Genomic DNA, 65,240 nt, shown 5'->3' with positions numbered 1-65,240 from the left:
GAGTAGAATAGAGCACTGAGTGAAGGTTGAGTCACACCCCCAGTCTAACAAATTTCATACCCACAGTGTTTGTAGAAACACCACATTTCTTATGCCTATCGGATGGTGAAAATACCCACTATGTTCATGCATCACATCTTGGTATTTTGTTGAATGTTTAATACAGAACCTGAACTATTACATAACTCAAGCCAATTTATTTGGATTAAAATTTATCTCCTTAAATATTTTTCAACACTTGAAAATATTAAAAACCTAAATATTGACCACTGCAACTCCCATTACTCTCATGTTCTAAATTTATTTTCTCATTCGGCAGTTAGATTAAGAGAATCTCTATTGCTTAACGTATGGTCAGGCCACTCATTAAGTGAAGGTTGTTCTCTTGCTCTCTGTACATCCCCTGCCCAACCACTGCCTGCCTCACCTTTATCCCACTCACGTGACTGAGCTTCCTACATCCTTGCCCCAGGCCCCAGCTAGTGATTGTTCTTATCAGAAGCAGTGAGGGACGTGCCCCTCTGATGGCTTTCTGCTGGTTTCCTGGTAACTAATGAGCCCGCCTGCCATGCACTGTACATGGTAGGGTGTAGCTCCAGGACCTTGCTACTGATGTGTAAGCTCCCCCATCCATTAAAGGAATGATGTCTCTGTTGCTGACTCCAGGCTCTTTCTTCAGTCTTGAAGCTGGGCAAGCACAGGCCTTGCAGGCTGGCGGAGTGAAGCCCAACACTTAATTTGTTGCCTTGTGTTTCTTTCTCATTCTACCATTCTTGTATAGGAGGTCAATTTAACTTTCGTCTGAAGTGTAATTATTTTCTTTCAAATATTTCAGAGTTTGGTCCATTGACTACTAGGATGTCTCTCTCACAGCTTTTTAAATTTTTTTTAAAAACATTTTATTGACTATTACTGACATTCATCTGCCTTTTCAGTTGCCACTATTTCTCTTCCTAGAGATACTTTTCTTTAGGTTTCCTTATCATTTCCTACATCAATCACAGAAGATCTTTTACTATTTGTAAAGCAATATTAAACTAAAATAAAGGCTTATAGAACTTCCAGTTCAAGTTGTAACAGAGAGCACGTATATTTATTTCACTTTCTTTCTGAAAATTCAGTGAAATTACAACACAAATGACAAAAACAGAGCTGAGTAAAGTGAAGCTATCATCAGAACAAATATTTAGTTAACTTCTGAATAATAAAATTCAGATGGACTTATTTGAAAGATAAGTCAGATGAAGAGTACCTAAGTTTAAAGCCAATAAAGAAGAAATTATAAAATAAAAGTAAACTGCTATATATAAAAAGAGAAAAACAATCACCAATATAAAATGTTAAAAATAGACTTGAAGAAAAAAATCTAAGAAATTACCAGAATATACACAAAAAGAGAAAGAGATGAAAAAGTAAGAAATCAGTATTAGAGATATAGATAGTTATTCTGGGAAGGACATCATTTATGAAATAGGAATTCCAGAAATGCCGAATGAAGAAAATGGAGGGTGTGGTAGATAAAACAGTGGTTCTGAAAGATGTCTATGTCTTAATTCCCAAAACTGTGAATATGTTACATTACATAGCTAAAGAGAATTTGCAAATGGGATTAAATTAAGGATCTAAAGTGGGAAAAGTATCCTGAATTATTCAGGGAGGCCCAATGTAGTCACAGGGGTCTTTATAAGAGGAAGGTAGGAAGGTCAGAGTCAGAGAAAGTGATGACAGTGGAAGTCTGAATGATTTAAGGAAGGAGCCGTGAGCCAAGGAAGACATGTAGCCTTTAGAAGCTGGAAAAGAAAAGGAAATGGATTCTATTTTAGAGCATCCAGGACAAATGCCTCTGATGACACCTTGATTTTGGGACTTCTGATCTCCAGAACTACAGATAAAAACTTTGTGTTGGGCTTCCCTGGTGGCGCAGTGGTTGAGAGTCCGCCTGCCGATGCAGGGGACGCGGGTTCGTGCCCCAGTCTGGGAAGATCCCACATGCCGCGGAGTGGCTGGGCCCGTGAGCCATGGCCGCTGAGCCTGTGCGTCCGGAGCCTGTGCTCTGCAATGGGAGAGGCCACAACAGTGAGAGGCCCACGTACCGCAAAAAAAAAAAAAACAACTTTGTGTTGTTTTAAGCCACTAAGTTTGTGCTAATTTGTTACAGAAGCAGTGGGAAACTAAGAGAGAGAGAATGAAATAATCAAAGGGAAAATAAAGTGGAATTTTCTGAGGGCATAAAAAAGAACAGTGCATTCAAGATTGAATGAAGGCTTCCCTGGTGGCGCAGTGGTTGAGAGTCCACCTGCTGATGCAGGGGACACAGGTTCGTGCCCCAGTCCGGGAAGATCCCACATGCCATGGAGCGGCTAGGCCCGTGAGCCATGGCCGATAAGCCTGCGCATCCGGAGCCTGTGCTTTGCAACGGGAGAGGCCACAGCAGTGAGAGACCCGCGTAACACAAAAAAAAAAAAAAAAAAAAACATTGAATGAACCCCTCTAGTTCAAAACAACATTCAGTGGAAAAAAACAAAAAACACCACAACTAGACATATCACAAAATTTAGAACAAGAGAAGATCTTAAAAGTTGTTGGCAGGAGGACTTAAAATGAAAGTTAAAGCAATACTAAACTAAACAGCCATAAACAAAGGATCGGTTTTAAGATGGGCATCATAAATATTTTTCACAAGAATCATTGGATAGAAGATGATGGAACATTCCTTCAAATAGATGTCTAGAATAAATGGTTTTAAAAATTGATATCTAGCCACAAGAAGACTATTAATCAAGGTGAGAAACAAAGCATTTTGGAAATGTAAAAACTCAGATAGTTTACTACGTGTAAATTCTTCCTTAAAGAAATATATAAAAGTGTACTCTGGCAAAATAAAGCCTGAATCTGGGAAAAAGGAAAGTAAGGAATTTAAGAACCCACATACCAGATTCAGGAAACTAAAGAATAGAAATTTCTGGATAACAGGTAAGTAGCAGTGTTGAAACCAAGCAAAAAGAAATTAAAATAGGAAGTCAATGAGTTTTGAGAAAAACTTGTGTGAGAAGAAAATGAATATACTGGGACCAATGATGTAATGAGAAAGCTGGGTGGTCTTGGAGACAAGGTAAATGCAAATCAAAACATAAAATCTTGTAAAAAGTACACTACACCCTCACAATTATATCAGTTTTCAGTATTTCTTTGTTACTTGAACTTTTATCCTCCTATATATTTGAAGAATTCATTTAAAAAGTTATGGGTTTTGTCACATCAGGAAGCATAGATTAGTTGAAAAATCTTCTGCAAGGCAGAGGTAGCTTTGAACCCAGGCTCTGATTTCTAGTGAATATTGATTATGCTACTGTCCTTACTGAGTTTTGTTTTTATCATCTCAAAGCTGGACAATAAATTTCAATTCATACATAGGTTAAAGAATTACTTCAAGATACCATGTAAAAGCCTCTATCATAATGTAGGCATTTATCAATATTATATGGTTTTTGCCTTCCTATTCTACCCTTGGAAGTGTAAATTTGAACTCTTTTACTATTTCCCAGCCTCCATAAAATCTTGGATTCTCACAATTTATAAGGACGTCCTCACTGTAATTTAGGGTTAAGGTTCTCTTTAGAGTCTCTTTAGAAGCAGCTCCTTTTCTAGGTGTCTACCTATAGCCAAAGTCTAAATTTCAATAGCAAGCACTGATGAGATTTTTCACATTTTCAAGTAAGAGTATTTCTTTTCCTTATGGTAGTTAAATAAATGCTTGTTTAGGGAACAGGGAGGAAAATCTTAAAACTGTTTCACAAACTTGTTCTTTTTTACACCTACTTCCTCTACTTATTGCCCAGGGAGTTTGAAAGAACATCCTGGGATGCCTGACAGTATAGTTGCAAAATCTGTAGCATTTGAAATGGTCCAACCATTTTTATAGACATCCGGCTTTCAGTTGAGACTTTTAAAGGTTTCAACATTATTTGCAATTCCTAGAAATATTTTTAAGAACACAATGAAGGAAACTGAATTACCACTAACCAATAATTCTTCAGTCTAACCTTGTTTAGCTGTTTGTAGTCCCCCATTATCTGACCCCCTAAGAAATATACACATTCTTTTGGCATTTCCTCCATCTTAAAGGCCCAATATAGATTTTTTGCAACATACTTCTTCCATAGAAGGTATATTTAAAGTGGTTTGAGTCATAACCATATCAGATTTTTTTGATCACATTTCTATCAGATGTTATTAGTATATGTATTTCAAATAGACATTTCTTTCCAAACAAATCCTGAGATCCCTTATTCTCTACCCTCAGCACTTCAGTTTGGTGCTGAGTCTGTGAAAGCTTATGAATGGCCAAGGAGGACAGCACTGACTCTACTGCAAGTCTCTGGGGCTACTGTCCCAGGGTTTCTTTCTCTTTATGCTCATGGATGGCCAGAGATCTCTTGCAGCTAGGGGAGGGATTCCAATTCCCAGCAAGAAGGCTCTCTTGCTATAATACATTCAAATTACCTTCTCATTTTGGAGAGCCTGAAGAATGCTTTGTTGTTCTGATGTTCTTTTTTCTATCATCCACCAGCATGCATGCACAAATACAGTGATGCCTCTTTCTCTGAGGCCTACTAGCACACTGCAAAAGAACATGGGTGGACTTCTGGTTTCCAGTTCTGTGTGGAAGAAGATTGGAAGTCATCATTCAGTTCTAACAACAAGTAAAAAGCTGGACAGGATGAAAAACTCAACAACTCATCCTGAGAGAGGAATGCCCACAGGGCAAACTGCTGCCCCCAAGACTGGAGAGACAGTCAGGAAAATACAGGGAGTCTTGGCTTATAGGAGCAGAGACTCACCAGCAGAAACTGCTGCAGGAACCAGTGCTGGGGTAGAGAAACCTAAACTGTACTTGATACATTTCTGGAGGCTTTGCGTGGACAAATCTGAGAGTTAAAAATTCTAGAGGGACTCAGTCATAGGGGTCCCTCCACATTATTGTGAGATTTACTTCCAGGAGCTTGACCAGATTCTCACAGTAAATGTGTGAGAAAAATCCCCTCAGGCTTCCCACAGGGGGAGGTGGAAAAGGAACTATTATGAAATACCCAAGAGTACAGGTTTCCCTCACTTTTTCAAAGTAAGGGAGTTCATGAAATCTTTCATAAACTGAAATGGTGTAAAGCGAAGAAGCAATTACCTTAGGATACATTTTGCCAGTGGATGCATAAAATAAATCGAGCTAAAGCACAGATGCTCACAGGCACAGTTCAAAGCCTTGGTGGCTTGATGCTGAGTGTAATTCCTGGGGAAGGAGCTTGGTGGGGCCACCCTTATTGCTCTGGGTGCACGCTGCCTCTATAATGACTCGCTGCAGAACAAACATGCAATGCTAATTTTGTTTTTTACATTTTTTCATAAATGCCAAGATACTCTTCAGATTTCTTTTGGTTAGTGAAAGCAGGTACTAAGGTAGGTCTTTCATAAAAGTGAAGTGGTGTAAAGCAGACTTCCAAAAAGCAGGGGATAACTATACTCTTTTTTTAATTTTAATTTTTATTTTATATTGGAGCATAGTGGATTAATAATGTGTTAGTTTCAGGTGTACAGCAAAGTGATTCTGTTATACATATACATGTATCTATTCTTTTTCAAATTCTTTCCCCATTTAGTTATTATAGAATGTTGAACGGCATTCCCTGTGCTATACACTAGGTCCCTGTTTGTTGTCTATTTTAAATATATCAGTGTGTACATGTCAATCCCAAACTTACTCTGTTTCTTTTAACAAGGCTTGTCATCAGGAGAAACTAGTTAACCAGACCCTAGACTTCTGGGGTTTTATCAGAGGCTAAATGACATGAGGAAAGGAAATACCCAACTCTAGCCTACTCTAGCCTTCCATGTGGCAGAAGGGAAATACAATTGACCCTTGCACAACATGGGTCTGAACTGCCTGGGTTCACTTATAGATGAAGTTTTTTGAATAAATACTACATGATCCCTGGCTGGTTGAATCTGCAGATTAAGAGCCATGGATACTAAGGGCTGACTATTGGACTTGAGCGTCCTGGAATTTTGGTATCTGCGGCAGGTCCTGGAACCAACCCCCACAGATACCAAGGTATGACTGTAGTTAACTCAAGCCCACTTTAGCATCTTTTCTCAACTAAGTGGGGAGAAATAACCTGTGAAGTACAGTCCAGAGGCATAGGGTCACTGAAAGACTGAGATCTAATCATAGGACTATAAAAAGTTTCCCTCCCTCTTTACTTCACCACCACATCAATAAAGGCTTATTTACAACAGCTCCTTTTACTCAGTATTGCCATTGTTCAGCTCTCAAGAAAAATTTCTAGGCACACTAAAGGAAAAGACACAATTTGAAGCAACAGAACAGGTATCAGAACCAGGCATGGCAGGGATGTTGGAATTATCAGACTAGGAATTAAAAAATCTGTGGTTGATATGCCAAGGGCTCTAATGGGTAAAGTAGACAGCCTGCAAGAACAGACAAGCAATGTAAGCAGAGATGGAAATCCTAAGAAAGAATAAAAAAGAAATGCTAGAGATAAAAAATGCTGTAATATGAACAAACCTGAAGGATACATCAATAGAATCCTCAAAAACTAAAAAGGAAAGAGAACAAAGACCAAGAAAAACAGAAAAGAATATCCAAGGACTGTAAGAAAACAAAAGCGTGTGACATACACATATAGTAAACCCCAGAAGGTGGAAAAGAGAGAAAGGAACAGAAGAAATATCTGAAACAATAATGACTGAGAATTTCCCCAGAGTAATGTCAAACACCAAACCACAGTTCCAAGAAGCTCAGAAAACAACAAGCAGGATAAAAACAAAAACAAACAAACAAAGTGCACCTTGGGGTAATGTTTTTAAAATACAGAAAATCGAAGATAAAGGAAAAATCCTGGAAGAAGCCAGAGGGGGAAAAACACCATATCTACAGAGGAATAAAGATAAAAATTACATCCAACTTCTCCTTAGAAAGCATTCAAGTAAGAAGAGAGTGGAACAACATATTTCAAGTATTGAGAGGAAAAAAAAAAAAAAACATGTGAGAATTCTGTATGCTGTAACATTATCCTTCAAAAGTGAAAGAGAAATAGAAACTTTCTTAGACAAGCAATAATTGAGGAAATTTCTTGCCACTAGACCTGCTTCACAACAAATATTAAAAAAACACAACCTCTTTTAAGAAAAGGAAAATAATGTAGATACTCAGATTTATATAAAGAAAGGGAATAAGTGAAGGTAAAATATTTTTTTTCTTAGTCTTCATTGTTCTAACAATTTTTTTTTCAAATTAAAAATAGAAAAAAGTTTTAATTGTGCTTATGTATGTATCTTATGTATATTTGTTATGTATGCTTATATATAAGTGAAATGAACGATGATAGTAATACAAAGGATAAGGGGAAGGAATTAGGATTATTTTGTTATTTTAAAGTACTCACACTACCCATGAAGCATTAATTGAAAGTGGACTTGGATGTAGTTTACAACACAGGAAATATACCCAACATTTTATAATGACTTTAAATGGAGTATAATCTATAAAAATATGAGATCACTATGCTGTACAGCAGAAACTCATATTGTAAATCAACTATATTTCAATTTAAAAATGCAAAATTGAAAACAAAGTAAGAAAGTGGTCTTGGAAGTATCACTGATATGCAAAGAAAGGAGACAAAATGGAGTCATATAAAATCTCAATTAAAACCACAAAAGGCACACAAAAATGTAGAAGATAAAAATAGGCACAAAGAGCAATGAAAACAGATAGAAACTGGGTTCAGCTATTTTTTGCCTTCTCTTACTTCACTTGCTAAGAAGTTGAATTTTCAGGATAGAGGAAGGGGCATGTCATTCATATATCTTCATGGTGGCTCTTAGTTTTGTCTTATTTTGGTTCAGCCTCCCTCTGTTTACTGCACATGCACTAACTGATATCTTTGCCATCAGTCTTGTCTACTTTGTAGTTAGGCCTCCTACATGCCCCTGAAACTAAAGTTTGCGATTTTGAACTTAGGGTTGTGACTGTCCTTCCAGGAGCATAGGCATCTCCCACCTGGTTAATTCAGCTGACCCTCAGTTTCATTTGGCAGAGACATGCAATTCTCCTCCATGCATCTGTCTGGTCTTGACCCAAGTTAACTCATCCCACTACAGTAGGGTTACTCACAGACCTGGTGACTTCCAACGTGGTCCCTCTTCTATAGAACTATGGCAGGACCAAGAGAGTGTCAACCATGTCTCTTACCATGCTGCTCCACCTTCCTTTTTTTTTAAATTAATTTATTTCATTTATTTATTTTTGGCTGCGCTGGGTCTTTGTTGTTGCGTGCTGGCTTTCTCTAGTTGCAGCGAGTGGGGGCTACTCTCCGTTGTGGTGCAAGTGCTTCTCATTGCAGTGGCTTCTCTTGTTGTGGAGCATGGGCTCTAGGCGTGTGGGCTCAGTAGTTGTGGCTCGTGGGCTCTAGAGCACAGGCTCAGTAGTTGTGGCGCATGGGGTTAGCTGCTCCGCGGCATGTGGGATCTTTGCAAACCAGGGATTGAAACTGTGTCCCCTGCATTGGCAGGCGGATTCTTAACCACTGCGCCACCAGGGAAGTCCTTGCTCCACCTTCTTGATCAGACTAGGGTACCTCACGTTAGCACAGTTTGCAGAGTGTCCTGTGTCCACCCAAATGATCTCAAAGGAGGGAGTGAGTCACAAGTCCCTGAATTTGGTACTCTCCTCAAATTGTCTAATAGACTTTCCTCACCTCCAGATCAACCACAGAGAGGGAATATTGAGTCACAAGGCAATCTCCTTCTCTCCCCCACCTCCATTTCCTGACGTTTCTTCAAGGTCAGGGTGAAGTATTATTTCACTTATCACATTGTCACCTTTCTTTCCATCTTGCCCTCAGGGGAATGTGGCTGCTTTCTCTACTGGAAAACACCTAGTTTAGCCCTTCATATATTAATAGAAACTAAAGAAATCAAGCTAATCTTTATTTTTCTCTACAGTGTTGGGATTTAAAATCACTGTCTTATTGTAAAATATTATCGGTACTCTGTAATCATCTCTTTTTCTCTTTACATTGCTTCTGAAACAGACTTTAATTTTCTCATTCCCCCAGTGACTGATGCCTATAGCCCTGGACCTCGGGTCAGTAGGCATGATGGTTATATATGCAGAAAAGTAAAGGCATAAAGTTCATTAATACTTTTCAAATAATTACCTTTTTTTGCCATTTTTATCTATCGTCTCTTTAGAACTTAGATGTATATTTCAACGGCTCATCTAAAAGCTTCTGTTACCAGGAAGTCTGATAATCTGTACGAAGTCTTTTTGCAAAACCTGAATTCCTTATGTCCTCCTGTAACCCTCACACGCTCTTGTAAATCTCATTTAATGGTGTCATTTCTAACTCAGTGCCCTACTCCAGAAACCACAGTCACATTTGACTTTACCATATCCTCCCTCTAACCCTTCCCTCCAATTAAGATGTGACTCAAGTATACCGCTTCCAGAGTTGTCATCCTTAAATCCTTAGGAAAATAACTGAAGTCTCTAAATGTATGCTTCCTTTTTTTTTTTTTCCAAACAAAAATATTGTTACATAGATCACAGGTTGTTGAAAGAATTAAGTGAGATGATGTATGATGGATGTAAATTTCTTTCTAAAGTGTAGCATTACTCTTGTTTTTCTCCTCATAAACTTCCACAAGCTTCTCCTTTCCTACTGTGTCCTTCTGTGTTACGCTCAAGCTTTTAGCAAAATATTCAGGATTCTTCACCATTTTCCACCATCTTTAACACCTTGAACACTGAGTACTCAAGCCACTCTGAATTTTTTCTCCTTCAACATCAAGCCTTGCTTTTTCATAATTAAGCGTGCTCTCCACTGTTTATCTCACTGCTTAAAATGCCTTTCTGCCCCAGCTCGCTCTGCAGCTCTGCCATTAACTCTCCCAGTGACCTTGGGAAAATGTCAGAATCTTTCTCTGCCTCAGATTCCTAAATTCAAGGCTAAAGATAAAAATGAAGCTGTTTCTGTTTTGTATATAATTTCATTTGTTTCATTTTTTAAGATTCTACATATAAGTGATCATGTGATATCATGTGATATTTGTCTTTCTCTGTCTGACTTACTATACTTAGTATGGTAATCTCTAGGTCCGTCATAGAAAACAAATTTATGGTTATCAAAGGGGAAGGGGGAGGGTAAATGAAGAGCTTAGGGCTAACAGATACACACTACAACATAAAAAATAGATAAACAACAAGGTCTTACTCTACAGTACAGGAGACTCTATTCTATACCTTGTAATAATGTATAGTGGAAAAAGATCTGAAAACGAATATATATATATATATATATATATATATATATATATATACTGAATCACTTTGCTGTATACCTGAAACTAACACAACATTGTAAATCAACTATACCTCAATAAAGAAACAAACAAAAAATGAAACCAAACTCATAAAGATTAAGCAAAATAATACATATTGATATTACAAATTGGCCTATCTTGAGGGGCAAGTAAATGTTACCCACTAACTAAAGATTGTATTATTAATTACTATTTATTATCATCATTATCAGCGGTAGCAGCAGCAACAACTTCCCAGAATGCTCTTACTTAACCTTCAAGAGCTAGTTAAAATATCATCTCATCTGAAAAGACTGCTCCAGGGAAATATATTCATTTATCCTGTTGTACTGTCTTTTCCATCTTGTATTCATTTCTTCCCAGTTTCTCAGCGTCTTGAAGGCAGAGACCATGACAGTCATCTTTATAGTTCTAGTGCCTGGTCAGTGACTGCATATAGCAGGTGCTCAATAAACAGTTGCTGAATGAAGGAAAACAAAACAAAAAAATAAAACTTATTGTGTTGTTAGCGTGTAACAAATTGTTTTAAGATCTCCTATGTATTAAGTCACTCAGTTCTCCAATAGTCCTGTCATTAGCTACTCCTATTATCATCCCATTGCAGGGGGGGTAAACTGAGAGATGGAAAAATGCATTAATTTGGTCACAGTCAGGACCGGAACCAAAATGACATAGGGCAAGTCCATGAAATGATTGGATCCATTGCAAGATAGGTTTAGGCCAGAAATCCATTTACTGCCTTGCAATAATATTAGGGATTACGGTCACTTTAATTTCAGTATCAAGTAAGGCTCAGTTTTCAACGCCTGACGATAGATCGTGGGTATTCTTCCTCCTCAATATGCAGTTACTTTAAGGCCATAGGTTCTTTCAAGGAGAGATTGGCGAAACATTTATTATACAAGCTTTTGGTGGCATGACAGAGTCTTTCCTCAAGAGAATTTATCTCCCTTTGGGTCACCAGACCCTGTGTGTGAGGTTAGCTCAGATCTGGAAACTGGGCAAGGAATAGTGATTTTTCATTGCAGAAGCTAATAGAAGCCTTGGTTTATTTTCTCTTGAGGTTTTTTATTCATATCCAGCATCACCCTTGCTTGCTGCTCATTTATTTCACTCCTAGACATATCACAGTGTCTTAGAATTGTCAAAGAACCCCGTAATTTAAGGGCCCCTTGTTTTTCATATTAGTATTGCTGTGCTTTATAGTAATTATACTGACTTTGCTCCTGATGGCTATGTGCCACCATCTGGTCTTTGCTATTCGGGAACCGTGTCATCTTCATTGACACGAGGGCCCTATCTCTCATGGCATCATATCCTCCTGCTAATTCTGTCTTACAGAGGACAGCCACAATGAACTTCTCAAAGATACTAGTGTTCTTCTCACTAATGCATGCCTTCTTGGGTACAACAGCTATCACCATTCCAGACCTCAGGCTCCTGCTTACTCTGTATCTTCACCATAACTTTAGCCTAGAAGACACTGAGGCCAAATATTGTCTCCTTTGCAGTTTTTCTACATTTACTATTAAATCCTGTGCTTGAATTTCAGGAAAGGTTACCGCTAGTTGTAGGAAACAAAAGTTTTGAAAATTTTCCATGAAGGCCCTTTGGCTTTCCCAGCATTCCCTGAATTCATAGGTGGATAACTTCAGACTGTCATTCTCTTTCTGCAAGGTTTCCAATATAAACAAAAAAACAAACAAACACACAAACAAATTAAAAATTCGGCTTATTCCATGGTCTTTAAAATTGCCATTGTCCCCACATAGTTCAATATTGAAGCTACACCATAAGCCAATGTTTTCTCTCTCTCTGCTGCTGGTCATCCCATTCTAAAACAGGTGAAAGTATGAGTGATCGCCGTGCTAAAAGCAGAACTTAAGACAAGGACTTATTAAAATGTAGCTTATTTAGAAGGTGATACCCAGAAACAGAAATGAAGAGATGAGGAAAGTGACACAGGAAAGGAAGCTATTTGTTCTCACTGTTAACAACTGGCACTTAATCCCACTGTGTGCTTCATTCTCTCTAAAGAACTGTGTTGAATGTACTTGTTGAATGAAGAAGCAGAGCCTGGGACCTTGATTACTAATCCCTAGCTCCACTGATGGATGGATTCATCCAAGGGCATTCACTCTCTGAATTTCTGGGCTGCTTTGCTGATACTTCCTGAGTTGCTATAACAGAAAAGTGGAAAAATATGGCTATAGTTTCATATGGGATGTGATAAGTGTGATGAGCTCTGTCTATGAAAAATGCAGCTTAGATTACAGTAGGCTAAGGGGTTGTGTCATAGGGCACAAGAAACAGCATTTCCCTTATATTCGTGATCACATTTTTACTTATTATATCCATTTTACAGATGAGAAAATTTAGGTTCAGATTCTGAAATAATTTACCCAAGGTCACACAAAAAAATAAGTGACAGAATATAATTAAAGCTCACAAGAAATGAAGAATCTCCAGTCCTACCCCAGACGTACTGAATCTGCATTTTAATAGAATCTCTAGATATTATACATGCATATTTAGGTTTGCTAAGCACTGGCTTAAATTTTTTTTCTTAAATGCCTATAGTTATAAATCAAAAGAGAAAGTCATATATAGTATCAAGTAATCCAAAAGGTATACTGTTCTTTTAATTAAACCAAAGAAATTCTCCTAAGTATTTTCTTTTATAAACCTTTAACTAATTAAAATATTTTGCTGGGAGGGACCCAGTGCAATTTTTTTAAAGAAGTTTCTGTGAGTTAGAGTTGGGTTGGGAATTGATATAAAAGGAGTGTTACTGTCATAAGTAGTGTGCCAATCAGAGGTGAAGGCAATGACACACGTGGGTATAACTCAAGGACGACTTATTTGAGAGTGTATTAGTTTTCTATAGCTTCTGTAACCAATTACAAAAACTTAGCTTAAAATAACACAAATTTATTATCCTACAGTTCTGTTTGCTTGGCTATTTACTCTGCTCTGTTTCTCTTCTCTGCTCTGGAATAAAGATGTTGTTCAATTGGGCTTTTATCAAGAGGCCCTGGAAGAATTTTCTTCCAAACTCATTCAAGTTTTTGGAAGAATCCAGTTCTTTGTGATTCTAGGACTGAGGTCCACATTTTCTTGCTGGCTGTCTGCTGGGGGCTGTCATTAGCATCTAGTGGCTCTTAGGTCCTTCCCTGTGGGTCCCTGCATCTCAGAGTCAGGAAGGGCACATCAAATGGGCTCCTGCTTGGAATCTCTCTGATTTTCCCTTCTGTCACATATATCTTGCTTTCCCTTCTGCCACATTTTTTTCTGCCTCCAGTCACAAAAGATTCTCTACCTTTAAGTGCTCACGTGATTATATTGAACATGCCTGGATAATCCATAGTATACTCCCTATTTTAAAGTCTGTAACCTTAATTTATATCTACAAACCTTCTTTTACTATGTAGCATAACATATCCATAGGTTCCAATGATTAGGGGATGGATATCTTTGGAGAGCCATTCTGCCTACCACAGAGTTTTGTGCTTCAAAATGTAGTAAGAGGTGGTTTGGGGATAGATTTTAGACAGCTATAAATGAGAGGAATACTTCCATTCTTTCAACAAATATTTACTGAGTAAATACTGCTCTCTAGTATTCTGGGCTAGGAGTTTAGCTTTTGAGCAATGGGGTGTTTTCAAAGATTATTAAGTAGAAAAGTGATAGAATAACCAGTATCAGCAAAGCAGCCCAGAAATGCAGAATAAGTGCCCAAACCCCAAGTTCCTGTCATCAGGCTATGGGTTCATACTTGAAGTGGAAGGGAGACTGATGATTTCTTCTTTTTTGTAACTGCAGGTTAGAGGTAGAGAGATAAGTGTCTCCTTTGGGAAGCTGGCCATGGAAAGAAAAAAGGAAGGATGACTTTGAGGAAAGGTACAAATTAATAACTGACAAAACTTTGTGCTTGGCATAAAAGGAATAAAGTTGATGAAGTATTGCATGATGATTGGGGGAATTTGAGGAATAACAAAATGATCATTACCATATCAATAATTCAAGAAGAACAAAGCAGCGATCCCAAATCACTGAAGTGCCATGCATGCTTGAATAGAAACACCAGGTGAGACTGCAGCAAACAACAAAAATAAAAACACCAACTTTTTTTGGTGTTCTTGCTTAATTGTTCTCTCCATTTGTTGCAGGCTGTGAAGTTGGACATTGCCTGGCATAATGGTGTGTTCCACAATCTTGACTTACCCACCAGTAAATCTCAAAATAACCCAGCTCTTCAAGTTTCAGTACAATTCTTGCCTATTTACAGGAAAAGAGTGTCATCATAGACAATGTGTTTCCAACAAATACATAGGCAGTAATTGGAGTAAAGCATGAACCAAAGTATTAAAAATGATGCAAATTGAGAATACACAGGAACTATTTGAAGAGTATAAGTTGAGGTTAAGTCAATCTTACCACTAGGGGAAGGTTGACATTTTTTTTTTTACACATATTCAGATGTTGTCTCCTCTAATACATGAACCAGAAACATTATGAAGAAATAATGGAATAGACACAGAGTATGACACATGTGGTGGGCATTTGCTTCAACATCTCTGGATGGGAGATTATTAAAAAAAAAATCAATAAAATCCTTAAGAAGTTATTCATTCATATCCATACCTTGGTGTATATTTTATGGCTTCAGTTCTCCTACTGAAAAATAGTGTTTATTTTTAGGTTAATAGACAAACACAACAATGCTGAAGGTCATACTACAATCTAAAATTGTCTCAAATGTTTTTGGTTTGGCTTTACGGAAAATGCATTGTGCCAAACACTTTTTCTCCTTTATTTTTAAACCCTTGTGTATTTTTAAAGAAAATGTAATCCACATGTTTCTTATTCATTTACACTTAACTCATCAAATTCCTCTTGTGTAAGAGTGACTTGGAGACCAAAAGACTTTGGAAAATTATTTGTTTGCCTTTGAAGCTCTTTCTTTTTATTAGGAAAGTAATAGCATGTTCTTTGGTATAGTTCATGTTAGATACTCAGGTATTCAGTTTTTCAAGTATGTAAATAACATAATCTAGAATATTTATATTTGTCCTTATATACTGCTTTCCCTATTCTATTAATATAATGGTAATTTTCACCATTATATCCTTTGTTATACTATTACTATGTTATTATTACTATTAGTATTGTTGTTATAAACTTCATAATAACATTAGTGGTGTTACAAGAATATCTATATATTTGCAACATCTTCATTTACAAAGTGGTTTTATCTTACTCATCTTTCCTTAAAGACTTGTATGGAAAGAGAATTCCAGGCTTTGTAGCATACTCACCTATTTCATTTCCTCATAGAATGTCAGACAGAGAGAATTTGCCAACTGCTTTACATCCTCCAAAAATCTTATTTTCAGTTCATCTGTTTTATTTCTACTTTCGTGACTAAGTGTGCTATTCATCTCTCATAGCTATTTTTAACCTCTCTTCAAATCCTTGTACAATTATCTGACTTTATAATCTGAATTAAAAGTCATTTCATTGTTGAGCTGAATGATTCTGTCCTACTGGTTCCATTTATGTATTCTTTATACTTATGGATAATACATTGTTCTAGTTTGCTTATCCTCTGAATTATAGCCTGTCACAGGTCTTTAAGTATTCTTAAATAATCTTGTGGATGTATACTCTGAAACTCAAGAGCACCCCAAGCACCTTTAAAAGTAGGGTCTATTTCATGTCTTCTTATCATGCTTAGTTCTGATTGCTACAAATTTTAATCTTAGTAAATATGACTGGTGGGTTGCTAATCTTTAAAGTATTATGTGGCATGTGCTACTTGCTTTCTGCATGAAAATAATATAGTAAAATGCCAGATAAAAGTGGATTCTGACTTGGTCTCTTTTTAAAATTAGATTGCATGCTTGTAATCTATTGTAAGGATTGGTCCTTTAACTATTTTCTTAAATTTAAACTAGGGTCTTGAAAACACAGTGCACATGAAAAGAACAAGTAGTGAACAAGACCTTAATCAAAATTGCCAGTTCATTTGCAAAACAGATACTGATGGCCCACAACCAACAGGGCCTTTCTTAGGCTTTGTGCTAGATTTTGGCAATGAAGAGAGGAAAGACAACCTCTTCTCTCAGACAACTGACCATTTTGGGAGTCACGATTTCAACACTGTGTGCAGAGTGATAGGACAAAGGTCAAAGAGTAGAGGCAGGCATCTCAGTCTAGTTTCATAAAAATGCTTTTGGAGCGATCTCAAAGTTAAGCAGGGTGTATAAGCTAAGCATTATAACAGGCAACGTGAAAGCCTCAATTTAAGAGACATTTACATCACTTACTTGTGTGGGTTACTGTTCCAAGCTCCTTACAAATATGAACTCATTCAATCCTCATCACTATCCCATGGGTAAGCACTGTTACTAACCTAATTTTACAAGTGAGAAAACTGAAGTAACTACAAGTTAAGTGAATTGCCCAAGGTCAACAGCAGGTCAACAGCAGGCACAGCCAGGACTTAAATATAGGTATTGTGGGCCTCCATAGTCTCTACAGGAGACTTTTAATAGGGAATTTACATACTCATGGAGAGCAACACACAATCAAGGAAGAACAAGTGGGTTGGCATTTCCTGAGGGCAAGTTATAACTGGGACAATGTCAAGAGATGAAGGAAGCTAAAGAAGTGAATGAGAATGATGTTACACTGAAAAACCAGGGTTTTATCTTAAACGAATCATTGTAATCATTGGGATAACAGGATTTTGTCTCAATATTAGAAAGAAGATTCTCTAGCATCATGGATTATGGGATACAAGATGGCTGGGTTGGAGGTAGAAAGACCTGGTAAGGGGTACCTGCAATAGCACAAGTGAGAGAAACAGTGAAATATGGTTGGAGGGAAGTTGAAGCTCACATGAGTTATTCTAGGAGAGGATATGTGAGGGCTTAAGCTGTTGATGTTGGAAAAGGAGAAAAAGTTGTGTCTGGAGTGATTGCTCTGAGTTTCTGATTAAGGTAACAGTGTAGACAGTGGTGACTACTGGGATAAAGAAGAAAACAAGATAATTCAACATTAGAAAATGCTTATGATACCATGTAAAGAGAAAAAGAAAGTAGAGCTCAGAATTGTATATTCTGTATTGTCCTTTAAAAAATATGTGTGTAATATGCACGGAAAAGCTCTGGTGAAAACAAGAACAACTATTCATTGTAAATGGTAAAATTTCTCAGAACTTTTTATTTTTCCCTGTATCTTCTAAATTTTCTGCAATGAACATGAATTTGTTATTTTTCCATTAAACTAAAATTAAGTGTTACTGGAAGGATTTAGACAGTGATCTTATTTAAAGTTAACTTCTATGATCTTTCAGGAAAGCAAATAAAGTACTTAGCAAAAGTAGATGATTTATTAACTTTGGATCAGGAATTCCCCTCTTAGGAAGCTAAAGTAATACGTAGGTTCTCACGTGTTTATTTATAAATATATTTATTGTCATGCAGAAAAATTAGCATTAGCAATCAGGGTTGTTGAAAACAATTATAGCACAAGTGTGTGAATGCATATTATACATTCATTAGAACAGTTACTTATAAAAATACTTAATCATCAGGGAAAATACTTCTGATATATGAAAACAGCAGGGTATGAGTTCTTTGATGCTATTTGCATAGGATATCTCTGAGTGAAATATGATACTGATTTTCTTTGACTTGCATTTTTTAAGATCTGTAAAATATACCTACGTATTTACTTATAAAATATAATAAAACATAAAAATAAAGACATTTATTTCGAAGCGTGAGCAGTATCACTGCTGTTTAATCATTTCAAATGGGCTTATGTTGGACTGTAAGTACACAGCCAAAGAGGAGTGGAAAAGTCACCTAGACTATGAGGCTGGCTGTGTCAGGGGAAGCAATTGGTCAAAAATCATGATTATAGATGAGAATAAGTATGAAGGACCAATAATTACATTAAAAAGGATGTTTCTCAGGAGTATTTGAATATAAGAGGGATCATAGCTTTAAACTTAAAGAAGCACTAAATTTTGGAATTTCAGATACTAAGAAGATAAAAGGATATTTTTTGAGATATTATCATATTCTTGAGATTTCTAAAAACCAATGTTCAGAGCCTACACATAAATAGTGGACTTATTTGTGTTTTAGGCAAATACTGCTTGTGTTATTATGTTTAGATATTTGGATACATTGACCAACATTCAGATATGGTAGTGCTATGACTTGACTTCCATGGAAAATGTGAAACTTAAGGTAGCCATGTTTTTCCTTTGTCCCATGAAAAGTAATAGAATCTTTAGAAAATTAACTCATCTTCATTTAACCTTTATCAGTTTTTGAAGAAACCATAAATATTTTAGATTCATTTGACAGAGCTAAAAATCCTAGGGTGTTAAAATAATTGAAACGATGGTATCCACATGTATATATCTTTAACTGCATGTTACTGGAACTTTTATGCTAATCTTTATATTAATTATTTATTGAATGACTGCTATGTGCAAGTACTTTAAATGCATTATCTCATTTAATTCGCAGAAGAGATAAAACTTAGAAATAGATCAGAAACTGACTGGGAGCATTTAAATTGATTTTGTTATGTGACCACCAGGCTAGTAAGCAACAGATTCATTAGACAAGTAGGTAGTATAATCTACATTTGATAGGTGTTGGTATCAAGGCTGTGGCCCAAAGTCACATTACTGGAGCACAGTGTTGGAATCAAGATTCAAACAAAATTTGGTTGGAGCCTCTATGGCAACAATGTTTCCAGCATTTCTAGAAAATAGTATACCACTTACCATCCTTTAAAAACACTCTTGAGAATTTTCCATCTTAATAACTGATCTTCTCTTTTATAGGTACTTGTTAAATATTTCTCATAGTGCTTCCATACATTTTTTGTGGTCATATTTTTCATATACAGCTGTTGACAATTTATTTTATAAAGAGATAATTGATATACAACATGATATTAGTTTCAGGCACATAGCATAATGATTTGATATTTGTACATATTGAGAAATAATCACTACAGTAAATCTAGGAAGGATCTGTTATCATACACAGCTTCATAATTTTTTTTCTTGTGATGAGAACTTTTAAGATCTACTCTCTTAACTTTCAAATATGCAAGATAGTATTATTAACTATAGTCACCATGCTGTGCATTACATCCCTATGGCTTATTTATTTCATAAGTGGAAGTTTGTACCTTTTGACTCCTTTCATCCATTTGCAACCACCAATCTGCTGTTCTCTGTATCCATGAGCTTCTTTTTATTTTTTATTTTCGATTCCACATATAAGTGAGACCATACAGTATTTGTTATTTTTTGTCTGACTTATTTCACTTAGTATAAGTGACTTACTTCACTTAGTATATGCTCAGGGTGAACCTATATTGTCACAAATGGAAAGATTTTATTCTTTTTTTTTTTTGCTGAATAATAGTCCAGTGTATACAAATATGCACCACATCTTCTTTATCCTTTCATTCATTGATGGACAATTAGGTTGTTTCTGTATCTTGGTTATTGTACCTAATGCTGCAATGAACATGAGGGTGCATATATCTTTTTGAGTTAGTGTTTCTGCTTTCTTTAGGTAAATACCCAGAAGTGGAATTGCTGGATCATATGTTAGTTGTATTTTTAATTTTTTGAGGGACTTACATACTCTATAGTGGCTGCACCAATTTACATTCGCACAAACAGTATATAAGTGTTCCTTTTTCTCCACATCCTCGCTAGCATTTTTTACCTTTTGTCGTTTTGATAATACTATTCTAACAGGTGTGAGGTGATATTGTGGTTTCAATTTGCATTTCCTGATGATTAATGACACTGAGCACATTTTCATGTACATGTAAGCCATCTGTATGTCTTCTTTGGACAAATGTCTATTCAGGCCCTGTGCTCAGTTTTAAATTGAATTGTTTTTGCTAATGAGTTGTATGAGTTCTTCGTATATTTTGGATATTAACCCCTCATTAGATATATGATTTGAAAATATTTTCTCCCATTTAGTAGGTTGTCTTTTCATTTTGTTGATGATTTCCTTTGCAGTATAGAAGTTTTTTAGTTTAATGTAGTCCCACTTTTGTTATTGTTTTTGTTGCCCTTGCTTTTGGTTTCAAATCCAAAAAAAAAAAAAAATCACAAAAACTATGCCAAGGAAATTACCTCCTATGTTTTCTTCTAGGACTTTTCTGGTTTCAGGTCTCATATTCAAGTCTTTAATCCATTTGAGTTAATTTTTGTGTATGGTGTAACACAGTGGTCCAGTTTCATTCTGTTGCATGTTGCTGTCCAGTTTTTCCAACACAATTTATTGATGAGCCTGTCCTTTCCTCACTGTATATTCTTGGCTCCTTTGTCATAAATTAATTGACCATATACATTGAGTTTATTTGAGAACTACCTATTTGTTCTATTGATCTATGTCTCGTTTTTTAGGCCAGTTCCATATTGTTTCGATGACTATAGCTTTGCAATATAGTTTGAAGTCAGGGAGTGTGTGATGATATAGTTTGAAGTCAGGGAGTATGATGCCTCCAGCTTTGTTCTTCTTTCTCAAGATTGCTTTGTCTACTTGGGGTCTTTCGTGGTTCCACACAGATTTTAGGATCTTTTATTTCTGTGGAAAAAATGCCATTGGAATTTTGATAGGGATTTCACTGAGTCTGTATATTGCTTTGTGTAGTATGCACATTTTAACAATATTAATTCTTCCAATACATGAGCATGGAATATATTTCCATTTATTTGTGCCTTCTTTAATTTCTTTAATCTGTGTCTTATAGTTTTCAGAATACAGGTTTTTCACCTTGGTTAAATTTATCCCTGAGTATTTTATTCTTTTTATTTTTTTATATTTTTTTATTTTATTCTTTTTGATGCAATTATAAAGGGAATGATTTTCTTAATTTCTCTTTCTGAGAGTTTGTTGTTAGTGCATAGAAATACAGTAGATTTTTTATATTGATTTTGTATCCTCCAACTTTACTGAATTCATTTATTAGTTTTAACAGTTTTTTTGTAGAGACTTTAGGGTTTTCTACATATAATATTATGTCATATGCAAAGAGTGACAGTTTTACTTCTTCCTTTCCAATTTAGATGCCTTTATTTTTCTTGCCTACTTGCTCTGGCTAGGACTTCCAAAACTATTTTAAGTAGTATTTACCTGTTAAATATTTCTTATAGGGCTTATGTTTATTCCTTTTGTAGTCATACCTTTTATATATAGCTGTTGACAATTTAATTTTTATAGTATGTAACTTTCCATATGTTCTATATATCTCTGTACTGTCATGATTTAACTTAATCATTTTGGGTTAAGGAGAAAGAGTTCTCTTCTGGAATTAAAAAATATATTTCTTTTTTTCCCCACAGCCCTTTCTCTTTTCTTTTCTCCATGTCTTTCTACCTCTTCCTTCCTTCTTTCCAATCTTTTTTTTTTTTTTTTAAATAACTATTGTATTTAAACCTTGCAGTATTGGGAGAGGGGAGATTTGATATGGGGGTAGGTGTGATTTTTCATTCTATGTGATTTTTCATCTTACCAAGGACAGAAATATAATGGGAGAATTTTTTTCTTCAATGATTTCAAGAAAATATTGAATATTTATATTGGAACTCATTATTCTTTAGTTTTACTTGTTCTTATGAAGGAAGAATTGTTTTCTCTATTTTGCAGATAAGTCAACTGAATCTCAGAGAGATTAAATGATGCATCCAAAGCCATTCAACAAGGAAGTTTTCTGAATGTGGGTTTGAACCCAGATCTGCCTGGTGTCAATGCTCATGATCTTTTTTATTCATATGCTCTCTTACTTTATTTTAAACATAGGATTATTAGACTGCAGAGATGAAAGAGCATTTGAGATTACTCATTCCAACAACTTCAATTCATGTTTTAGGGAACTGTAGCCTAGAGGAGTTAGACCACTTAGTTAAGGTCATGTAACCATAAAGTTATTGGGTTGGGCATAAAGTTCATTTGTTTTTTCCATAAGATGGCTCTAGTAGTGCTTAGTTGTCTAACTTCATTAGAAACAATTTTGTTAGATTGTATTGTGACAGCTATCATATCAGCGTGCATTAAAAAAAAACTTATCAAAATTGGTGAATTTTTGTGTAGCCATTTTAATATTGAAGATGGAAGAAAAAAGCAACATTTTCAGAATATTATGCTTTATTATTTCAAGAAAGGTAAGAATGCAACTGAAACGCAAAAAAAGGATTTATGCAGTGTATGGTGAAGGTGCTGTGACTGATTGAACATGTCAAAAGTGGTTTGTGAAGTTTTGTGCTGGAGATATCTCACTGGATGATGCTCCACGGTCGGGTAGACCAGTTGAAGTTTGATAGTGATCAAATCGAGACAATAACTGAGAGCAATCAACCTTATACACGTGGGAGATAGCCGACATACTCAAAATATCCAAATCAAGAGCTGAAAATCATTTGCACCAGCTTGATTATGTTAATCACTTTGATGTTTGGGTTCCACATAAGTTAAGCAAAAAAACTCTTGACTATATTTCCGCATACAATTCTCCACTTACACGTAAGGAAAACATTCTGTTTTTAAAACAAATTGTGACGGGTGATGAGAAGTGGATAGTGCACAATAATGTGGAATGGAAGAGATTGTGGGGCAATGAAGTGAACCACCACCAACCACACCAAAGGCCGTCTTCATCCAAAGAAAGTGATGTTGTGTATATGATGGGGTTGGAAGGGAGTCCTCTATTATGAGCTCCTTCTGGAAAACCAAACGATTAATTCCAGCAAGTACTGCTCCCAGTTAGACTGATTGAAAGCAGCACTCGACAAAACACGTCCGGAAGTAGTCAAAAGAAAATGCATAATCTTCCATCAGGATAGCACAGGACTACATGTTTCTTTGAAGACCAGGCAAAAACTGTTACAGTTTGGCTGGGAAGTTCTGATTCATCTGCTGTATTCACCAGATATTGCACTTTCAGATTTCCATTGATTTCGGTCTTTACAAAATTCTCTTAATGGAAAAAAATTCAATTCCCTGGATGACTATAAAAGGCACCTGGAACAGTTCTTTGCTCAAAAAAATAAAAAGTTTTGGGGAGATGGAATTATGAAGTTGCCTGGAAAATAGCAGAAGGTAGTGGAACAAAAGGGTGAATAAGTTGTTCAATAAAGTTCTTAGTGAAAATGAAAAATGTGTCTTATTTTTAACTTAAAATCTGAAGGAACTTTTTGGCCAACCCAATATTATAGCACCAGCATTAATTGTGGTTGCTTTCTTTCCATATTTCAGGAACTAACAAATTGTCCTAAATTCCTTGGCTTACTGGGTTTAAATTTAAAACATAGACTCCTACACTTTACTTTTCCTTGGCAAGAAGGTGGAGTAGGACTTGACTATTCACATTGCACACTTTTTGGATCGGCATCTAGTCTTTTCATTGCTTGAGTTTCTCTCTGTAAAGGAGATATATAATGAAAAACAATCATTACAAGGGAAATTGGATCTTCTTAGTGATAACAACACGGTAGCCTTTGCTATGTATGTATACCAAAACCTTTGTTCTGATGATATTCCTTATGCTTTGAGAGAAAAAAGAACCACTGTTGCTGTACAACTGAAACAGCTTCAGGCAGAAACAGAACCAATTGTGAAGATGTTTGAAGATCCAGAAACTACAAAGCAAATGCAGTCAAACAGGGATGGTCAGATGCGATTTGACTACCTGGCAGACAAGCATGGTTTTAGGCAGGAATGTTTAGAGACACTCTTGGTATGCAAAATTCCTATATAAATGTGGAAATTACTCTTGAGCTGCTGAATATCTTTACTTCTTTAGAGTGTTGGTTCCAGCAACGGATAGAAATGCTTTGAGTTCATTCTGGGGAAAACTGGTTTCTGAAATCTTAATGCAGAATTGGGATGCAGCCATGGAAGACCTTACATGGCTAAAAGAGACCATAGATACAATTCTGTGAGTTCTCCACTTCAGTCTCTTCAGCAGCGAACACGGCTCATTCATTAGACTCTGTTTGTTTTCTTCAATAACCCCAAGGGCGTGATAATGTTATCGATCTCTTCCTTTACCATCCTCAGTATCTTAATGCAATTCAGACGATGTGTCCACATATTCTCCACTGTTTGACCACAACAGTCATAACAAAGAAAGATGTTTGAAAACGCCACAGGTGCTAAAATATCTGGTCCAAGTTATTCAACAGGAGTCTTACACATGTAAAGATCCAATTACAGAGTTTGTTGAATGCTTATATGTTAACTTTCACTTTGATGGGGCTCAGAAAAAGCTGAGGGAATGTGAATCAGTGCTAGTGAATGATTTTTTCTTGGTGGCTTGTCTTGAGGACTTCATTAAAAATGTCTGTCTCTTCATATTTAAGACTTTTTGTCCATCCATCAGTGTATCAGCATTAACATGTTGGCAGATAAACTGAACATGTCTCCAGAAGAAGCTGAAAGGTGGGTTGTAAATTTGATTAGAAATACAAGACTGGATGCCAAGATTGATTCTAAATTATGTCATGTGCTTATGGGTAACAATGCAGTCTCACCCTTTCAGCAAGTGATTGAAAAGACCAAAAGCTTTTCATTTAAAAGCCAGGTGTTGGCCATGAATATTGAGAAGAAAACCAGAATAGTAGGTCAGAGGTTCCTAACTGTATAACTCAGGACTCTGGCTTCTACTGAAGAACTGTACAGAAAAAATGAAAAATCTATAAAAGAAAGGTGAAATAAAACCATTTTACAAAGATGAAACATTATAGAAACAATTAACATGTTAAATATAAATTTTGGAGACTTTGAATAAAATTGGCTGTGCTTCATTAAAAAATAAAATAAAAAATAATAAAATAAAACATAGACTCTTGAAGTAGGGAGATGAAATAGAAAAAGATGTACCATTTGGACAAATGATGATTTTGTGCAGTTAAAACTGCACCCCTACCTCAATGTCAGGTATCTGGGTGCAAGGATTGGAGGTGGACTTTTAACTCCCCTTATCCACTTCAGCTGGATACCCTTGATCTATGTACCAATTCATGACCATTTGTAGTCACTCTTCAAATAGAGACTTCAAAAACCTTTCTTTTGTCTCTTCTTACACAGCATCTCCTTTAACTTTGTCACATGGTGTTGCTTTGCTCCTCTAGTCTCCATTTGGGGTGTATTGTTGATATGTTACTATAACATATCAACAAGCACTGATTGTTGCTTTAGTTATTGCTCTTAGGAGTGTCTTGGTCTTATGCCAATATCAACAGTGCTTTCATCTTTAGGGCTCTGAGCAGGCACTCTGTTATACAGTCATATGAACTGCAGACTCCATTGTAATAAATCTGTTCTCAATATACCCTTTAAGTTTATATTCAATTATCCTTTCACTCATAGGATTTTAACATTAGGCTAAAATTGAACATCTTGTTCTACTAATTATAAGCAATAAAATTTTTTACATTCTGTAACTAAATTTAATTCAGAAGTAAAATTAGCAACTCATGGACCTCTAAACTAGTAGTTCTCAAAGTATGCTCCCTGATTCAAAAGTATTAACATCACCTTGTCACTTGTTAGAAATAAAAATCCTTGGGCCCACTCAGGAGTCACTACTGAGTGATTCTGATGTGCACTAAAGTTTGAGAGCAACAGATCTAAACCATTATGCTTTACTTGCTTTACTCCTAAAATATTTTATATTACAACCACACGTGATGACCCATTCATTTCCAATTATGCTACTAAATTTGCCTATGTTTCTCTTTCCCAAATAGCATGTGTAACTTAGGGAAACTTGAAAGCATGCTGGAAAAAAAAGTGGTATGATGGAGATCATATCAAATGCCCTTATTGGCTTCACAGTAAACACTGTTTGCCAATTTTATAGAAGAAAATACTGCAAAATCTTCTTGTATATTTCTTACATATATTTCTTAAGTTTTACTTCATTGTTCCTAACATCAGAGAAAAAAATATATCAGAGGTTTTAGAATATAGGTTCAGTACTCAGTTATCGTATTTGTTCATTGCATTGTGGTTTATTTTAAAACTAGACACTGTAAATGAAGTTTCTTGGGTTAAACGTGCTGATTAAAGAAAGGGTAATTAATTTAGTCACAATTCTCCAAATAGGAAAGTAGTCACAACTCTCCAAATAGGTGTAGTTGAAACTGAACAACAGATTAATACTAAAATCAGTTTTACATTAGTTTACAAAAATATATGTATATTGTTCTAAAAAGTTTTAGACTAAGTTACTTTCATTTTCAAATCTCTAATTGTGCTAGTTTTGGGTATCTTGACCACTGAGCTATTAAACATAAAAAAATTTGCACCATTCCAACATAATTAGATAGCTGATTATAATAATACAATCACAGCTGCTGAAGCCCAGCACAACTTAAACACTGTCATTTTTTAGTTTCTTAATAAAGAGTACATATCTATGAGGTCATCATAAATTAGTTCCTTGCCATTTGTATCGCTGAATTTTATTTTTATATTTCAAGACTGAATCTACTTTTGCAACAAAAGAAATAGTATATATTCTTTTCGTTAACTACTTGGAAAACAAAGTTATTTCTGTCTTGAATATACAACATTTTCTTTCTTTCTAGTAATCACAACATTCGTTTTATGATACTTAGATTTTTTTGGTGGAGTGTTGTTACTCCAGCATCAAAACAGGTTTATGGTGTCTCTGCAACTGAAATATCAACTAGAGACAAAGTCAGATTGTGTGAAATTTCCCTACACTTTCTTGGGTAATTCTCAAATTCCATGGAGTACTTCACATTGTAACAACAGATGTGTGCTGTCCATTAGGTACTGCTGTCCCATTTGTCTAATTGGGCTCAATATTGTAGCTGTCAGATATGCTTCCTCTTATCGTTATCTGATACCATCTACAAGAAGTATCATTCATCATTTCTACATGATAACATAAAATGTGTGTCTTTTCAATACTGGTCCTTTTGAACAAACTAATTGTTTCTTCTGTATAATGTCTTCCAGCTCTGCTGTCCTGTGGGAAACATAAATCTATTTTCTTTGTGTGAGAGGTTTCCTCTAAGACGTAGAGTACTGGCTAAGAATAGTTCCAACATGTAGTGGATTATTCAGAAGTTGAAATTTTATATATTTTGTTGAAAGGATAATATATATTTATTATAAAGGCAAAAATTCACACAAGCCCAAAGGAGCTCGTGCACATAACACACATACACACAAGACTACTGCTGCTGGTTTGAGTACATGAGACTTAAGGCAATCTGAAATAATGGTTTTAGTTTAGTCATCTGATCTAATGACAGATGCTCACTTGTCTTGTTAATCACTATGATCTGTAAACTCCTCAACGAAAATTCCTATTTGCTATTCTTGGGGTAGACATGGAAAATTACGAAGGTTTAAAAAGAAACAGGCTACTGGGGTTTAGGGTTCCATCTAAATGAGGCAAATTCCAGATAATTTTTGATTTTATGTTAATAAGAAAAATCTATTATTAAGGCTCTTTGCAGTTTTTACAATGTTTTTATTTTTTGCAGAGTATCTTATATCTTTTGATAGTCACCACAAAGTTATGAGTCAAATAAAGTTGTGATGGTCTCCATGATGAAATTGGGATCTAATGTGGTTAAATAAATGACAACAGGTCACACAGTATTGTATGGCAGAACCAACCAGCAATCAGGCCTCTGACTCCTAAACCAATAATTTTCAAATTATGCCAATGAACATCAATAATTAAAATAAGGAAAAGATTTTCTCTCTTAGGACCTATAATATTCAAATGGGCATCCATGGTCTCTCACTATGGTCTCACTGCCTCATTGATTTGGCTTTTCTCACAAACAGCTGAAGTAGGCTTAGTTCATTCATTTATTCTCTAATTTACTTCATAAATATGTAGATAGACTAAAGGATTGATTATCTGCATAAACAATCAGGGAAATCCATCCATATAAATTTATGAATTTTATTGACTTATAAATGTGACATATTGATTAAAGTGGTCAATTTATTTGTCCATCTAGACAGTCTAAAGCAAAAATATGGATATAAGAGTACTATAATAGAATTGGAGTTTTATATTAAGCTCCTAAATCAGTTGTTACATTTCTACAATAATAAAAATAACTTTTGATTTGTACAGTTATTTCTGTTGCATTGGATATAATAATCACCCTGATGAATATTCAACTTTGAAAATAGAAGCAGCTATAAAAATAATGAGAATGCAAACATGGCAGTACTTTGCCTCTCTTTTTATGGAGAATACGTTATAGTGCTGCTGCTTTTGATAAGAAACAGTCTGTTCTATGGTCATGATGTGGCTCTCTGCTACATAAGCAGCTAAGAGCATCCAAATGACATAATGGGAATAAAATTACGGCTCTCAGAGAGTCTGCTCCATCACTAGTCATATCTGAATTGTCCCAATTGAAGAAGTAATATGAGCACTTTTTTTGGTGATTTAAATACACGTGTTTTCTACTCATCTCTAAACAATAATGGTTTCGATTTGTTCCTTAATTCAGTATTTCTTGTACAGTTTTTAGTGGTATATTGACTTACATTAGTAAAAGAAAAGTATGAAAAAAAAAAAAGAAACTTTTCTTTGCCTGAAAAATACTAGAATATCATAAACAACTGTCTGTATCCAGGCAGGACTATGTAAGCATTTTGGGGAATCAGGAAAACAAAACAAATCAAAGACTTTAACATATGAAAAACAAATCTGATGCTTCAAAGTAAAATTTGTTTTTATTCCTCAAACTTTTATATCTCTGGACATATATGCTTAAGAATGTGGAAACCTAAAAGAAAATATGATAGATTTTCAAATATAAAAAATAAGTTATGTTATTTGTATAAAATACTCTGAAAAATTGACATTTCCAGCCATGTACTTTTGATTCTAGACTTAAAGGTAAAGGAATGAATTTGCTAAAGCAAGGGCTCTAAACTGATTATACATAACTTAGGAACCAATTATTTAAAAAAATACATTAAAGCAATGAATGTGGTACATACATACACATACTACAATGCCAGCAAAAATAGCCTTGTCAAAGACCATAGTAACAATTTCAAATCTGACAAGTTTGGCCCCGTTAATAGTGGAACAAACTAGGTCAGATTCTTTAATAACTCTAGGCCTAAGTTAATAGGAATGATAATTATAATACCTACATCTTAGAGTTGTTGAGAAGTTTATGTAAAATAAAATAATGGTTACATGATATTCAATAGGTAGAACTGTTTTAAGAAAAATTGCTTGTAACTGTCAGTCATCATGCATAAAAGCTGTTAATGATATGTAAACAATGGAAAATTCAACATGTAAATTAACATTTCTGCAAAGAGAACAATTGGAAAAACAAATTTAAGTTTTTTGAGATTTAACCAAAGACTTCCTTGATGCTTGTATTAAAAAGAGAACAGTGACTAAAACTTTTGGCACACTGGGGAACTAACATACCTATTAAAAATCCTTGGAGATTTGTGAAAAGAAAATATTTTCTGCTGTTTTCAATGAGTATATTCCTCACTCTAACAGTTTTAAAAATAACCTGTAAATGTTAAGCAGGAACAGTTTAGTACATTCAGCCATTCAGTCATTTTTCCATTCAACAAATACTTTCAACTGCCTACTATGTGTCAGAAAATGTGCTAGACTCAAGATGAAAAACATATGGTCCCAGCCTCAGGGACATTCTGATGTTCTCACAAAACATTGGCAAGATAAAGTCTCAAAATCTCCTGCTCTTTTATATCCACACCAAGCATCGAATGTTTTACAATAGCCATAGAAGTTATAACTTCTATATTTATTGATTCACTGACCACATGCTAAAGCTAAACAACCTGGAAAAAAAGAAAAAAACTGTTCACTTCTGAGGAGATCATAAGGAGGACCTATTTGGGGACCTAGTTATTATTCTCTCAAATAAAAATTTCTTGAATTTATACTTTAATAAGTCCAAACCTTAGGTAGTCAGAGCAGAAACACCACACTGTGTAATAGCAATTTAAGTAAAATGTGCTAGTCATCTCACACATGCTAAAAGTTAGCTAGCATATTTTGCTGATGTGTTAATTTTTTTTTTTAATTCCACAAGAAAGTCTTTGTTTAACAAATTTTAAGAAACAGCCAATTTGAAAAATGTTATCTTGCTATTTCTGTCGTTATATTTAAGAAATATTTCCATGGTCTATAATATAAAAACTAATTTTAAGATGATTTTAAAATCATCTTGAAAATTTCCTGAAGTAAATTTGGCTATATATCTAATACTATGTGTTTGACATATCCATAAGATCAAAATTCTCTTAAGTTCTATTATCAGTTGCAAATATAGAAAAAGCAGGGCTTCCCTGGTGGCGCAGTGGTTGGGGGTCCGCCTGCCAATGGGGGGGACGCGGGTTCGTGCCCCGGTCCGGGAGGATCCCGCGTGCCGCGGAGCGACTGGGCCCATGGGCCGTGGCCGCTGGGCCTGCGCGTCCGGAGCCTGTGCTCCGTGGCGGGAGAAGCCGCGGCGGTGAGAAGCCCGCGTATCGCAAAAAAAAAAAAAAAAAAAAAAAAGCAATTACTGTTTTGACATCAGATTTTTACTTTTTCTTTTTCTTAGCAATGCTTCAGTCACTTGAAAGTCCATGGTGTTGAACACCAAAATACATGAAATATTTCTAACTTTTAAAGATGTCCCCCGACCCCAGCCTTTCTGGAATATCTTCATGAGGTCACTGAGGGTAAAACATTAATTTAGGAAAAAGAAATTCTAAAATGTAATTTGACTCATTTTCTTTTTTCCTTCTAGAAACTCCTCCAAACAAGGTAAACTTAAAAGGAAAATTATATTTTAAAATATAATAATCATAATAACATTTTCCTATTATATGCATATATATACATATATTTCTGTCCAAATGATTCTCATATATTGCACATGGGAAATTATGAATAGGAGTGTCCATTGCCAAAAGAGGTTATGATTATATATTCCTACATGCTCTAAGGTATTGAGTTTAGCATAAACAAAGTTCATAGACCTGAAAACTTGAAAATTACATAATGACTCATATCAAGCAATTTTGAATATGTTGGTTCTATTATGAGTTATCCTAAGGCCACTGAATCTTTACAGATAGTTCTTCCTAAATCTAATATAGAGAGGAAGAACAATATTGCAGATAAGGACCAGGCAAGCTGAACAGGCTGACTTCAAATCCTGATTCTACCATTTACTGGCTTTGTGACCTTCTCTGGGTCAGAATCCCCATCTATATTTGGGGATGACTCCTTATTCCCCTTCAAAAAAGTATCTTCCTCATAGGGGTATCATGAAGATTAAATGAGTTAATACACAAAGAAGCACTTAGAGTAACAACTCAATAAGAATTAACACTTATTTTTTAATGCTCATGGATCCACCACTATAAAAAATTACCTTTGGGTTCTAGAAAATAAAATGGGTAAATCTAAAAGAACACTCAGTGCTATGAATGTTTCCTATAAATTGCTCAAAGCTATGAGTGCTTCCTATAAAAATCACTTATCAAATCATCTCTAGATAGACTTACCTAATGCCAAAGCCCAGAAAAAAAGAGAATAACTTTGAAAAAAAATAAAACCCCAAAATTTCATTAGGCTTTCAAATATTCCCAAATATCTAGACCCAGATATTCCTGTAACTGTGAAATCAAGCCAGGCAGATATTATTTTCACCTTCAGGTGATTATATGACATTAAATGCCAAGCATTTAAATGTTGGGATATGATATTTTTTATCATGCTTTCAAGAAAGGAATTAAAGTGGTTATTAATTAATCACAAGACTAATTTGAGTCTGGGAATGCCAGAAGAGAAGTTGGCTGGCAGACCCAGCCAGTTCAAAGAGAACAGACTGTGATTACGTTCTCTCAACTTCCCGGTCAAGATCAAACTTTATAACATGTTTTGAAGAGTAAATGAGACTGTTCCATAAGGCCAGCACAAGGAGAAAGAAAGTCATTTCCTTTTTAATTTATTCCAACTGGCATGAGTCTTGGGTCAGTTTCTGAATAATTTTTGTATGTTTAATGAGCAAAAATGCAAGTGGAACTTTTGTTTTCCAACTCATGCAGACATATGTCTTCCAGGTTCTTTACCTTAAAAATAAATTATGAGAAGTTGTCTTAAAAGATCCTATTAATATAGGCTCTAGTCACACCTAGTGTCAGAGGGACTTCACATGGAAAAAAATGAAAGAAAATGTCAAAAGCAAGTGTGTTGCATTCAGAATAGCACACGTAGCTATCTTCAGATTTTCCTAAATATAAAGAAATAGGAATCCCTGCTAAACCTCAAGTGATTTCAGGAAAAATATAAATCTTTCTGTCCAAACAGACCAGAATTTAGATAATTCAGAAAACTGTTATAGTGGAGCCAACACTGTTCTAGAATTTTACATTTTGTTATTTAATATATATGTTGAGAGTTTAGCTAAGCTACCCCATGGTATTGTTGCCTCTGCATCCATTTTGTTTTGTTAAGTAGACTATGGGGGTATTAAACTGACACTAGCCCCTCATGAAAGTGCCCCAAATAGCAGTCCGCAGAGTCACAAGCAAATTAAGTTTCTGATAATACTTCCCCAACAGCTCTTTTGATCAACAATCTTTCCCACCTCTCACTTCCTTCTCCGTATGCTCCCTTTAGATAAGACCCCTGTAGAGCTTACCAAAACCCCACGCTTTTGAATTGAATTAACCAATCTTGCCTTAGCCTGGGAACACCAAAGCACTTCTCCCAGGAACCCTAATAAAAGCATGTGCTCCAGGGCCTGCCTCTTTCTCTGCCTGCACTCTGTCTTGATCTCTCTATGTAACTTTTTTTAATTTAATTTTTTTAAATGGAAGTATAGTTGATTTACAATGGTGTGTTAGTTTCCGATGTACAGCAAACTGATTCAGTTATATATATATATATATATACACACACACACATATATATATATTATTTTTCAGATTCTTTTCCCTTATACATTATTACAAGATATTGCGTATAGTTCCCTGTGCTATACAGTAGGTCACTGTTTACCTATTTTATATATAGTAGTGTGTTCATGTTCATCTCAAGCTCCTAATTTATCCTTCCCACCCTCTACTTTCCCCTTTCTAAGCATAAATTTGTTTTCTATGTCTGTTGGTCTATTTCTGTTTTGTATATAAGTTCATTTGTATCATTTTTTTTAGATTTTACATGTAAGCTGTATCATATATTTGTCTTTCTCTCTCTAACTTACTTCACTTAGTATGATAATCTCTAGGTCCATCCATATTACTGCAAATGGTATTATTTCATCCTTTTTTATGGCTGAGTAGTATTCCATTTTGTATATATACCACATGTTTATTCATTCAGCTGCCAATGGACATTTAGGTTGCTTCCATGTCTTGGCTGTTGTAAATAGTGCTGCAATAGCATATAATCCTGCAATCCCACTCCTGGGTATATATCTGGAGAAATCCATGTAACTTCTTGAGAGTGCCATGTACTTCCCCCAGGACCTGTGAGTAATAATCTTCTCTAGTTCAACTTTCTTGTGGTCTGTAGTTGAACCATAACTCACCATTCAGTACCCTGTGCTCCACTTAACAAATGTTAATTTAACAAAGATATAACAATATCACAGTAAAAGTTTGGCTATTTAAATATCTTAGATAAAGCATTTTTACATAGAAAATATTAATTTAAAAATATTAACTCATAACTACCATTAGGTCCCAATTATTATAAATCCTTAATCCCTAAATTAAGTACTTCCATGGCTATAGCAGATATTCTAAGTGATCTTATCTGTCCTATTAAAGTAGACCTAGTGAACGAACGTGAATAAAAAAATGTACCACAGTTAGGGAAAATACTAGGATGATTTTATTGCTACTGTAGGTAAAATTGGTTGAGTGATTTGCTTGGAACTTAGAATTATCTATCAAAGAAGACATCAGAAGCAGAGACCATACTGACTGGATTGACAGCTCAGGGCTACCAAAACAATGGTTTGCAAATTAATTCTCAAGCAGATACGACACAGCCTTTAAGTCAAATATGGGCATCATACTTACAATTTTTTTCAGTGGGAATTTAAAAATATGTCACAATGAGTGGTCATTGTATCTTTTATATAAGAGTTGAAAGATCCTAAAATCAGCATTGAGGTGAAAATAAACCATCTATAAATCCCCTTTTATAAGACAAACACCAATAGTGTATTAATTTTTGCTGTATTTCATAGATTCATGTCACTATACTCAATATATAATTAAATAATGTTTCTCTGACCGGATTTTAATTTATGGGTTCTAGAGTATACAACTGGGAAAATGCCATATTCTTATGACACCAATATCATTTTAGGTTTGGTTCAAATACTCTACACACAAACATACACCCACACCAAATGCAACAAATCTATAGAGCTATCCAATCACTTTAGGTTCGTTTGCTTATTATCACTGTTTTTGTGTAAATTTTGTCATTTTTAAAACGGATATTATGGCAGATTAAAGGTAGCCACAAACTCTTCGATTCTGCTTCCATGAAGAATTGGAGCCTAGGAATCTGTGTGTGTACTGTGACCACTTTGATCAATAACATACAGCCACAGTGATGCTGTGGGCAGGTGCTGGGTCTAGATCTTAGGAGGCTAGAAACACCTACCTACTGTTTCTTGGAACATTCTCTTGAGTAACCCTGAGCCACCACACAAGAATCCCGACCACCCTGAGCCTGCCATGCTAACTGGCACGTATAGTCACCCTCCTTGGCAGCCCCTGGCCAACCTCAGCCTTTTAGTCATCCATACCAAGGCTCCAGATGTGTGAATGAAGACACCTTAGACTTTCCAGATGAGCCTGTCTTCTGCTGAACACCAAGGTGGCCTTAGTCGAAACCACACAGGACAGAATAGCCCAGCTGAGCTCTTCCTGAATTCTTGATCCATAAGATCATAAGATATAATAACTCAAAAACCGGTTCCTAATATCTCCCACTGCTTCATTTAAATCATAGTTTCTGTATAAGTGAAGTTAATAAAAACATTCTGTGAATCTCATCTATACATATATCCAAGTCATCTGACTTGGTTTCCTGTGATAGAACAGAATTCCTCCGTGTATATCTTACAATTTTCTGGCAGCTTTGGCTTCCCCTCAATTTCAGAATAATAAAAATATTAAATAATTCTGCAAAAAAAAACCCTACCAGAATCAAAGATGGGGCCCTGCTTAAATGTCACCTCTTCAGAGAGGACTTCCCTGACCAACCTGTGTGTACATGCTTTACTAATCTCCTTACTCTGCTTAATTTTCTTGTTACATTTATCACTGCTGACATTACAAATGTCCACCTTCACTTTTGCATATCACTTCCCTGAGTGTACTGTGTTTTGTTTACTGCATAGAACAGTGACTCTCACACAGTGCCTCAATAAATATTCGCTGAAGAATTAAAACTTTGTCTTTAGATATTTTACCTGAAAATTACGAACTTTGTTTTTAGAAATAAAACTATGTCACCCCAATATTTTAAAAGAGAAAGGTATTATGGCATTGTCTAATATAGACATATTCATTTCAATATAGAAATATTCAGTTCTCAATAAAGACTAATAAAATGCATTTGTTAATGTTTTGGTTTTAAGGGATAATTACCTCAAATATTTACTTAATATTCACTTGTATAATCAAAAGCCATTTAAAAATTAACTTGCTTTTGAATGTCATATTAAATCTTATAGCTCTCTGTGGAGTTGATAATCAACCCAAATTTTTTCTTTTTCTTCCCTTGATTTAATTCACATGACAGTAAATTGTATGTGAAATACTAGCTTCCACACTTCATGTGATAATCTGTATAATTCATGATCCTGAGGGTGTCAAGACATTTATTTTAGCACATGTAAGTTTATAATGGCATTGAAACACTATGTTGATAAAATCAATCATCCTATTTGACAAAGGGTGGAAAAAAAGTCTAGAAGGCCTTTAAGTAAAAGTGAAATTGACTTTAAAATGGCAAAACATACAGTGGCTCCCCATTTGGTTTAAATGAACATGCTATTATCAATCTATTCAAAAAATCTCAGTGTGGTACCATTTCCCTATTAAAGCTTTATGCAGAAGGGGTGGAGCTATTTTGTATGCTTTTCCTTTGTTCTTCCACCACTTTCTCTTTCCCATGTTTACATTACAAGAGGAAAGTTAAGAAAATAAAAGAAGAAGCCAACTGAGAAAGGCCACAGAGAAGATTTGAAGCTTCAGGAGTGGGAGCAAGGAGCACAAATCCTCCAGGCATGTTGCTTGCATGGCTAACAATACATTTCACTTTAAAATTCAGTTAAACTGCATGAGAAGCTACATCATCATTTTCCTGAATTCATCTCTCTTTCCCATGCAACAGATGACTGTTCTTCTCATCAACCACTCTCATAATGGGCAATAAACAACCAACAACCTCAGCAACGTGTATTATTAAGATTCGTCCTTTTTCAGGCCAGCTGTCCCTGCAATTATATTTTACAAATACGATTCTACACAGCTCCTCTCAGTTGAACACAATAATGTAATTTTACTGAATGGCTCTGCAGAAGGCCTAATTATTTCTTGAAGCAGGGCTCCTGATGTTATTTTGCATTTAATTCACGACCACATGCTGAAGGTTATTATCTGTGCGGCAACCAATTGAAATGTTTCCTAAAGTATTTCACATACTTTTTAATCTGTGACTTTAAAAAACAATTGTACTTTGCATCTCAAACACACCTGAAGGACTCAGAGATAATAGAGAATTAAATTATAAAGCTTATATACATTGAATTAAATCCATTCTTAATTCAAAAATATGTACTAATTCTAGTGTTATTGAAAGTACACTTTGGTCAGCCAATCAGTTATCCATATATTTTATTTTAATAACAAAATAAACTTGTGAATCTGTTTCAGTGACTGGGAAGGATGTTATTCATTCATGGAGTCCTTTCAGAAAGCATCACTTAAAAATGATCTTCTCTTCTTGAAATACCTAGAGCCTGTTTAGATTTCCTTGTGATATTCATCATGATACTGCTTAAATTGTGGTAACTTTTTTTTTTTTTACAAAGACATATATATGCATATATCCTTATCTTCCGTTTAAAAGTACATTGATATGAAAAAATACCACAATAAATAGTTAATATAAAGCAATTGCTTACATAGTACTAGGACCTCATCCTTTTTGTATGTTATGTCCCTAAATCTTCACAGTGTTCCTGGGTAAAAACCCCATTGAACAGGTAAGAATTTCAAAAATTGGAAAAATTTAGTAGCTTACAAAAGGATAAACAGGTACTAAATGGAGAACACAGGATTCTAGTCAAGAATCTGCTGTCACAGATCTAACTCATAACAGTACATGCTGACACATATTTAGATTACATTTTCAGTTGCAGAGATATCATGTGTGTGTTTGTGTAATTGTCAAGATATGTAGATTTCTTTGGAAGGAATATAAGGTTAACATTAAAGTTTCCCACATGGACATTGGGTCTTTAAAAACTGACAAATACTACAGCAGTACTATTAACAAAGTACTAGTGTTTTAAATTGTAGAATAGAGAATGTAATAAAACTCGTCTTTACTATATGACTTTACTTGGGGGAATTAAATATAGTGCTTTATGGCAATAAAAATGATTCACTCTCTGATATAGTACATAGTTACATTTGAGGGGAAAAAGTAACCTGCTGAAGACTGAAGATGAAAATAATATTTAGAGCTATAATAAAAGAAAAAAATGAAGTTACAAATAATAATAGTAAACTTAAAATATAAACATGATTTGTTAAAAAACAAACAAACAAACAAAAAAGATCTATTTCACTTTTCCAATAGTTCTGGCAGCCCAGTAAACCATCTCTACAATCTAGGCTTATTCTTGGTCACAGAGGTTCATTTGTTGAAATGACATTAAAATATACCTACAAACCTCACGAATTCTACCACAGAGGCTGGTCGGTAAGAATAGTTAGCTATTAGTGAGCCCTGCCTGCAAGAATATATCTATTTATATTACCTAGGAAGCGTTTAATTCACACTGAAAATGAGTTGTGACAAGTGTAATTCCAAACCAGAAGACAGAAAAATACCTATGTTAATGAAGTTCACAGAGAAAGCATTCTCGTGATCCAGAGAAATAGCCTGAGTCATTTTCTTAGTTTCCAAATGATGAAGGTCAAATAGTTGTGACTTTGGTAATAATTCATACAGATATGTCATTTAATTTTTTTAACTTATCAATAAGAAACTTAGGAAACATGATTACTTAATTAATAGTTCCTGTGCTAAAGTATTAACAGAACTAAATAATACTCTTCTAATGAAAATTACAATAACAGTGTAAAAATATATCCTGAGGTCTATTCTGCAAAATGAGAGTCAAAAGACAGGATATGTGATTTCAAAAAACATGTTCAGACTGCAGTGCTATTAATGACATGATTAATATAGTGTTTTTATACTTTATATCCAGGTGGATAAAATGATTTGTACAATTGATAAAATCATAAAATCATGAATATTGAAGATGTACTTTATCAAAAGAGATACCATTAAATATTAGATGCTGCATGTGTAGGAAGAGGCATCCTGTGAATAAAAGAACTGTCATTTTAGGTCTTCATACATTCAAAGAGTATTTCCTAAGTATTTTTAACTATTAGGGAGAGATAAATCAAATTCATATATAAAATTTCTAGCACCCAGAAGCAATATATAATTTAGGATTAGGGCACAGAGTGATTCTAGGTGTAAGAGATTGATATCTTTCCTATTCCACAATAATAAAGAAATCATAAAATGGTCTTTTAAGTTGTTTGTACGGCTTTACAGTGAATGGATTTTTCAGATTATATTTTCCCAAATACTAATTGTATAGTAACAGATTATTATTTTTTTGTGTGTGTGGTACTGTTTTGTTTTTTGTGGTACGCGGTCCTCTCACTGTCGTGGCCTCTCCCATTGCGGAGCACAGGCTCCGGATGCGCAGGCTCAGCAGCCATGGCTCACGGGCCCAGCCGCTCCGCGGCATGTGGGATCTTCCCAGACCCGGGCCACGAATCCGTGTCCCCTGCAAGGGCAGGCGGACTCTCAACCACTGTGCCGCCAGGGAAGCCCAGTAACAGATTATTAATTGGAATGAAAATATTGCATTTCTACAAGAGTTGTTGTTATATATCAGTTCTCAACCATCAGTCTGTTGTAAAGATTTTGTTACATATTAAAAACTTTAGCCAATGAAGGAATTGGTGTAATACACTTAGAATAAAAGAAAATATTTGAGTAATCACTAGGTTAAATTGAAGGGGAAACATTAAACCTAGCAACTAAAAATTGAGAATACACCTTCATATAAAGGGTTCATGAAAAATTCTTCAAAAAATGTGAACTTTGATCACATCACAAATAAAACGTCAGTGTATTTCTCAAAGAAGAAGTTTTAGTTTCCATTTTTAATTAAATCATCAAAGTTAGATGTTAAAAAAAAACACCTCAAGTTGAAAATAAACACAGAAAAGGAACAAAGCAAAGCAAATCTCTGCTAGAAAGTACTGTATAAAATAGCAAATTATGATGACTGATTATTTAGCAGCCAACATTATGGTAAGCTGTATATGTCCAAAACTCTATTCAGAGGTACAAGCATAGTTTTGAAAATTTTCATATTTATAAATAGAGAATGAAAATAAATAAGTATTCATATTAATATGCCATACAAAGAAAAGCAAAGTATACTAAAAAGAGATAGGAAAGAAATTCCAACACAACTGAGGCAAAAAATAATTATCCAAGGAAAGTAGAATTAAGTTTTTAAAAGGCTTTTTTTGGACAAACGGAATATATGAAAACTCTTCCAGTCAAATCTGAATTTATATCCATCATGAAATATTGATTTCTAAGATATATTATAATCTTTCAAATATCTTCAGCTCTGCCGCTAGCCAACAGTCAGCAGCAAAAGCCAAGTAAATGGTGCCACTTTGGAAGTAATTTTTCCAGTCAAAGTTGTTTTGTATGATGGATGTTGAAGCAGGAAAAGATATTCCCATCAAGCTCTACCTGAATTGCAGACGTATGAGTGAAAAATTAGCTGCTGTTTTTGAAGCCACTGAATTTTGTGGAATGAATTGCTTTATAGCAATAGCTTCTTCAATAAAATAATTTATTCCTTTGCAATTTCTTCTGTGATTTTAGATACCTTTCTTCTTTCAATTGGTTCTCAATTTTGATCCTCAAATTCAATAATTATTGAAATAGTATACATAATAAGTCAAAACATTTAAAACACTCCAACAATAGGGAAATATTTAAACCTATTGTTCATGTATTTATTTATGGATGGTCAGGCCACTCAAGATGGCTGTTCTCTTGCTCTCTGTACATCTTCTGCTCCACCAGACCCTGCTTCACTTACACCCTACGCACATGACTATCCAATCCTCTTAATCGTTGGGCTTAATCAGTTAACTGCCAACATGCTTGCCCCCTGCCCCAGCCATTGGTTTCTCAGGTAACTGATGAGCCAACCTGAGGTCAATTCCCTCTATAAATGGTAGCCTCTTTCTCCCCCGAGTAAGCTTGCTATCGTGTCCTGCCTGCTGTCCTGCTGTCCTGTCGTCCTGCCGTCCTGCCTGCCTGCCTGCCATACATGATGGGCTGTTGCTGTAGGACCTTTTGCTTCAGACAGGTAGGATTCCCTACCCAATAAACCGTTGATGTCTCTGTCGCTGTCTCCCATCTCGAGGATGGGCTTACAGGTCTGTGGGGTGCAGCCCAACAATTTACAGACATTAAAACGTTTACAATGATATTTGATGACACAGAAAAGGCTTATGACTTAATGTTAAATGAGAACACTTGGATAAAAATCTTTTTTTTTTTTTTTGCTTTCTTTGCCACTTCATGGTCTAGCCAATAACCACCTAAATCCACAATTTCTCCTACTCTTTTCCTGTGCCCAATCAGATGAACATGAGCAGAGAAAATAACCACCCTGATTGTTCTCACCTGAAATTCATGAACATTAGCCTTGATCCTTCCAGACCTATCCCCTCCCATCCCTACTCCATTTCCTCAGTCGTCAAAAGGGATCATTGCAGACTGTCACTAATCATGACTAACCTCACCTGCCCTCACATATTCTGCCCTTCTGCCTATTTCCAGAACTCATTTTTTCATAGATCTGACTAAAGGATGTCCCATTTCCTTTCTTTCTCATGAGCATCACAATTCCCCCCTCTTTCTTACACCACATTTTTGCTTCCCTTTAGCTAACTTCAATTACTATTCAAACCATATATTATTTTTCTCATTTTAAAAGAAAAACTTACTTTGAACCCTTTCCCACCTTCTCCTGGAGTACCACTCACTTTTTTTTTTTTCTTCTTTTTTTAACTCTCCTTTCAGCAGAACTCCAGGAAAGAGTGGCCTATACACACTCACTCTAATTCTTCTCACATTCTCCCTTCATTCCACTGGGGCCAAGTTTTCCTCCATAATACTCCATGGAAACTGTTCTCATCAAGATCACCTATGTCCTCCTCACCTTAAATCCAACAGTCACTTCTTACTTATTCTCATACTTGCCCTAGGAGCACTATCAGAGCCAAAACTCTCTCCTACTATATTAAACTTAGTTGCTCCGTGGCATGTGGGATTTTCCCAGACCAGGGCTCGAACCCGTGTCCCCTGCATTGGCAGGCAGATTCTTAACCACTGCGCCACCAGGGAAGCCCCTATTAACCTTCTTTTATTTGGCTTCTAGACACCTCATTCCCTCGCTCTCCCTCCTCCCTCACTGCTTGCACCTTCTCTGTCACATTTCCTGGTTCTTCTTTTCTCCTCACCCTCTTAAGTGCTTCAGGGATCTGTCCTTGGTCTCTTCTCTACCCATTATAATGTGTTTGTTGCTTTATCTGGCCTTATGGTTTTAAATGCCTTCTACTCCCAAATGTTATATATCTGGACCAGACTTGTCTTTTGAACTGCACAGCTCTACATCCAACTGCCTGGTCAACTTTTCCATTTGAGTGTTTAATGCACATCTCAAACTTAGCATGTCCAGATCTGGATTCTCAGCCTTCTCTCCATCAACAAACTTTCCATTTCAGAATACAGAGTCATGGGTGGTATATTCTGTTGCTCTGGCACAGAGTGGTTGTTCAATACATATTTGCTAAATTAAAGAATAAATGCATACATGAATCAAATTTTCAGGCACAAACACATATAAACAAATAACAAATGAAAAATGTAATACATCAATATCTGAATAGTAGTGACCTATAGTGGTGGAGGGATTACAAATACGATTATTTGTTTTATTTATTTAAATTTTCCATAATGGTTATGTTCAACTCTTATAGCTAGAGAAAGCATTGAAAGTACAACCATTCTAGATTTTAAGACACATAAAGAAAAAGACTTGATAAGTAAATTAATGAAAATACTGCTTTAGCAGAACTAAATAATTGGAATTTATGATTATGTTTATAGGGTCATCAAGTAAAGTTTCTTTTTGCTCTACTAAAAAGAAAAAAGGCATTTCAATGAAAAGTAATGATATTAAATAAATTTTAGTGAACATTTTCTCATATTTATGAAAAATAGAGAAAAGGAATTTTGCCTTTTTATTTTTAAATTTTATTTATTTATTTATTTATTTATTTATTTATTTATTTATGGCTGTGTTGGCTCTTCGTTTCTGTGCGAGGGCTTTCTCTAGTTGCGGCAAGTGGGGGCCACTCTTCATCGTGGTGCAGGGGCCTCTCACTATCGCGGCCTCTCTTGTTGCAGAGCACAGGCTCCAGACATGCAGGCTTAGTAATTGTGGCTCACGGGGCTAGTTGCTCCGTGGCATGTGGGATTTTCCCAGACCAGGGCTCGAACCTGTGTCCCCTGCATTGGCAGGCAGATTCTCAACCACTGCGCCACCAGGGAAGCCTGGAATTCTGCCTTTTTAATTGCTATGTCAGATCTAAGAAAGTGTCTGGCACCTGTAATAAGTATTTTTCATAACTTAAAACGCTATTTTAATTTTATTAGGTGAATTTTTTTATGAGTAATTGATGCTCAACATTTGTATCAATTTCTTATTTTATATCCCCTAAGGCCTCTCCATACCAATAGTTGATTAACAATAATTCAAATGATCAAACTAAGTTTCTGTTAAATTGATATATAATTCAGATATTTGATCTATTCAAATCCTTCCACTAAATTACTATTGCAAAATGAAATACATTTGTTTCAAGTTAAAAATCTAAGCATTTTAACTAAGGGTCAGACAATATAGTCAGCTTTTATTTCCTTCTGAGTTGTATCTACTTTTTATTTGTGCTCATGGAATTATCCAGTGGATACTTGGAGCTGATGGGGCTAAAGGACTCTAATATTATAGTCTAGGCTATGCTAAAAAGAACTCTTTGTGTTTTAAAAACCACATGTGTCATCTACATTCTTCATGAAAATGATCACTGAAAAGTTCTTATGAAAATAGAACTGATAACAAGTACTCATACATGTCCAAATACGGATTAAAGTCTATATGACTTTTCCTTCTTTCTTAACAAGGGCTCAGGGCTTCATGTTCTTTAATGAATAATGATGTACAATTTGTATACACACCCATAGAACTGAATGTTTGTTATGAGCATAGTGGTTATGAGGTTAGGCTCTGGTTTTAGGCAAACTCTGTGACCTTAGATTATTGAAAGCTGTGACTCAGTCTCCTCTTTGTAAAATAGACATTAAAATAGCACTTAACTCATTATTGCTATTTTGAGGATTAAATAAAAGAATATACATAAAGTTTTTGGAACATTTCCTGAGTCATGTTCCTAGAAACTATGACATACAGCAATGGACATATACCTACATTGGGCTACATTTCTTTTTCTCTATATGTGTATTGTATTGGTTTGCCGGGACTGTCACAACAAAATACCAGACAACAGAAATTTATTTTCCCACAGTTCTGCGGCTGGAAGTCTAATACTGAGGTGTCAGCTTCTCCTGAGGCTTTTCTCCTTGGCTTCAGGTGGCCACCATCTGGCCGTGTCCTCACATGCTCTTTCCTCTGTGTGCAGACATCCCTGGCATCTCTTTTGAGTGTCCAAATTGCCTCTTCCTATAAGGACACAATTCATATTGGATTAGGACCCACCCTAAAAGCCCCATTTTAACTTTATCTCCTCTTTAGAGGCCCTATCTGCAAACGCAGTCCTATGCTAAGGAACTGCGAGTTAGAACTTCAACATATGAATTTGGGGGGACACAGTTCAGCTCGTAACACTTGTGTACAAATTTCACAAGGTTCTCTAGACACTGTCCCCCATTATGCCAATCCCTATATTGTTTAATTATTACAATAGTCCTATGAAAGATGTATCATTTATTTATTTATGAAGATTCCAAGGCTGAAATAAAGGTTATCTTACTCAGAGGAACTAAAATGATGACAAGTTTAGAATCCAAGTTTTAAACCATGTCTGATTCAAAGGCTAAGTTTTTCCCACCACATTGCGATTTATCCTAAATTGATCAATTGTCTGTCATTGGTCAACTCACTTGCCAGATAAACCTTTCAAAGGACCACTTTTTTGTAGATGTTGTTTTAAATTTTTGTTTGCTTTTTAATCATCTCCATTGGCCAAGCTGTTTTATCAGTTTGTAAATAGATGTATCCTTGTAGAATTTCATTTTTGTTTTATTGGAGTGATCGCCTTTTTAAATTTTGAATTTATCAATGATTGTCAAAGTAAGAATCAATTAAGCTTTCTTACAACTTTTGCCATGTCTTCACTAGACTCACTGGAACGAGGATTGGGCCATTTTTGCCTATGTGGCCAATTTGGATGATGGTAAAATGAGATTAAGATTGTCAGGAATTCCTGGAAAATGAGAATAACTCATACGGGTTTATTGAAGATAAGGCTGAACAAGGCACAGAATTTTGGGTTCCTTTGCCCTATCTTTATCACTGCTATCTTCTATTTGTCCACATTCCTAAAGTAGACTAATAAATAGAATTAACAGTATGGCTTTTTTAAAAAGGGTTTATTTTGGGGATAAAAACAGGACTAAGAAATTAGACCAATTTTTTTTTCTAAGTGGATTGTAAAAGTACCACTGATTTTCAAAACAACACTGATTTCAACAAATAAATGTTGTGATCTCAACTGACTCATTTTGTTAAAAGTGGTCTTATGCGCCAATCTGTGGCCTACTCTAAATGCATGCTCTTGTCAAAGTGCAGATTTTGAAATTTTCTTTTCATGCTATTAAGCCTTTTTCCTCCCCTGTGATATGATCCACGGAGCACAGTGAAAGACATATTATAATTTTTCACAATAACAGCATTTTTTAAAAAGGAGATACAAAAGTTCTTTCACTTCCATAGTTTTTTTCTTTCTTTTTTGCTAATAATCCCTCTTCAGAGACCATTTTTGCCATGAAAATAGATGTTTCTCTACTATATGGCTTTACCAGCAAGTTGCTTCAAGTTTCCAAAACCTGAGGCAATTTGCGATTTTGATAATATATGACTTTATATTATGCAACCATATACAAATTACCTAAAACAGTGAGAAAGAGCCCAGCTGACTACTTAGGATAAATATCTCAGTAAAACAGTATTTTCATTTAAATTTTATCATCTATGACTTGCTTAGTTATTATTAACATTATTTTATTATTATAAGTAATAACTAATATTGTTATTTATATTAGTTATTATTATGATTGATGTGGGAAGGTAATATTGTACACTGTTGATTCATGTTTGGATTTATTGCTTTGTAAAGGAGTGATTTTATTTATCAGAGAAAAAAACATAAAACTCTTGTATATTCAGGTTTAGTAATAATTTATTAAAGGTGTAGGATAGTTTATTATTTATGAATTTGATACTTTTTAAGATAAATGAATCCAAATACTATTTGAAGAAATAAACATCCTTTTTCTTAGTTTTAAATAGTTTTATAATTTTATATTTAATTTGAGTTATGAGAAATTTTACATATCAAAATGAGAAAATATATTAATCCTTAATACAATTAAAAATATATGTAATTCTAAAAAGTATGGTTGAATTCCATTTATTGGGTTCAACACTGGATTTAAGGTGGGTTAAAATTCAGATTCCTCAATGCCAAATTTTGTATCAGATAAATTATTTTTGGAGAAGTACAAGGGAGATTTAATAACGCTGACATGAGTTAACATTTTTCTGTAAAATATACATTTCAATATTAGTAAAAACATTGATTTTTGAAATTAAAGTATCAAAGCATTTCTTAATATTTTATTCTTTCTATCAACGATCACTGTTAGAATATTTTAAAGACAATCTTTCATTCACTAGAGCATTTCCCTTAAAAAAACAAAAGAAATCAACTTTTGAAAATGGATTGAAAATGTACATATAGTGAATCTAGCTTTGCATTTCACATTTTGTTACATCATGTAGTTTTTAATTATGTGTATTTTATAAAATAATAATACTCCTTGGTTATGATGTTGAAATATGATCATCCAAGCAAATGAAATAACATTTGAACTTTATCAATTTGAGTTCTCAAAGCAAACTAGTAAAAAGCCTCCCAAGTAAAAAATTATCTAAAGTACATACAGTGCCTTAATTCTCTTAATTTTCCCTCAATTGAATGTAAAGAGTGATTAACTGAAGTGCCGATTATAAAATGATTTGCAGGGTACACAAATAGATTCAGTCATCTATTTAAGTCCACAAGTATTTTTCCAGTATAAAGTAGCCATGGGTACAAATTGTCCCCCAAAACCAAGGCAATTCATTTCCACTTTGAAAGATTAATATTCTTGAGGGGGGAAAAATTGCTAGTACTGCATGATTCACATTTCCAGAAATTCACATTAAATTTATAACTAGCACCCAAATTTCACTACACATGCCGTCATCATCATCACCTCCTATTTACATTATTGAGCAATATGTATAGAGTATTATGTACTAGGCTTTTGTTATCTATGACATTGACATTTCTCAGATTGAAGCCAATTTCACAGATCTGAATTAATACAAGAATTTAGTATGCTTATTATAAATAAAATTTCCCTTGCGGTCAAAAGACATAGAAAGCTTCCAGGTAAATATTCAAACTGCTATGTATTCAAAGAAAAAATAGACTGTTTAATAGGGTATGTAAAAATGCTTTCTATTTCCATTGTATTCAATTTTCTCTCTGAACTAAAATTCTATTAATGAATGTAATTAAAATGAAAATGGGTGAGTACTTTATATGGGTTGCATCTCTGGGCATAGTTATTCATATAGTTAAAATTATTGTCCTTAGAATTAGATAAAATTGTAAGGCTTCTCAAACTTTGCATATAATATAAATTTGTGTTAAATACGTAGAAATTTTAAAAATATAAAATGCATTTCTGAGGCAAAATTGAAACTTGTAAAATCATGTGGTACTTCTACATGTCCTCTGTAAATGGGCCATATACATTTTCAAACTTCATGAAATCAAGCAAACTAGTGAACCAGATGTTAAGCAAAAATAACATGGTTATAACTTAAAAAAAAAAGAGAGTGGGGAATGTACCCCTCTCTCTTATTAGAAGGTATATGTTCTCAGAGCCAGGAAAACTATGAACAGCTGTTAAACACCATGCTTAAATTGGCTGTGAATATCTGAAATAGTTGTCCATAGTAATAGGAAATTCATGGTTATTTTACACCTTTAGAAAAGCTTTAGTTCCAGCCTATCAAAGCTCATTCTTTCCTGGAAGAAGCTCAGAATTACATGGTTTCCATATCTGTGGAGCATGTTGTGCTTCTCAATCATCTAACTGCAATAAGACTGGCACAGTAAGATCACTGTGTCTAGGCATTTTCTCAAGCCATGTTTGTTTTCAGCAGGATAGGGGCAGGGAGGGCAGAAAAAACAAAAGCAGACTCCCAGTCACAGGATGAGAGGCCAGTTTTCAGCCTACGTAAAACTGTTAGTGGAACCATGAACAAGAAACTGTCTTTGTTTTTACTTTCTTAAGTAGCTTGACCTATTAGAAAAAAAAGTTCTCTGCATTTTCCCTATCATAAAGACCTTCTTACTATTTTTTTTATAGTTATAGCTTCTTTAGATCTGTACTGGAGGGTAATACTATTCAGTGAGTAGCATGAAACACTGTTTTTATTATAAAATACCAATATCAGTCAAGCTTTACCAAAAAGAACCTTTTTTAGATAAAATTTTTACAAGCCTACTTATCTTTTTCTCTTTTGAATGTTTTTGATCTCAAAATGTTAGAAAATAATAAATGACACTTAAGAGATTTTATAGTATTCCTGAGAATATCTGCCTGAGTATAAAATGTGAAAGTTATTATATAAGAAAAATGATTAAAAGCCATTTTATTTTTTATTGAAGTATAGTCAATTTACAATGTATTAGTTTCTGCTGTACAGCAAAGTAATTCAGATATATATATATATATTCTTTTTTATATTCTTTTCCATTATGGTTTATCATAGGGTATTCAATATAGTTCCCTGTGCTGTACAGTAGAACCTTGTTTATCCATTCTAAATATAATAGTTTGCATCTGCTAATCCCAGTCCATCCCTCCCCTCCCCCCACCCCTTGGCAAACACAACTCTGTTTAAAAGGCATTTTAAAAGTATCTAAAAAGATAGTCATATATTCTGAGTTTTGGGATTTAAAAAAAATTTTACAGTGAGTTTTCATCCATTTATGATTTAAAAAAAAACGAATGAAAAGGACAATGCAAACTCTATCTTAAGGTACAAATAAACGTTGATTATTCTCCCAAACAAACCTTACTGAATTTTACTTCAGTAGTCACTGAAATTTTGTCTAGAAGACCAAATTCTTCTTTGGTTAATTGAACTTCATGAAGTGGAATGGGCAAGAAGAAACTGAAGGTATATTTGCTATTTTTGACATACCTATCACCAGTTCCACATGCTACTGGATCAGGATATGTTGCCAATTGGATAGACATGACTAACTCACACTTTATATGACTAACTGAATTTCGGTGGAAAAAAATGACCTTTGAAAACCAGCTGCAAAATTGACCAGAAAGGTTTCCTATATATCAAAAATTATTCTCCAAACATGTTTTATGAGCTATGCCCAGCATCAACTCATTTGTCTTTCATATGAGTTTTTGAGGATATTGGATAAATCAAACTTAGGATATTACAGAGAGGAAAATATACAGAAATTTACAGTGAAGCAAAAAGATAACAAAGACTAAAATTTATGTTTTAAGGCAAGAGAGCGCAATTCTTATTTAATAAATCACTGACAAATTTTCATTTATCTAATAGGAGTAATTCATCTTTTTTAGGATTCTGTCTACAGGATAGTCCCACCAGAAGGGGAGGGGGCAGAAACGTCTTTTGATGGTGATTTGATGATATTAAAAAACCTCAAAACAATTTCAGCAAAATCAGAATCTGCTCATGTTAAGATCGCCAATTCCACTGTTTATTATTTCTCTGAGAACTTTGGGCAAATGAGTTGGCTGATGGCAAAGAGATTAACTTGCAAAACAGGATGTAAAGATCAGTTCTTTTGCTTTGGCAGGCTTTTTTCTGTGTTAATCCTTTGTAGTTATACTTAGGGGTCTGTACCCTCTTGACTTCAGACATTGATCTGCAATCCATACACATTTTTATCCCTGCTTTGAGCTCATCAGGTCATTGCTTTTATTATTTCACTGATTAGTGACTGTTTTGGCCACATAAAACCTTAATTTTGACCACTTAGGCTGAGAACCAAACTAGAAAATATGTTTTCTGAAGGTAGGAATGATATTTTTTTTTCTCTAAAATTTATCATTTCATACTAGCTCAAGATTGGGCATAAAGTGTGTGGGACTCATAATTCTTACCTGATTGACGAGTTTTGACGTTAGATTGGCCAATAGGCTCTGATTTTTTTTTAAACAACTTTATTAGAGTATAATTGCTTTACAATTTGTGTTAGTTTCTGCTGTATAACAAAGTGAATCAGCTATGCATATACATATATCCCCATATCTCCTCCCTCTTGCATCTCCCTCCCACCCTCCCTATCCCACCCCTCTCGGTGGTCACAAAGCACCTAGCTGATCTCCCTGTGCTATGTGGCTGTTTCCCACTAGCTATCTATTTTACATTTGGTAGTATATATATGTACATGCCACTCTGTCACTTTGTCCCAGCTTACCCCTCTCCCTCCCTGTGTCCTCAAGTCCATTCTCTACATCTGTGTTTTTATTCCTGTCCTGCCCCTAGGTTCTTCAGAACCATTTTTTATCTTTAGATTCTATATATATATGTGTTAGCATATGGTATTTGTTTTTCTCTTGGGCTCTGATTTTGTGTGTTTCTCACAATTTCTTCCTTGTCACCCCGCCCCTGCCAACACACACCCCTCGTTAATTTTTCTCATATTTGGATCTTCATGTTTTCAGCCTTAGATTTATCAACTCAGCTCTTCTCCTGACCATTCTGTTGATTGGCTTTGCGGAGTGGATCCCTCAGTCCTTGGTTTCTGTGCCTTTATATCTTAGTCCTCTGCCCAATTTCCTGTCTTACAGAGGCTTTTGCATTTGTTTCCATCTTATTAAGAAAGTATTTGTTAAGATAATCAATGGAAGTAAGCATTATGAAAAATTCAAAGCCTGTAGATTAAAAAAACAACAACGACAGCATTTACTTTCTATAGACTACTTAGAGTCGGGGGGGAGGGTGGGAGAAGATGTTTTGATTTGAAAGAAAATCTTGTCCTGGAAACTGTTCATTTGCTGTAATACAGGTGAAAAGTCCCTGAAACTCTGTAGAAAATGTTTAGTGTTTGCAGCTCAAGTTATCAAAATCATTCATGTGTTAATTATTCTGTTCTAAACATATATTACTTATGGTAGACAGTTTAAACCACATCTGTATTAAATCTGCCATTCAATTAAAATGAAAAACTTTCTGACATTCACTGAAAGAACTGGGGAGATGTTCCATGATGCCCACCTGTACCACATGTTTGTAGGGGCAAGAAGTTAAGCTGTCTGACCTGTGGTCACAAATCTAAATAGCCCATCCCACGTAGGACTGATGAAATGACCAACCACATAGGTCTGCATCATGGTTCCAATTTGCATATGTCAGCCACTTAGTTCAATCGGCCACAGAGACCTGTTAGGCAGTACAACCTTCTACATAGAGTTTCAAGAAAGCAATTGTTAGATTCTATGGATACTATATAACCTTGTTCAGTGGAAAGGGGCATTTTTTTCCTGCAATGCCACCAGTTGAATAACACTTTACTTTAGTTTTTACGGGCTGCTGTAACAAAATACCATAAACTAGGTAGCTTATAAACAACACATTTATTTTCCCAGTTCTGGAGGCTAAAAATTACAAAATAATGTGCTGGCAGTTTTGGTGTCTGGTGTCTAGACAGCCATTCTTTCAATGTAATCTCACATGGCATAAGGGGTTAGGGATCTCTTTGAGGCCTCTTTTATAACAGCACTCTCACTAATAAGAGCTCTGCCCTAGTGACCTAATCACTTCCCCAAGGCCCCACCTCCAAACAGCATCACGTTGGGGATTAGGTTTCAAGTATGAATTTTGGGAGGACACACACATTCAGTCTATAGAGCACTGTTTAATTTCTTTCATAAACTATTAAATTTTTGCCTGACACATACCAGATACTGCACTAGATGCTCTGGATTTAAAAGAGAATAAGACACGATTTCTGTCCTCCAAATCTCACAGATTGGTAGGCAAGACATGCACAAAAAATATAATTTATTTTCAGGGTAACAGAGGTATTTCTCTAATAGATTCCCTCTGTTAGTGTATAGATCTATTTAGTGTTAATGGAATTATTTTCAGTAATAGAAGTAAATCTAGATTTAGCTCATAAGCTGGCCATGCCTGAAGAGTGATATATTCAGTGTACCAGAAATGATCCTATAGGGTTTCCAATTTATTCTGACCATGATCACAAAACACTGATGTATAAAACCAATATATATACATATATATATATATAAATTCATTAATTTATGTTAAGAAATACAATTATAGGAAAATTAGACATTCATATTTATTTTCCAAGCATATTCTCTCCCTTTAGGCAATCTGTATTAAAAGCCAAATTATTAGGATATTGCTTTGTGAGCAGAGTATCACAGTAAGGGACTATTGATGTTGGACCCTCATCTGTATGAGTATATTTTCTCCCTTTCCACAAAGCCTGGTGGACAAGATGCTGCTGTAGTTCTAGCAGGATATTTTGCATAGGACTCTATTGCTTGGCAAACTCCATCCAAAGCAGGGTGTTTATTGGCTCAGTATTCAGTCATGTCTAAGAAACCATTAGGACTAAATTTAACCATGAGTCACAAATTATATGCCAGCTACTTTTCCTACATTGTTCTTAGCTGAAATATAGCTCTTCCTTGAAGATACCACTGTCTGCATCTTTCAATTTTGAACTCACTTTCCTGATGGTCAGAAAGTAGGATTTTGTCATTTTTTTCTCTCGGTTGCAGTTCCATGATGATTAGTACAAAGCTTTTATAAATAAAATGTTTTTCTTAAGATTCACGGTGTTATGTTCAGTTATCTTTTGCCTCTCCTTTGTCTACTCTCTTCCTGATTCCTAGTTTAATCCTCCTCATTCACTGAAAAATTTGGCAGGGAGCGAATCACATGCCTTTTCACTCAAATTCCTCACTATTCTCACTCTGAACTAGTATCAACAATTCTATTAATGTGGAATTTCCATAGCCCAGAGATTATTCTGACTCCTTGTTGTGACTGTATATATTTCTGTAGCAATTCATTACACATTAATGTTGAAGTTTAAATCTTTTAGGCAAATCTTATTTTCATGATCTCTAGGTTCTTAGAGTCATTCCTCAATCTCTATGCCCTGCCTGTAAGTATCAGCTAAAGTGGTGGCAGAAAGTGATTTTCACAACCAACCTAGGGGCAGGACAGGAAAAAGGACACAGACATAGAGAATGGGCTTGAGGACTCTGGGAGGGGGAAGGGTAAATTGGGATGAAGTGAGAGAGTAGCATTGACATATAGACACTACCAAATGTAAAATAGATAGCTAATGGGAAGCAGCTGCATAGCACAGGGAGATCAGCTAGGTGCTTTGTGACCACCTAGAGGGGTGGGATAGGGAGGGTGGGAGGGAGATGCAAGAGAGAGGAGGTATGGGGATATATGTATACGCTGATTCACTTTGTTATACAGCAGAAACTAACACAATATTGTAAAGCAATTATACTCCAATAAAAATGTTTAAAAAATAAATAAGTCATGGGGGAAGAAAAAGAAAGAAAGTGATTGTCAGGTTTTGGGGGCAGAGAAGTAGTGGAAGAGTTAGTGAAGGCTTAATCAGAGCTCAGTTGTAAAAGGTCAGTAGGAGTTCACCGTGCTGGCCAGACGGCAAAAGCCTTCCTAGGAGGTGCTACCTCAACAAAGACGTAAAGTCATAAAATAGCATGATGAAGTACGTAGGGAGGAATGGTTAGAAATAAGGCTGGACATAAAGCCAAAGATTCCTGATCACTGTCTTCATGCTTGGTTTCGTCCACTCACCTGTATATGTAAAATAAGCCTTTGATATGGCCTTCATAAGTAATCAGTTTGTAGCCTTCTTATACTTCATCTGAGTTTTTGAACTTGATTTAATTCTGTCCCTTGAAATATCCATGTTTTTTTCCCTATCACTCAGTCAACACAACTGCCACACCTCAGGCAGGTGTTGGGCTAGAATAAGGCAGTCGCCAGATAATGGAGAGCCTAGTATATGCAGATTTTTGCTTTATTATTTTGGCCAACAGAAAATGACTGAAGTGATTAGAAATCCACTTTTAAGGGGAACTGGGGAGCTTGAGTGACTGAGTAGATGGTGCTAACAGTAGCTTCACCATACTTCATTAATAACATGAAAAACATAGTTAACTTTAACCCTAGGTGATTCTCATTGTAGGTTAAACAAGTCTTTAAGAGAAAGCTATTCTGCAAGAATAGACAAGAATAAGAGAAAACTACCTTAGTAGACTTTTGCCATTCAAACAGCTGACAAGAGAAAATAAACCTTTGTCAGTTAAAAGGAACTTCTGCAAGGAAGTTTAGTCTTCTTCAGCTGATGTTTTGACATATATGCCTATTTTTTTTAATGTACTTGAATAATATATCCTGTTAAGGAGTCTATCAAAAACATGAGTCTTCTCTCCTAGTTTCTGACCAGTTGCCTAGGGATTAGTTCTCATCTTTAGTATCTGACTTGTTTCTTGACTATGAACCTATAGGGATTGACCTATTCATGGTTTGACAGATATAAAAAATAATGATCCATATGTTTCCTAAACAAGATGGATTTATGACTTTTGCTACTAGGAAGCTTGGTAGAGGAAATTTGCTGAATCATGGATGGTCAGTCTGTTATCCAGGCCTCTCCAAGTAATCTTTTCTTTGACATTGATAAACAGTTCTCCCAGGCTCTGCCCAACCTTAGAGAACCCAGAGACTCAGATTTACTGTTGAAGAAACGAACTGCCTTGCAGGCACCAACAGTATCAGTTGGTATCAGTTTTATAGTTTCTGTAAAATAAGGGCCACTACTCTAGTTGGTCCCTGGCCACCTGCTCAACTGAGCATGTTTTAACACAATCAACTGAAGCCCAGTAATTGGAACAATGGAATGATGATGATTGTATTTCATTTAAAAAAAAATGGAAAAAGACAAATATTTTTAAAGACTTCAATATATTGATGTATGTGAAATATGTAATGGATTGGACTTCATAATGTCTGTAGCTCTCAATAGCTCTCAAATTCTATGACATAAATTGTGTTTTAATGGTCTTTATTAAAAAAGAAAGACTCATGTCAATGTGAAATACAGACTCATCCAGGAAGAATGAATTTAAATAGTCATATGATCCAGTTGCTCACAAACCTATGGACCTCTAAGTGCTGAAGGAATTTGGAAATATCTCAGTGAGTCTGAGAACTCTTTTTGTATATGCTCCTCAGGCATTATTCAAAGAGTAAATAAAGTATCTATAGTATACAGAGGTTTTTTTTATAAATCTATGAAGATTCTTTTTATTATTAAGAAATTCACTTAAATGTTTCCAGAAATAAATTTAGTAGCTTTCCTATCTATAAACACAATAAAAATTTTACAAAAAAGGTAAAGGGAAACCTAGGAATATTTCCAACACAAAGCACGATAGAACAATATAGAATAAATACAATTAAAACTCTGAAACCTATTATAGAACAGAAGATTACTAGACAGAGAAAATATATTTTGTTCTAGAATAGGAAAATACTGAAATTTGTCAACTTTCCTAAGTTAATCTATTAGTGCTATGCAATCAATCCTGGTCAAATTCTTAATGTATTTTTTTAACATGAAAAAAATGACTCTAAAGGACATCTGTAGGGATAAACATAAGGAAACAAGGAAATAATAGAAAAATATAAAGACATACTTTACTAACAGTAATTGTACTATAATGTTTCATAAATTAAAACATAGTATGGACATAGATCAATAGGTCATAGATCTAAATGGACTAGATTAGACTCAAGTATAATGGAAATTTAGTGTCATAAACGTCATTTAAAATTAGTAAAGACTAATTGGATCATTACATAAACGGTGTTAAAAATAAGTATGGACATTTCTTCACTACTTACACAAAATAAGTAATAGATTTAAATGTACAGTATGAAATCATGTATCTGCAAAATCCTGGGTATATAATCTGCAATCTTGGTGTAGAGAAAGCCTCTTAACCACAAATTAAACATAAAATGAAAATACATTTAACATCTTAATGTCCCCAACACAAGGTAGAAATTCTGTAAGCCTACACTTGCAACACATAGGTTAAAAGATAATATCAAATATATATTAAACTATTATAAATCAATGTGAAAATTGTGTTGAAAATTTCTCTCAATAGTAAGGAAAGAGTAGGATCATTTCCGTTCTCTGTTTCTCGAACTATCCTCACGTTTCTGTGAACATGTGATGTTTGGCTAGGAGCATGCTGGGGGTTAGAGCAATCTCTTATATTTGACTCGAGTGGGCATGGGAGCATAGCTTCTTTACATATTTTCCCCACTACAGTTAATGCTATGCTCTCATGATCTTTTTTCCTATTTCTGTGTGTTGAGACACCCCTGTATGCTCTACTTGGTATGGACTCAGACCCCAAGTCTGCCATAAACATGAGAGGATACATTTGTGTGGAAATGCTGAGCTACCTCACTGTCAGGTTTTTACTCTTCTGGGTCATTGTGACCCAATCTTTTATAGTACAAGAGCTGGAGAGTCAGTCAGCAATTAGAAACAGACATCAGCATCTATTGCTGATCAAGCAGAGATTGAATGCAACTGCGGTACAGAAGCCATATAAATCTCCTCGGTCAGTCAACTTGTGCTTGCTCACCTAAGTCTAAGGAGGTTGATATGTGCTCTCTTGTCTTTTGACCCAGCACAGTAGATATGATTTTTCTGTAGGAGCTGTTTAGAGATTACATTTGATATTAGAAATCTAGAAAAAAAATTTTCAAACTTTGGAAACATCTCAAAGTCCTTAGGGCAGCCTGATATAATTATTAGTATTAATATTTGATCATGGCATGATTTATTATCTGCCCTAGAGCATAAAAAATGGCAAGTATGTTCTTTAATAGATTAGAGATTGGATATTCTAATTTATACTGTAACAAATACAGCAAAAGAAGACATTACCCAACTTTTCTGCCACCTCTCTCTCAGGGATATTTTCCATGCACATGGGTTTATGTATCATGACATCCAGTGAATGAAAACTGGAAAAGGAAAACTGGTTAATAAATTATTTAGTGTCTACAATGCCAAATACCTCACCGGCCTACTTCACCAAACTTGCCCTTTCCTTACCAAAAAGATTAAACTGTCTGCTCATCTGCTTGTGATTAGAGTGTCTTAAAGACACAGACAACTTATTTCTCCACTAGAGTGAGCTAGTATTTACCTTCTCACACAAACAAATCTAACCACCTATGAAAATATCTCATGCAAACACTTTAAAGATCATTGTTTTGACTTCCATAAAGTGTTTAAGTGAATGTGAAGATTTTATTAGCTAAGATAGTCATGCTGATTTTGTACTTCTCCAGAGTCAATTCATAGCAGGGGAGAAAACCTCTGCTTAATGCAGGACAATTATTTTCTTTCCTTTTTTTTCAGTTTAACAAATATGCATAACACTTAATAAGAGCCAAGTATCCTTATAAGGATTTTACATTTAATTTTCTGAGTGGCCAATCTTAGTTAGTTTGGGCTGTTATAACAATAAGATAGCCTGGGTAGGTTAAATAACAAATATTTATTTCTCACAGTTCTGGAGGCTGAGTCCAAGGCCAGGGTGTCAATATGGTCAAGTTCTGGTGAAAGTCTTCTTCCTGGTTTCCTCACATGGAAAACCAAGAAAGAGATCTGTCTCATCAAGAAAGGACATTAATCTCATTGTGAGGGTCTCATCCTCAGGACCTAATCTTACCCTAATTACTTCCCAAATGCCCCACTTCCAAATATCAGACGTTGGGGTTTAGGGTTTCAACCATGAATTTTGAGGGGACATAAACATTTAGACAATAGCACAGACTATAAAGAAGATTCTATTAATATTATTGTATAAGTGAGTAAATTGAGGAACAGAGAGATTAAGTGCCTTACCTAAAGTAACACAGCTTCTAATGGAAAGAACCAGGATTTAAATCCCAAGCAGTCTGACTTCAGTGTGAGCTTTGTCTCTACCTTATATTGCAAGTTACCAAAAAGTTATTTTTTAAATGTGATATAGAGCTTGGAAATTAAAATTTGCTTTTGTAACCTATTTGTGAGTCCTAATAATTTCTAAGGATATAGCATAAAAACAAAGCTCATAAAAATCTATTTTTATTACCCATTATATTTTTATTTATGCCATGCAAAATTATCTTTGCCAGCCTAATTTATTTCTAAGACATCAGCAACATATAATGTGAGCTTGTCACCTAAGTTGTAAACTATCTACTGTTAAACAGAACGTGGGTGCTGGCTATTGTGACCTGGGGAAAAAATATAAGTGCAATAATAGGGACAGTTATTGTGTGGGATTGTTAATTTTATGTATCAACTTGGAGGGTGTTTTTGGATGATATTAACATTTACATTGGTGAATTTGGGGTAAGCAGATTGCTCTCCATACTGCAGGTGGGCCTCACCTAATCAGCTGAAAGTCTGAGTTTAAAAAAAAAGACTACAACCTCCCTGAGCAAGGGGAACTCTCCAGAAAACTGCCACACTGCCTTGAACTTCATCTGCATCATTGGCTCTTCTGGGTAGTCTACAATGCAGTTTTTGGACTCACCAGTCTCCATAATCGAACCAGTTCTTTATAATAAATAAATCTCTTTGTGTGTGTGCATGTGTGTATGTATCATACATATATAAATATACATACATAGGATATAAACACACATGGTGTATATATATATATATATATATATATACACACACATACACAGGATACAATAGGTTATATATGAGTGTGTATGTATATATATATATCTTACTTTGGAGAATAATGACTATTACATTATGCTTATTGAGATTTGGTTGGATGGATAAAAAAAGTCAAATATACCTAGAGAAAACCCAACATAATACCCAAAAGAGAAATATACAAATGAATTCAACATCACTCTGTCTATGGACTTCACACTTAATTGAAAGCTTGGTGTGACAGGTTGTGAAGATCAACAGAAGAATATTGTTAATGGTTGTACATGGGAAGGAGAACACATGGAAGTGACTTAAAAATTTGAATCCAGCTGTATGTGAAGAGATATTCTCGATCAAATGGAGAACTGGGATTGTGAGAGACTATGAACTGTATCACAGCTTGGGGCAGGGGGTTCAATTCACAGAGTAACTTAGGGAAATGCTCCTCCCTAAATCTGTGGGATGCAATATAGCAATCACAGAGTCCAGACCATACTGGTTGAATCACAACCTGAAAATGAGTGTGTCCCAGCTCTGAGAGTGGAAAAGAAATGTTAAAGCTGAGAAAATGTGGTAAAGGAGGAAATGGTAAAATCTGACGATGTGAATGTGGGATGTATAGGATTAAGGATTCAAAAAATAATATTTAGTTTATGGGCATGAAGAACATGGAGTTTGGGGTTTGAACTTCCAAAGAATTCAGCTGGATTTTGAAACTCCCCCACAATTTCCTGGAAGAACTATAATTGATTTTTTGGAATGAATGGAATGGTTTGTATGTACTTGAAGCAAACCATAGTCCATTCTGCAATAACAAGTAGGCTGTCAGATTTATTATTGTATATAGGTGAAAAAATTTTACTAGGAACAAATGTTTAGATTTCCCCACTTTTTTATGTTAACATTTCAAGTTCTAAACCACAGTCAGCAAATATTAATTTTATATTTTCCCAGCCAGGTATTGAGTGTCCTGTTTTATAATTTTATTACAACTGCTTTTTAGGTTTGGCTGGTAGAAGTCTGAACTGCTACATTAATTTGAGGATTCATTAGGTTTGACTTTGAAAAGGGAAGTTTCTATATAAAAAGATATATAACCAAAAGTTGATGGTAACAGTCACTAATAAATGCTTAGTCTTAAATTATGGCTGGATTTATTAATTAAGATTAAATAGAAATGTTATTACATGAGGGATATACAGAGGAAGAGATATACTTTAGGATTTCTCCCAGAAGTTTATTTAAAAGAATAGTATGGTAATCCAGAGTATACTTACTGGCGGGGCTTTCTGGTAATTCTAGAATATTCTGGAACTGATAGTACTAAAAAACCCTCTACCCTGCTATATATAAACAGAAGCAGTGAGCTAGCAGACACCCTTTGGCAAAGATATTTCAATTAGATAGCAGATCTAACTGACACGGTAGGATTGTCAATTCTCATCTCTTCTGTGGCATTTTCCAGGATCCAAGACAACTATCTCCAATTTTTTTTTAAATTTTACTAATAATTCTTTGTGTTTATGGAGATGAAGTTGACATACAGATTTGGCTCCAAGCTGCATTCTCGATCCAGACAACATCATACAGCATTGATTTAAGAGCATGCGCTCTGGACCCAAACTGCCTGTATTTTTATCCTGGCCTGCTCTTTACTAGATGTGCTAACTTGCATCAGTTACTTAAAATCCCATTATGCTTCAGTTTTCTTATCTGTACAATGGGCAAACTCATAGTACTTACCTCACAGGATTTTTATGAAAATTAAATGATCACCTTAGTCTAGGCCTTCTAGAAAATGGAGCAGGAGGGAAGATTTAAGAGGATAACCTTTTATTTTTGTGTTTCCATCCTAGGGTGGTAAGAGTGAGAGAAAAAGGAAACAGTTGTTAACAAAGTAGGTAAAATTATGCTATATAATGTTTATCAATCTGGGTTCTATTTCACAGCAAGCCACCTAGAGATAAAGCAGGTCTCTTGGTAGACATGTTTATTATGTACATGGGAATTACCTGGAAGAGATATAATGAGGAACAGCCACAGGAAAGAGAAAGGAGGGAGAAAGAGAAAGGAGTTATCCTCATGACTCATTATCTGTTGTTCCCATCAGTCAAAGTTTTTACCTCAATGTAGAGCTGGTTCTCATGCAATTTGAGGTTGTCATCCAGCCCTTGGTATTTTCTCAAGGAAACCTGTGGAGAGGTTCATCTGACTCTGAAAGTAGAGAAGAGACCTAGCAAAGGGAGGACTTTGTGGGAGGGAGGCCATCAGAGAAATCTGAGAAGGTGTCCAGAGTGCTTAACACAATGAATTAATATTTGTAAAGCACTTAGAAAAGCACCCAATGACGGTAAATATGTGTGTTAGCTATTATTACTCTGAGACAGGCTGCAAAGAATGTAAAGTAAGAATGAGGCTTGTATTCCAACTGGTGGCAACTATTGGAGAATGTAGCTACAGTTCAGTTGCTGCTTCAAACAAGTTTATGACATTGTTGGTAACTTCCTCATGTGTTCATTTTTAAGAAAAACAAACCTACTGGAATGCTTTAATTGACTTCAAAATTATTCATGATATTAGGCAATATATAACCTCTTATTTTTCACACTAAGTTTTTCTACATATGTTCTAGGCCCACACAGACCCATTTATTTCCATTGAACAAGCAACCAAATAACCTAATTTAAAATATTACATACAGATTACTTTTGCTAATCTACATTTATGAAAACATTAATTTGTTTTTCGAAGGAATATCTTTACTTGTGGTTACATTGTTCGCTAATTTGATTCTACGTTTTCATATATGAATGATGTGTTTTGCTCTTTATTTTCTATTTAGCATATTATATCTACCTACCTATTTATTTATCCATTTTATTCTTCACTCCTAAACTCACTTGATGTATCTTGAGAAAATAAAATTAAACTCATACAGCAATTTAAAAAAATGAGGCTTGTAAATAAAGGGTTGTACCCGATAGTGATTTTAATGAGATTCTAATTGTCCCAAGATTGTCTCTGATGTCTTGGGTTAAATTGACACATAATTACAATTTCCCTTAAAGATTAAAAACACAAAGAGGGAGCTAGAAATGGTCAATTCTTCTAAGTTTTTTTTTCCCAGCTAAGACACAGACAGTGATTTCAGAGCAGGCTCAGCTCTAATTTGGATGATGGCCAATGTACCCAGGGGTACTGACCGCAGAGGGGAGTAAACTAATTCCGCCATGGTTTTGGAGTGAATGCCAGAAGAATAAATGGGGAACGGTATTTTACTTTCTCTCTGGAAGTCTCCATTTAGTACTATCTCTTTGGCTCCAAGGCTTGTGAGTTGGGAGAAGGCATTCCCAAAAGAAGACTGGAGTCAGGGAATGTGTCATGAAGGACAAACAGCTACAACTTTGGGGAGCAAAGCTTAGAAGGTTTCTAGTAAATGTGGTTCTACCCAGAATCACAAGGATGGACCAGACCAGTGCCCCCTGGGGTGAGGATTATCTGGTGAAAGCTATGGGATACTTCAAGAAAAAAATAAAAGCACAAATATAAAAGCATAAAAATTATCTAGGTCCACCCACGGCACCTCTTCTTTTTTCCTATCCTTATCCTACATTCAAGTCCTCAAAGTTTTTTTTACCAAACTATTGCAGTATAGTATTGTCACACTTATCAAGATGTCAGATGGTGACATTCTGTAAATGTGCAATATAATTTTAAACTTACTATGTAAATCTGAGTCATCTAGATGCTGACATAACAAAATTTCTTTTCTAGAATTTTAAATGTTTTTCAAAAAAAAGATTAAAAATGAATACTGTTTTGTTTCATTCTAATTAATATCACTAAAATGGAAAGAAACCAAATGTATCAGGATTTACTGTTTGCATGTTAAGTGGGATTCCCTCCTTGAAGGAATTTTTGCAACGTCAAGGGATTCAACTGGCAGCTGTCGGGCTGTTCTCATGCAGACCACAGAATTTGCCCCTCCTTCTTCGTGTCTGATGGAGATTTATGCCAGATGCTCAGAAGAAAGGACAGGATTTCAAAATCTTAAAGTCAGCATTAGGGGGAGAGTGGGTTGCAGGAGAAAAAAAAGTGGATTGTTTCAGCATTCTGAAATACTTGAAAGCTTGGGAATGTTTGGTGTTAGCATATAAATTATCTAACACACCAGACATAGCTACCATCAAATTAAAGATTCAGAAAACTTATTTGCTCAGAGTGGGTTTTCTCCTAGTCACATTTTCTTCTTGACTTCAGGAAAATGTGGATGGATTTTGAGATGCTTGCCACAAAAACACCAAATTTTCTTTTATGATTGCTTTACTGAAATAAACATAGATGAGATTACCAAGAAATGATCATTACTCAAAGTTTAGGGTCTGTACTCTGAATGTATAATTCCTAATATTTTTTTATTCCTATTTTTTTTAAGATATAGATAATATAAAGGAAAACTGCTGTGAAGATTTTTTTCTTTTCACTGTTAGGTCTTTTAAGATCTAGAAATTGCTACTCATATTTTTGTCACTTAGCAAAGAACACTATGCGAATAAGATTGGTGAGTTTACATTTTACTGTCTCAAATCTATGATTTAGTATTCATATCTGGAATAATTAAAAATAAATTTGATCCTAAAAAGATCTTACTAACATTTTTTACTTTGCAGTCATACTCTTTGGAATATTTTATTAACTTAACCCGGTCTACACCTATTTTTGCTAAATTATAAAAGCTTTTCTCCACACCACTAGACCCTAGAGCTGAGGAGTAAACACATTGATTTTTAAAATATAAAGACTTACTCTTGAAATAATTAAACTTGAGATTAGATTCCAGGAATGATGGTTTGGCATGCCAGATTACTTGAACCAGCCATTTGATTCTGTCAATTATCTAAAATTTTACAGAATTCTCTGCTTCCTTGTTAACAATTATATTTCTTCAGATTCCATTTTATCCATTCTATTAACATTGTAAGCCCTAACTAAACAATATATTGTAGATTAACTTCATCACAGTAAAAGTTTAAATATAGATATATCTCCAAATAACAATTTTTTAAATATTGCAGAAACACATTACTAAATATTTGGAGAATATTAATAGCAGTATTGAAAAAAAATATTTACACTGCTAAAGAGCTACAAAATTGCAATTTGTATTAAAGGAGAGAGCTGTAGGACTGCAACTATTAGACTGAATCTCTTCAAATATATATATTCACACTAACACTCACTTTTGATTTAAGATGAATAAAAAGGCTGCAAAGATCTTTTTATAAAAGTCACTATCGAAATATATTAGCATGATTAACTCAAGTCACTCCTCCCTCATCTCTTTTACAGTCATGTTTTGTTTTTTATCTTCACAGAAAAATAAAACACATAGTTTTATTTTTATTTTTTTGTTAACATCTTTATTGGAGTATAATTGCTTTAAATTGTGCGTTAGTTTCTGCTTTATAACAAAGTGAATCAGCTATACATGTACATATATCCCCATATCTCCTCCCTCTTGCATCTCCCTCCCAACCCCTCTATCCCACCACCCTAGGTGGTCAAAAAGCACCAAGCTGATCACCTGTGCTATGCAGCTGCTTCCCACTAGCTATCTATTTTATATTTGGTAGTACATATAAGCCCATGCCACTCTTTCACTTCGTCCCAGTGTATCCTTCTCTCTCCCCTTGTCCTCAAGTTCATTTTCTACGTCTGTGTCTTTTTCCTGTTCCACCCCTAGGTTCTTCAGAACAACTTTTTTTTTTTTTTTTTTAGATTACATATATATGCATTAGCATATAGTATTTGTTTTTCTCTTTCTGACTTCACTCTATATGACAGACACTAGGTCCATCCACCTCACTACAAATAACTCAATTTCATTTCTTTTTATGGCTGAGTGATATTCCACTGTATATATGTGCCAAATCTTCTCTATCCACTCATCTGTCGATGGACACTTAGGTTGCTTCCATGTCCTGGCTATTGTAAATAGAGCTGCAATGAACACTGTGGTACATGACTCTTTTTGAATTACGGTTTTCTCAGGGTATAGGCCCAGTAGTAGGATTGCTGGGTCGTATGCTAGTTTTACTTTTAGTTTTTTAAGGAACCTCCATACTGTTTTCCATAGTGGCT

General features: G+C 35.0%; 1 pseudogene; it reads left to right on the top strand.

Annotated features, from left to right (window-relative positions):
• Positions 1–4,633: 4,633 nt before the first annotated feature.
• Positions 4,634–25,130, top strand: LOC115855666 (eukaryotic translation initiation factor 3 subunit E pseudogene; annotated as a pseudogene).
• Positions 25,131–65,240: the final 40,110 nt, after the last annotated feature.

The sequence above is a fragment of the Globicephala melas genome, chromosome 4 (genome assembly GCF_963455315.2).
Source record: "Globicephala melas chromosome 4, mGloMel1.2, whole genome shotgun sequence".
NCBI lineage: Eukaryota > Metazoa > Chordata > Mammalia > Artiodactyla > Delphinidae > Globicephala > Globicephala melas.
The sequence above is the reverse complement of the archived record's forward strand: the minus strand, read 5'-3'. Positions and strand labels throughout refer to the sequence as shown.